At 37.5% G+C, this 56,354-nt stretch overlaps 1 protein-coding gene and 2 pseudogenes across 1 annotated transcript; 2 read left to right on the top strand and 1 right to left on the bottom strand.

Moving 5' to 3' along the window:
• On the top strand, positions 20,859 to 21,765 carry OR4S1P (olfactory receptor family 4 subfamily S member 1, pseudogene; annotated as a pseudogene).
• Positions 36,831 to 37,753, top strand: OR4S18P (olfactory receptor family 4 subfamily S member 18, pseudogene; annotated as a pseudogene).
• OR4P60 (olfactory receptor family 4 subfamily P member 60) lies at positions 43,580 to 44,506 on the bottom strand. Its single transcript, NM_001391217.1, is given in 1 exon segment — positions 43,580 to 44,506. A coding segment is annotated over 1 exon segment (927 nt).
• Positions 44,507 to 56,354: the final 11,848 nt, after the last annotated feature.

The following is a 56,354-nucleotide window of genomic DNA, read 5'->3' as shown; positions in this document are numbered from 1 at the left end:
TTGGGACAAGAAATAGATGATTAGGTAAGGCAAACAGGAGGAGAAAGGGTTGTGAAATTGGGGTACCTACGATCACTCTGTCTCTGTCTTTACTGATGGGGTGGCCTTGGGCTAATTACCGTCATTCAGTTTCAGTTTCCTCATCATTTTGTGACTGGAGAGGATCAAAAGGGTCTCTAGGATGAAGTCCAGGAAGGATCTTCCAATGCTGCACTTCCACATTTGACAGTGACCATGAGGCAGATTGGCTGGTTTTGAGAGAATGAACTCTTCTAGAAAACCAGAGTCAGCCCAGCAATAATGAAGAAGGAACTGGAACAGCAGATGAGGACCATATCAGGGAACAGTGGTCATATGCCCTCTGTGTTTGAAAAGCTTGAACTTTTGGGTTTTGGGAGGTGAAAGGTAGAGAGGCAAGTAGGGGAAATAGTTGTCACTCAAATGCTTGGAAATTCTATTGACCTGACACACTGAGGATTTGCCCAGTGGTTCTGGGCAGCCAAGCTGACCTAAAAGGGTTTAGTCCTCAGAACAGGTGATTTGACTCTTGACAAGAGATTCAGATGAGCTCATTTTAGCATTAGACTCAGTTTTTTTTAAGAATCAAATGGAGTAATAAGGAGATTTTAAGTGATTTGAAAGTACTAGACAATAATATCTATTTTGTAGGTACAAGTTTTTCTTTTTCTTTTTTTCTGAGGTATACTTTTTGGTGAGGAAGATTGGCCCTGAACATTGGTAATAGATGTTAATCTATTACCCATCATAATCTTTCTTTTTTTCTCCCCAAAGCCCCAGTACATAGTTGTATATCCTAGTTGTAAGTCCTTCTAGTTCCTCTATGTGGGGTGTTGCCACAGCATGACTTGATGAGCAGTGCACAGGTCCATGCCCAGGATCTGAACCAGTGAACCCCGGGCCACTGGAGTGGAGCATGCAAACTTAACCACTATGTCACCAGGCCGGCCCCTGTAGGTACAAATTTTACTTTCCACATATCATTAACATTTTTTCATGTCTACAATTCTCTTCTGTTCACATCTGTGTGTCCTTCTTTTTCTCCTGTTTTCCCTCCTTATGCCTCTGGTTCTTTGGCCTATTAGTTTTCTCTCTCTTCAGCATCTTAGCTTCTTGTACTTCTCAGCCATTCCAACAAAACACTGTGATAACCTGCTCTCTTCTACCATCATTATTGCTTTGATGTTCTCCTTCCATGAGCACTCTACTTCTCTTTATTCATTACTCTGGAGCTGCCTATTGATTAAAGTGTAGCTTTAACTGCCCTTGGGTCCTCACTTTTTTTCCTATGATATTTTAATCATCTTCTTTTGAGTCCTACTTCATGTAGCCACCACCCTATACCATAAGAATGTACCTCTAAACCCTAACCACAGCACTGACCCTCACTCACAGCAGATACTTTTTCACCACAGTTCTTGATTAATCACTTGAAAGCATTTCTCTGATCTTGTCCTTCCACTCCAAAATTCGTCGGTGACTCCCAATTGCCTTCTGTATCAACCACAAAATTCTACTTACTATACAACACCCTTGAGGCATGGTCTTCTCTGAATGTTTTATTTTATTTTCAATTATACTCTGGTAGAGCTCACTGTTTCCTGAACATCCTCTTGTGTCTTCCACCTAAAATATTTTCCCTATATCTACCTAACATCTTATCCATCTTCCAATGCCCATCTGAAATGCTACTACCTTTAGGAAGCTTCTGTGAGAATCCTATCCAGATATGTTATTTTCCTTCTTTGAATTCCCACAGCACTCACTTTACTATCCATATTTCAGTGTTTATTCCCCCTTATTAGACTGTTACTCTTGAGAATATGACCTAAATTGTACTTATCTTTGTATTTTGTTGTAAGTGACAAACAGTAAAATTAATAAATATTTGTCCAGTTTAATTTGTGGAAGTCATTACTGCTTCAGATGAGACAATGGTTATTATATCTATATTTTCATCTCTAAGTAATATACCAAAGTTACACCACTTAAGACAAACTAATTATCACTTCTGTTATTGTGTGAGAATAATATTTATGAATAAATAATATGTATATTATACATATTATGTATATGTATATGTATAATATTGTTATTATGAATAATAATATGTGCATGTATATGTGTGTATAGTTTACCATTAACCAACAGAGTTCATATATTTTATCTCATTTGATCCTAAAACACTCTGGTGAGGTGGGAGTGAGTTCCCTGTTTTAACAGGAAGAGATTAAATCTTTGGAAAGTCAGTGTCTTGACATAGTCACACAGTTAGTAACTCACACACCCCGAGTTCAAACCCACTTCTCCCTGATTTCTAAGCCCTCTCTCTGTACATTCGTCTATTTCCTTTATAGATCACCAGAACATGAACATATCTAAGTTTCTGAATTTCAAATCTGAGGTCTGATAATCTCCTTATTATTGGCATTTCCCCCTCGAGTCAATTCAAAGTAATAAAAAGTGTGTTTTCAAGATTGTAGCATGAACTTCCATGTGGGTGTCAACAGGCATTCTTGGATCCACAGAAAGCCAGGGACTGAGATGCCATATTTGGAAGTAGAGAATAGGGAAGCAGGAAGATATGATACTTGTATAAGCTCAAGCTCCTCTTCTCATGTAGGCAACCTGGACATTGAGCTGCAAGAGGTAACTAATGCCTGGAATCAATACTCAATGTGTTGGCCAAGGAAATATTTTTTATAGTAACTTAATGCAGAATATGGCAGCATTCTTGAGAATACCATGTATATCAGAATATGAGAAATAGGAATCAAAAGACTAATTTGAATTGAGCATATGTCAATGAATTTCCTAAAATTAAATGTCAGGAGAGTGCCACCCTATATGTGGGACAAGTCTCACTTTGCAGTTGAGGAGACTGCAGGTCAAAGGCTCTTCTAAAGCCTTGGATGTTTTTTCTACACCAGTTTTGTGTGAACCATGATCCAAAGTGCAGAATTCTGCTGGTATCTCAGGGATTAAGGCAGGAGAAGAGCTGGAGAGGGTAGGAGGTAGCTGAACAGATGTGTGAAACTACAATCAAGACAACTGATTATCTCTTTTAAAAAAATATTTTAATATGCATTTATGTTGATAAAAGAAATTCAAATTCTAAAAAAGTTTTAAAAATCATTATAATATACTATGCTTACTCTTCTTTCTTTATTTGTCATACCCAGGTCTTCTGTGGCTTGGTTATGGAGTGACAGACTTTAGGAAATGACCTTCATTCTGAGAAGGAAAAGCTGAGCCAAGCCTTCTTATAAAGTTTAATTCCAGCGACTCAGAGCAAGATCTTCTTCAATGACAGGGAAGACATGCTTCAGAAAATGTAGCATGTCAATTGGGGTGAACTCTCTGGAGCATACAATGTTGACTCAACCCCATCTGAAATTGCCTCATCTTTTGGGATGATGCAGCTACTGCATCTTTTTATTGTGATTGCAGGCTGTGCCATGATATTCATAGAATTCAAGATTTTCTTCATAATTTTGTAAAAAGGTGTGGCTTGTGTAAAACTAAAAGTTCTATGCTTTGATCTTTCATGTGTGTGGTTAATGTCATGAGAATTAGGTGAAAGCTATAGTATTCCTAAACTGTTCTAAGAATTCTAGGTGTTAAGGCTTTTTACCAGATTGAGAAGCTACCTTCAGAGACACCTCCCTGCTTTCCTCATTTCTTATCTTTGCTTAGCATCCACATTCACTGACAATTCCAGGAAGCACAGATATCAGATAAATAGAGACATGGCTTCTCTTGGAAAAGTCTGAGAAGCCAGATGTTGCAAGGAATGAATAACACATATGGTCATCATGGTGTATCTTTTGGAAATGGTGGCTTTCTTGTGGGTGAAAACCTACGCTGGAGAATCATACACAGTGCTGGAATTGGCATAGTCATAGCTATCATACAGGGCATCATGTAATGTGGGCACTGGGGAAGGTCTTATTACCCCTATTTCACATAGACTCTGCTAATACTCGGATAAATTTGGTTGAAATCATAGAGTAGATAGAGTGGGTATTTGATCTCACAGCTGTTCAGTTCTGGAAGTCATGCTCTTTTCATAACCAACACTTGAAGCATCAGAGGATCTATTCTGCACTTTTTTCAAAGTAGCAAGCTCATAAATCTTCAATACACCTGAGAATCACTTGATTTTCCATCTTTTATTCAATGCCAAATTTGAAAAAGCATCTCCTTTTTCTTTTCACTTATTAATTCCAGCTTTTTAAAGATATGACCTCCAAGAGTTGCCTTGAATTCCTCTCTATCTAGCCATAAAAATCCAACTCAAAGTCAGACTTCTCCAGGAATCCCTCCGAGACACCTGACTCCTACTTCTTTGTTTAATGGGCACCAGTAGATATTACTTTCCTGATATCTTTTTCAATGAATCAAGGCAAACTTGTGCTATCTCTTCTATTGTTCCTTAGGACTGTGATGTAGATATTTTTATTTGACTTTGACATGTTCACAGGTTGTCTTCCCAATTCATTTGTAAACTCTTTGAAGGCCGGTACTGTTCTGTTTCTCCCTCCTCTATTCTGCTTCTCCTCTCTTATCCATTACATAGTGATATATTTGCTAGTCTTTAAACTGTAATCATACTCTTTTGGTTATTGGACCTTACAGTAAGCTTTGAAGTAAGGTAATGCAAGTCCTCTAACTATGATCTTCTCTTCCATCAAGATTCCGTTGGATATTCTAGGTCTTATTCATTTCCAGATAAATTTTGGAATAAGCTTCAATGTCTATTAAAAAAAAAGCTTAATGAGATCATGACTCAGTAAGGAAGTAGATTTTGATCTACATCAAACTGTAGATCTATTTAGAGACAATGAACGTGAACATGGTATAGCTTTCTATAAATTTAGCTTTTCTTTAATTTCTCTTAGCAATGTGTTACAATTTTCAATGTAGAATTCTAGCACATCTTTTTAAAATATTCTATTTTTTTAGGCTTTTAGGTAACATAAGTTAAATATTTTAAGTTTTTGTTAAGTGTTTTCATTTTTTGACATATTTAATAGTACCTTAAATTTATAGTGGCTCAGATTTCACTTTCTGGTTGTCTGCTGCTAGTATTTAAAAACACAATTGACTTTTATACATTGACTTGTATCCTGTGATGTTATATTCACTAAAGCTTTTGAGTAATTGTTTAGTCCATTCGTTAGAATTTTTTGCATAAATAATCATGTCATCTGCAAATAAATGCAATCTCATTTCTTCATTTCCAATCTTTATGATCTTTATTTTTTTCCTTGCCTTATTGCAACAACTACAAATGCTAGTCTAATTTTGAGCATAAATGTTGAGAATAGATATCACTGCCTTGTTCTCAATATTATGAGAAAGACGTTCAGTATTTTCATCAATAAGTAAAGCTGAGAAAGTTATCTTCTATTTCTAGTTTACTGAGTATTATTATATTTTTAAATCAGGAATGGGTGTTTAATTTTGGTAAATGATTTTTCTGCATCCTCTGAAGTAATCATATGAATTGCCTCTCTTTATTTTGTTAATATAGTGAATTACTTTGATTTATTTTTGTGAGGTTTGATCTTATTCTTTTGTTTGAAATATATTCCTTTGTTTCTTCATTTTGCTTAATTCTCTGTGTTTGTTTCTATGCATTATATTAAACATTCACATTCAATTCTCCTAGTTTTGAAGAAGTGGCCTTGTGAAGGCTATGAACCTTACCGTTCAAACCTGCCCTAACTCTTGGTAACACTTTATGATTGTTCAAGCAACCGATTTTATTTTTCATAGTTCCCAATAGTTGAGGGTGTGCCAAGACCTGTCAGTGTCTCAAAGGGGAGGATTTTAATTAGCATCTAGAGTCAGGCTGAGTGGCAGCCAGACACTCAAGCAGCAGCTTTTATTTCTTTCTTTATTTTTTGAGGATGATTAGCCCTGAGCTAACTACTGCCAATCCTCGTCTTTTTGCTGAGGAAGACTGGCCCTGAGCTAACATCCATGCCCATCTTCCTCTACTTTATATGTGGGACGCCTACCACAGCATGGTGTGCCAAGTGGTGCCATGTCCACACCCGCGATCTGAACCAGCAAACCCCAGGCCACTGAGATGCGGAACATGTGAACTTAACCGCTGCACCACTGGGCCAGCCCCAAGGCAGCAGCTTTTAAAGTATGCAATTATATACAGTTCTAAGGGACTGTAAGGGTAAGCTCTGCTGGCCACCAGAGCCAGGAGATCTGGAGGTGTCCCTGGGCAGCAGTCACAAAAGGTTGGCTCCAAATGAGTACATAAGTTCCTTTCTGGGAAATACTTTCAAGCTGTTGTGAGGCAGAAAGGAGAGTGCAAAGATGGCATCCCCATCCCTATGTTCCCTGACAACACCTCTTTATACCCCTAGAAGTATGCCATACCAGAAGCCTGTCCTTCAGGCCAAAGCTTATAGAAAAGCAAATAGGCCTCTTTCTCAGAATGATTGGGGATGTGTTTCATTCTGCTATCTATGCAGGGCCCAGGGCATGGTAGTCTGTCAAAAGCCATCTCTCTAATTGTTTCAGTCCCATAGAATCCAAGAAAGCCAGCCCCCTGGCCTCTAGGGCTAAGCAATCAAGGGGTGTACCCTTTGTGACAATCACAAAAACTTGGGCACCACAAGCATGTAAACGTCCCCTCCTTCAGGAGATACTAGTGCTGCGGATTGCAGGAGAGGGAGAGTGCAAAGGAAAGATGAAAAAAAAAAGTCTAGAGAAAAAAATGATGCTGCACTTTGGCTTTTGCAAGGAAGAGAAGGGCACGAAAAGGGCACCTGCCAACCTTCATCTTCAGAGGGTATCCCAGTAGGTCCCTGCCCTTCAGGCTGTTGCCTTAAGATTAGCAAATTAATCTCTTTCGCATAAACTCTGGCTGCTTTTCAAATGGCTGCTTCTGCACTAGGCCTTGGGGCAAGTGAGTCTGTGCGTGAGCTTTATAAGAGCCATTTCTCAGTTTTCTATGGCCCTTTGTGTCTCATGGACCCAAAGTTGGTTGGTTTTCAAAGGTGCAGGACTTAAAAATTGGGGCGCTTGATATGGGGTCCAAACCCTTTACTCCTTGGGGAGGAACTCTGAGTTTGTGAGCTCCCTCCCAATTGTGGGTTGCTGTGGGGTGGAGTTGATGGTGAGATTGTGTCTCAGCCTTCATTACCCACTTTGATGTGGTCTTTTGCTTGTTTGCCTTATTAGAAAGTGTTGCTCAGCTATTTTCAAAACTTTTTTAGAGGGAATGTTGTATATGTGCTTGTAGATTCAGTGTGTCTGTGGGAAAAGATGAGCTCAGGATGTTCCTACGTGGCCATCTTGAAGAGCGTCTCTGATTTTTGAATGTCAAAACAACTTGGCATTCCTGGGATCAACTCCACTTGATCATGATATATTACTCTTTATATACATTACTGAATTTGATTTAAATTTGTTTTATTAAGGGTACTTTTCGCATCTACATTCATGAGTGATACTTCTCTGTGATTTTCTTTTTTTAGGTGTTTTGTCAAGGAGTCACTTCAGCATCATGGTGGAGTGAGTTATTCCCTTTGCCGTTCCCCTCTAAGTTACAACCAGTCAGACATCCATTGACAAACAAAGGACTCCCTGCAAAAGAACAGCAGGACACCTAAGAAATCCATGTGCCTCAGAGGTTACTGGTATCTTGCTGCTTACAATGTCACTGCAGTTGCAGGTGTCACCACCAGGTTCACCAAGCTGCAAGCACTTCTACTGCTTCTGTGGTGGTCTGTGTCTCATGTTCCTCTGCTGGTTCTCCATGGGCTCTCTATGGGCTCAGATTCACCTATATGTCTGAAGGTGGGTGGATTGGACTTCTGGGAAGCAGTGTAAATAGGGGAACCTTCCTCTGTTGTCATCTAGCAGCAGCAATCCAAGGTGCAGGTCCTCATACTGGTGTGGACATCTGTGAACAAATGCTGCAGATGCAGACAAGGTGAGGCTTAGCCACTGCTCCCTACCCACAGTGGATCTGCTATGTGCACCATTGAACAGAGGCTGCAGGGGAAGACACATGAATTGCAGCATGTGCCTGGAAACAGAGATTGCAGGAGCAGAAATGGTAGGCACGGCTTATCCCCTGCCCCACCCCAAGCACTGGTATATGGCACACATGTCCTGAGGAATTCAGAACACAGAACACAGCCAGTGACCAAACTCCCTCCCCCTCCTCTAGCAGTGGCCTGGTCTTTCCAACAGTGAGGACAGTATAGAAACTCAAATTTTCTTGGCTGGAGTGGGACACCTTGGTCTGAGTTTTCAAAACAAACCAAATTTCACCAGAGACCAGAGGCTGCATGAGAGATGAGCGAGAATCTCTCACTGCTTAGCCCCTGCCTCAACCCTGCAGTGACAGGTGGAATCTATGATAAGAGGTTCCAGGAAGAACAACAGAACCAGCGATGCAGCCCCCAGTGGCAGCACACTGCAACACTGGCTATAACAGCAGTGGGGGCTGCATAAAAGTACCTGAGTCCCCAGGTCCCTAGCAGTGACAGTGATACCTGTTAGCCCACCACCTCTGAAAGTGGTGCAGCCAGCACTCCCAGACAACCTGGGATCAGCAGCACAGGTGGTGCTTGGGGCAGCAGAATCTGAGCCCATAGAGAGCCCATGGAGAGCCAATGGGGGAAAATGAGACACAGACAACCAGAGAAGCAGCAGAAAAGAAACAACAAGATTTGTGAGTCTGCTCGAATTTTTTTCCTTTTTTGTTACTATGATGTTTGTGTAAAGGATCTTTAGATGAGATAGTCCTAGGTCACTGTTTTTTTTTCCTTCAGCAGTCTATTTAGGTATTTATTAGTTTTCTTGATATCTTCAAAGAACTATTGTCTGGCATTTGTCTAAAACTTTTTCTCTGATTTTGTTTTCGTGTGATTAACTTATCTTATCCCTCTTATTTCCTTTCTTTTACTTTGATTGTAGTTAAATTTGCTCAGATCTCATCAAAATGGCAGCATAAGCAGACTCTGAACTCATCTCCTCCCATGAACACAACCAGGTTACAACTATTTTTGGAAAAAATTACCCCTGATTGAAAACTGAAAACTGGATAAAAAGAACTCCACAACAAGGGATAGTCCTGACTAAGGCAGAAACTCCTGCTGGAGAGGTAAAAAGCCATCTTTTGGAGCAGCGGAGCTTCTCACCTGGCCAGGTGGGAGACACCCTAAGGTACATAGACCTCCCTGGAGGAGTGAGGTCTGGAGTGGGGGCTGATCCAGGTATAAGTATTCTTCAGATCAGCCCAACTGAGACAGGGGTCTTACAGTGTGTCCAACAGTGCTGATGCTCCCCAAACCATATTTACAAACAGCTGGCCAGGGAAAGAAGGACTAGACTCCCTGGGTACATGCAGTGGGAGCAACCCTGTCACAGTAGAAGGACACAAGTAGCCCACAATGGGATCACTCCTGGGTCTTCTGGACTGGTGACAAGAGGGAAGTACACTGCTGGGGCTCATAAGGCATCTCATACATAAGGCCACTTCTCCAAGATCAGGAAACATAGCTGATTCACCTAATACATAGAAATAAACACAGAGAAAGAGGCATAATGAGGAGACAAAGGAATACTTTACAAGCAAGGGAATAGGACAAAACCCCAGAAAAAGGACTAAATGAAACAGAAACAAGTGACCTACTCAACAAAGAGTTCAAACAAAATATCATGAGGATGCTCACAGAGAAGAGTGGATGAACACAGTGAGCTCATCAGCAAAGCACTGGAAGATATATAAAAAAAAATCAGAAATGAAGAATACAATACTGGAAATGAGAAATTCACTAGAGGGACTCAATAGCAGAGTAGAGGATGCAGAAGAACGGATCAGCAAGCTAGATGAAAGACTAGAGGAAATCGACCAAGCAGAACAGTAAAAAGAATTAGACAGAATGAGAACAGTCTAAGGGAACTCTAGGACAATATCAAGCATGCTAACATTCAGATTATAGGGGTCCCAGAGGGAAAAGAGAGAGAAAAGTGGTAGAAAATTTATTTGAAGAAATAATAGATGAAAATCTTCCTAATCTGAAGAAGGAAACAGACATCCAACTTCAGGAAGCACAGAGAGCTCCAAACAAGATAAGCCCAATGAGGCCCACACCAAGACATATTATAATTAAAATGGCCAAAATTAAAGACAAAGAGAGAATACTAAAAGCAAGAGAAAGGCCACAAGTGACATACAAAGGGAAGCCCGTCAGGCTATCAGCAGACTTCTCAGCTGAGACCTTATAGGCGAGAAGAGAATGGCATGATGTATTTATAATGGTAAAAGGAAAAAACGCACAGCCAAGAATACTCTTGTCATTCAGGATGGAAGGAGAGATAAAGAGCTTCCCAGACAAGCAAAAATTAAAGGAGTTTACCACTCAGAAACCAGTTCTACAAGAAATGATGAAGGGCCTTATTTAAGTGGGAAAGCAATGACCACATATAGAGATTAAAAAAACTATCAAAACATAAAACAACAATAACAAAAAAGTAGGCAATAAAATCACTTGGAAAGGTAAAAATATAGTAAAGGTAGCAGATCAACTGCCTGCGAAGATAATATGAACGTTAAAGGACAAATATACTAAAATCACCTATTTCAATGACAAGAGAGTAAAAGATAGATACACACTGAACAAGAGATTATATATGATTTGAAAAACATAAAATGTGGGAGAAGGGGAGTGAAAAAGTAGAGCTTTTAGAAAGAGGTCAAGATAAAGAGTCTATCAACTCAATATAGAGTGTTATATGCATAGAATATTAAACAGGACCCTCATGATAACCACGAATCAGAAACCTGTAATAAGCAAGAAAAAAAGTAAGACAAAAGAAATCAAACATACTACTAAAGATAGCCATCAAACCACAAGGAAGAGAGCAAGAGAAAAAGAAAGGAACAGAAAAGAACTACTGAAACACCCAGAAAAAACAAAGTAACACAATGGCAATAAATACATATTTATCAATAGCCACTTTAAACATCAATGGACCAAATGCTCAAATCAAATGCCACAGGGTGGCAGACTCATGCATATGCTGCATACAAGAGACACACTTCAGATCTAAAGACACTCACTAACAGAAAGTGAAAGGAAGTGAAAGGATGGAAAAAGATATTCCAGGCAAATGGCAAAGAAAAGAAAGCAGGGGTACCAATATTTATATCAGACAAAATAGACTTTAAAACAAAAAGTGTAACAAGAGACAAAGATGGGCACTAAATAATGATAAAGGGAACAATCAAAAAAGAAAATATAACACTTGTAAATATCTATGCACCCAACATAGGAGCACCTAAATATATAAAGCAATTATTAACAGACATAAAAGGAGAAATAGACAGTAACACAATAATAGTAGGGGACTTGAACACTCCATTTACACCAATGGATAGATCATCCAAACAGAAGATCAATAAGGAAACACTGGCCTTAAAGGACACATTAGACCAGATGGACTTAGTAGATATATAAAGAACATTCCATCCAAAAACCACAGAATACACATTCTTTTCAAATGCACATAGAACATTCTCCAAGATTGATCACATATTAGGCCACAAAACAAGTCTCAATAAATTTAAGAAGATCGAAATAATACCACCCATCTTTTCTGACCACAATGGGATGAAACTAGAAATCAACTACAGGAAGAAAACCAGAAAAGCCACAAAAATGTGGAGTTAAACAAAATACTACTGAACAACGATTGGGTCAATGAAGAAATCAATGGAGAAATCAAAAAATTCCTGGAGACAAAGAAAATGAAAATGAAAATACGACATGCCAAAATCTGTTGCATACAGCAAAACCGATTCTAAGAGGAAAGTTTATAGCAATTCAGGCCTTCCTCAATAAAGAAAAAAAATCCCAAATAGACAATATAACATCGCGTCTAAAGGCAGTGGAAAAAGAACAAAGCCCCAAATCAGCAGAAGGAAGGAAATAATGAAAATCAGAGCAGAAATAAATGATATAGAGACTAAAAAACAATAGAAAAGATTAATGAAACCGAGAGCAGGTACTTTGAAAAGATAAACAAAATTGACAAACACTTAGATAGACTCACCCAGAAAAAAAGAGAGAAGCCTCAAATAAATAAAATCAGAAATGAAAGAAGAGAGATTTCAAAGAACACCTCAGAAATACAAAAGAGAAGAGAATACTATGAAAATCTGTATGCCAACAAATTGGATAATCTAGAAGCAACAGATAAATTCTTAGAAACATACAATCTTCCAAAACTGCTCCAAGAAGAAGTAGAAAATTTGATTAGACCCATCACCAGTAAGGAGGTCGAAACAGCAATCAAAAACCACCCAAAAAATAAAAGTCCGGAACCAGATGGCTTCCCTGGTGAATTCTACCAAACATTCAAAGAAGACTTAATACCTATCCTTCTCAAGCTGTTCCAAATAATTGAAGAGGAAGGGAGGCTCCCTAACTCATTCTACGAAGCCAGCATTATCCTGATACCAAAACCAGACAAGGGAAACAAAAAAGCAGTAAATTACAGGCCAATATCACCAATGAATATCGATGCAAAAATCCTCAACAAAATGCTATCAAATCAAATACAACAATACATTAAAAAGATCACACATCATGATCAAGCGGGTTTCATTCCATTGATGTAGGGATGGTTCAACATCCGCAAATCTGTCAATGTGCTACATCACATTAAGAAAATGAAGAATAAAAAACACATGATCATCTCACTAAAAACCTTTTAGAAACAATAAAGGAATACAGTCAAGTTGCGGGATACAAAATCAACGTACAAAACTCCGTTGCTTTTCTAGACACTAACAATGAAGTAGCAGAAAGAGAAATTAAGAACACAATCCCATTTACAATTGCAACAAAAAGTATAAAATACCTAGGAATAAACTTAACCAAAGAAGTGAAAGATCTGTACACCGAAAATTATAATACATTGTTGAAAGAAACCGAAGAAGACACAAAGAAATGGAAAGATATTCTATGTTCTTGGATTGGAAGAATTAACATTGTTAAAATGTCCATACTTTCTAAAGCAATCTATAGATTTAACTCAATCCCTATCAAAGTTCCAACAACGCTTTTCACAGAAATAGAACAAAGAATCCTAAAATTTATATGGAAAAGCAAAAGACCCTGAATAGCCAAAGGATTCCTGAGAAAAAAGAACAAAGCTGGAGGTATCACATTCCCTGATTTCAACATATACTACAAAGCCATAGTAACCAAAACAGCATGGTACTGGCACAAAAACAGACACACAGATCAGAGGAACAGAATCAAGAGCCCAGAAGTAAACCCACACATTTATGGACAGCTAATATTCGACAAGGGAGCCAAGAACACACAATGGAGAAAGGACAGTTTCTTCAATAAATGGTGTTGGGAAGACTGGACAGCCACATGCAAAAGAATGAATGTAGACCATTACTTTACACCATGCATAAAAATCAATTCAAAATGGATTAAAGATTTGAATGTAAGATCCGAAACCATGAGACTTCTAGAAAAAAACATAGGCGGTATGCACTTTGACATCAGTCTTAGCAGCATATTTTCAAGTACCATGTCTGACTGGGCAAGGGAAACAAAAGAAAAAATGAAAAAATAGGACTACATCAAACTAAAAATCTTCTGCGCAGGAAAGGAAACCATCAACAAAATGAAAAGACAACCTAACAATTGGGAGAAGATGTTTGCAAACCATATATCAGATAAGGTGTTAATATCCAAAGTACACAAAGAACTCATACAGCTCAACAACCAAAAAACCAACAACCCAATTAAAAAATGGGTAAAAGATCTGAACAGAGATTTCTCCAAAGAAGATATACAGATGGCAAACAGGCTTATGAAAAGTTGCTCAACATCATTAGCTCTCAGGGAAATGCAAATCAAAACTACAATGAGGTATCACCTCACTCTGGTCAGAATGGCTATAATTAACAAGACAGGAAACAACAAATGTTGGAGAGGATGTGGAGAGAAGGGAACCCTTGTACACTGCTGGTGGGAGTGCAACTGGTGCAGCCACTATGGAAAGCAGTATGGAGTATCCTCAGAAAATTAAGAATAGATCTACCATATGATCCAGCTATCCCACTGCTGGGGATTTATCCAAAGAACTTGAGAACGTGAAGGCATAAAGATACTTGCACCCTTGTGTTCATTGCAGCATTTTTCACAATAGCCAAGACTTGGAAGAACCTAGGTGCCTATCAAGGGATGAATGGATAAAGAAGATGTGGCATTTATACACGATGGACTACTACTCAGCCATAAGAAATGATGAAATGAGGCCATTTGTGACAACATGGATGGGCCTTGAGGGTGTTATGCTGAGTGAAATAAGTCAGAGCGAGAAAGTCAAATACCATATGATCTCACTCATAAGTAGAAGATAAAAACAATGACAAACAAACAAATAGCATTGGAGATTGGATTGGTGGTTACCATAGGGGAAGGGGGCAGGGCAAATGGGGTGATTAGGCTCACATGTGAAGAGATGGACTATAATTAGTTTTTGGGGGGTGAACATGATTTAATCTATACAGAATTCGAAATATATCATGTACATCTGAAAGCTATATAACGTAATATCCAATGTTCCTGCAATTCAAAAAATCAATAAAAATAAATAAATAATGTGATGGCCTTATCAGTAAATTAAGGAAAATTGAACCAATTGCCCAGATTATGAAATGTGTTATCCTATTTAGGTAAATTTAATATGTATTTTTAATCAAATACTTACTGAAATATCTTTTTATGAAGCCTTAATATGAGGATGTATGTATATGTTTTTAAGCATTTGGAAGGAGTATAAAAAGCTGTCACCAGTGCATACTTCTAGAAAGTGCCTGGGAATGGTGATAGAGGCAATTGTCTACTGTTCTTGTAATCGTAATGAATAAAAAGTTGAATAAATAAATAAATAAGTTTGCTCTTCCTTTTTTTAGTCTCCTAAGGTGCACACTTAGTTCATGTGTTTTAGACCTTTCATCATTTCTAATGTAAGAATTTAAAACTGTAAATTGCTTAGAGCAGTGCTTTCTTGGATGCCATAAAATTTCACATGTAATTTTATTATTATTCTGTTAAAATGTATTCTAATTTTTAAAATAATTTCATCTTTGGTCAGTGGATTATTTACAAGTGTGTTGCTTCTTTTCCAAATGATTTGGATTTTTTCCTTGCTATCTTATTGTTATTGATTATTAATTTAATTTCATTGTGGATATTGTCATTCCTTTTACGTTTATTAAAACTTGTTTCATGACCTGATATAAAGGCCTATCTTGGTGAATATACCATGTATGCCTGGAAGAATATGTATTCTTCAGTTTTAGGGTGCGGTGCTCTGTGAGTATCAGGTTAAGGTCTTTCATATGTTGTCCAGATCTAAGTTTATATTGATTTCTCTAAATCTAATCATACTCCCACTTGCTGGGGGAGTGGCAATGTTAATATCCTCAATTATTATTGTGGAATTGTGTATTGATTTCTTTAAGCCTGAGAAAGAAAAGATGGCAGATTAGAAAATAGCATCCCAGAGATGTTAAGCCACTTGTTAAAGGTTATGTACCTAGCAGGTGGCAAAGTCAGCCTTTAAAGCAGGCAACTTGACTCCTTAGTCCATACTTTTAAGCACCATATTACATTGCCCCTTTTCTGTCTTACGCTCCTCACAGGGTGGAAATACTTTTCAAAATGCTATATTAACATCAGATAGTAGCCAAAGGGATAATTTACTTCAAACTTGTCTCTCCTATTTAAAAAACAACAAAAATCTTAGATCAGTTTGTATTTAACACAGCTTATTTTCCCCAAATAGATGTCACAAAACCATGCCTTGTATATAGTAGCTGCTTAATAACTATTGTTGAATGAATGGATTTGGGAGGATTCAGATAGAAATCCAAAGTCAGGATAAACACAGTGGCTCCCTTGGCCTCTAAAGTTTGCCTGAACCACTAAGTTAATGTGACAAAGGAGTATGGCTGTCTCCACGGCCCACTTCTCTAATTGGGATGCAACACACTTGTGGCTCATTTGCAAGTCTCAAGACACTTTTGCTAGCCATGAATGTGCTATGGCTTCCAAAGCAGAGGTGTTCAAATCCGGCAATGACTTTGACTGGGTTTACTCCACATGAGCTTCCCTGAAACCCTGGTGCTTAAAAGTTCACTTCACTTCTCTGGCCAGACTCCTTTTTCACTGCTCAACTGAAAAGGGTGGAACTCACTAAGGTCAGTTCTTCTGTAGTCTTGGCCTTTTGGGGACTCTCTGAATAGAATAAACCTGAACCTACCAAGGACCTTTATAGAAAACAAAAGTCCTCACTTGCTTTGCTGTCCCTCTGTTTTGTTCTCAATGTCCAGATAAAAGTCCTATCGCACAGTTATCTGCGTATTTCTCAGGTTCCTGCCTCCAGACGCATCAAGTGTGCGTTGAGTTTTCTTTTTTTCAAATTTCCATGGCATCACTAGAAATCTCCTTCAGCTATTTTCTTGCTCATACTTTATCTGCTGAAGACATATTCTTTTTGGGTGATCAGATGCTCCCATGTCCCCAGTCAGAAGTGTTGTATGATGACTAACAGAATAGCTTTGAAGCCTGGCACACTGGGTTGCATTTCTGGCTCTAACACTTACTAGTGTGACAACTTGTTCAAGTCACTCATTTGCTCTAATCCTCATTTTCCTAATTTGAAAAATAGGGACAACCATATTAGCTTCCTTAATGTGATGTTGAGTGGATTAAATTAGATGAAGGATTTAAAGTGCTCTGTACAAGGTCTGGCACACTGCATTCCTCAACAAATACAAGCAAATATCATACAGCTCTGGTTACTACTCCCTCTACTTGTGGAGATGTTCAAGCTCAGAGAGTGCTTTCCCACACCTGATTATTTAGAGGCTCCCAGATGAATGCCCAGCCTGTGGCTGGGGCTGCTGAAGGCACAGGAGAGTGGAGGGATCAGAGTTTACAGTGAGGCTAAGTTCCTTCACCTTTCTCAGGGGCTGTCCTGGTGTGTGGTCCCTGGTACCTCATTTAACTTTTTGGAAATTTGACCAATTCCAGAGTGTATTTCACTGAGGTACAGTCTTGGCACCCTGTCCCCAAAGCCCAGGCCCACCTGGCAAGATGTCCTTTCATGTAAACAAATCCTCTGATACTTGACTCTTGAAAGACTCTTAAAAGACTTATTTGTATTTTAATCTTTTAAGGTAGAAATGTTTCTAAATCACATTACTAATTTTCTTTCTCTTTCAAGACACACAATGTATCTGAAAAACAGTGAGAGAGCAGACTCAGTGTCCAAGGCATAGCAAACATGGAACGTGAACCTCAATCCCCTACCAACCCTCGTACAAAGTGGTGAAAGGAATTAGTAATGATGCAAAGGTACTTATGTGCTTTCTGGTTATTTTTAAATTCATCAAATATTGATTATAATTGTCAGATAAATTAATTTGTTGATGTATTTCTACTTTTCCAGCTTAGAATCACAACACTTAATCCAACCACCATTTTGTACAGATGGGGAAACAAAGCACCAAGCAGAGGGAGGGAGATGTTTGAGCTCACTCACTTACCAGTGAGAAAGTTGGCCCTGAAACCAATGTCCTTTGATTTCCAGATTAGAGCCCTTTTCATGTTGTCATGCTGCCTTCTTTGGGGAAAGTCAAGTCCAACGTCAATCCCTCTGACATTTTGCAGTAGTGTGAGATTAGAGAAGGTAGGATGGTGTAGCAAACAAGTATTGCGAAGGGAAGGGGTAGAAAGATACTATTGCAATAAGGGAGAGGGGACTATTGCAATAAGGGGAATTCTGACTATAAGATCTACAAGTGTCTCTCAGATTTGGCTGTAATTCCTGTTATGGCACTTGCTATCAGAGGCCTCAAGTAAGTCACTTGAACACTAAATTTTGGAGCTTCCTTTTCTTCATCTCTAAAGTGAAGATACTGATAGTTATCTTTAAGGGTTGTGATGAGTGCGACCTAGGATAAGGTGTGAAGCTCATGAACTGTGTCTGACTCACAGGAGCTCCACCTGGTGACAGCAGCATGAGCTGCAGGAAGTGGGAAGTTCCTTTCCCCTCTATTCTGTCTTGTTCAGGTCCTCACAGACTGTACGGTCCAAGGGTATGTTTATGGCTTAAGGATGGTGTGAGGAATTTGGAGGGTACAATAGAGGTGGGAACTGGGATGGAAATGAGTCCTTGGAGGAGAGGTTGAAGGTGTTGAGATGTTTAAGTGGGAGAATAGTTATCTGGGGTGGAGTTAATAATGATCCTTATTTTGTCAATGTCTTCTCTAATTCCTGGAAGAGCAAATGATGTTGTCTTCATACTACATGAGATTCTATCTGAAACCTAGAAAACATTCATGCCCCTCACCTCAGCCTTCTCCCTCTAAGAAATTGATCTTAATGAATATTGTCCAGAGACTTACAGAGGAAGGTCATGTATTATAGTATAAGTAGGAATTAATATAAAGCTCATAAATATATAAATGTCCAAATAAATTATGGTACTTTTTTATAATGCACCATTACAAACCTCTTTTGAAAATTATCAGCTTGGGGAAATGCTTAAATGAAGTGTGATGGGAGAAAAGCCATGAATACATTTGATTCACATTTGGAAGAAGTGTTTGCATAATTAAAGGAAACAACAGAAAGAAATACACCATAATATGAATGATTCCTAATTTCTCATTGTATTTTTCTACTTTCCAAATTATCTCTAATGATTATGTACGAACTTGGGCAAATTGCTTAATCTTTCTGAGCCTCATTTCCCTTATTTGCAAAATGGGAGTAAGAACAGTAAATACATAATAGGAATGTTTTGAGGATTAAATAATATAAGGTGTGTATTATTTTATACTACAAAGCATAACAGTAAAATACAAATGATGATGATGATAGTGAATTTCTCTGGAAAGTCTGGGTCAGAATAGAATCTCATGAATGGAAGGGAAGGGAGAATAAACCTTGACTTGGATCACTGCACCATGTTGTTCCCTCTTTATCCTTAGAGAGATTGACTTTATGCGCAGGTGGCTGACCATCTTTCCCATTAGGTATTCCAAGATTTATGGTTCTTTGTACTTGAAATTTAATAAAAATGTTTTTAAATGAATAGAAATGAAAAATAACTTTGGAAGTAAATTCTATGGCATTGCCCTTATAAACCAATCTCCCATCTGAGTCCAACATACAACCATTGAGATCTAATTATGCTCAATCTTTATTGAGCACCTTTTAAGTGCCAGCCACTGTGCTACATACTTTTATATTATCTCACAATGGCAATCCTAGGTGATTGAATTATTAGCCCCCTCTGAATATGAAGAAACTGAGTTTCTGAGAGGTCAAGTAAGTTGCCCAACATCATTCAGCTGGAGAGTGGAGAGTCCCACAAAATCTGAGTCCAGCACGTGGGGTCTTGCTGACTGGGATGCTGCCTTCTAGAGCAGTTTTCACATGACAGCCCAGACACCAACTGTGCAATCTTAGGCAGGCCTTTGATCTTACATCAGAAAGCCCTTATTGATTATTTTTGGAGTGTAACAACTAGATAGAAACAATGTGCATGTGTTACATTTACTGTAATTCTGAACAAAGACAAAATATGGTAGAATTTCTTTCTCATGAACAAAATGCTTAGGTTATTTATCTGCTACCAAAGTCTTTTTGGGGGGGGGTACTCAATGATCATATTATTTTGGGTTATAGCATTCTCCTCCAGTCGTGGAAACTAGCTGGCTATTTCTGAAGCTCTTTCCCCTCTGTATCCTGTAGGTAAACACAACCATCTGATCAAACCATTTTCAGAATTTTAGAAGAGAGTAGAAAAATAATTTTGCTGTAAAATACATATATTCCCTACTAGGAAATTTCTGGGAAGTGGGGAAACTTCATAAGCCTGGGCAGAATGTCCCAGGAAATGACAATTATTTCTTTGTGCCTGCCTCAGGCATTGACATTGGTTATTGCTCTCCTAACTTTCAATCACACCTTAATTTGGCTCCTCTGAGTGGAAACCCTTTGTGCCAACCTCAGTAAGTCTATGCCCCAGGCATTTCTATTCTTCTTCTTTGTCTTCTACAAACCATTTACTAGGATCCTAAGTCTCCTGGAGATGCAGACACTGGAGCTTGTCTAAGTCCTTACATTATATGGTAGAGAATCCTCTTTACTGTTCTGCCATTATCCAGTGTCATTTGCCATGATATTTTTCAACCACAATAATGAAAAGGTTGTGATAAAAACAATGTTCAAACACAGTCCTGCAGGATTTAACTTCCTTTGTCTCCACTCTCTACCAACCTACCCTTGACAATGAATCATTAATAACCAGCAATAATCCTCCTTTTGTTGCTAATGTACTCACAGAGCTTACTGTAGTTTCCTAAGCTTATTGATTGATGCACCAGAAAAGTTGTGAAGCCCAGCTTCCTAATGTCAACCTAATTATCCTCCCTCCTAAAAGATAACCCTATTTTATCCTGGAAACAGCCATACTGGAAAAGATATTTGATATGGTCCTAGGCACTTAAGAGTCAGTGACAATCTTTGTTGGCATTTATGGGGCTCAACAATCTTTGCTGAATTTAATAGAACTTTTAATCTTACAGCAATGTGGGAAACCTCAGTCCCCTTATTGAAACAGAATATTAGAATCATTACTAGACCTGAATAGAGCTTTCTGACTCCCTAGTTTTGGGAAACTTTCTTATACCATGTAATTTGTGTCCTTGTAGAAGTAACTTCTTTGTCGGTGCTTGGGGCAGAGAATCCATGGACACCAAGAACAATGTGACTGAATTTGTGTTATCTGGCCTTTTCCAGAGGAGGGAGATGCAGCATGTGTGCTTTGTGGTCTTCTCCCTATTCCATGTCCTCACCATCCTGGGGAACCTTCTGGTCATCATCACCATCAATGCTAGCAAGACCCTGAATGCTCCCATGTATTTCTTCCTCAGCCACCTGTCTTTTACTGATATGTGCTATCCTTCCGCTACCACACCCAAGATGATTGTTGACACTTTCATGGAGCGCAAGACAATCTCCTTCAATGGCTGCATGACCCAGCTATTTTCTACCCACTTCTTTGGTGGCACTGAAATTTTCCTCCTTACAGCCATGGCCTATGATCGCTACATGGCCATCTGTAGGCCCCTGCACGACACAGCCATCATGAATCGGCAGAAGTGTGGCCTGCTGGCCGGGGCCTCCTGGGTGGCTGGCTTCCTGCATTCCATCCTGCAGACTCTCCTTACAGTCCAGCTGCCCTTTTGTGGGCCCAATGAGATTGACAACTTCTTCTGCGATGTTCATCCCCTTCTGAAGCTGGCCTGTGCAGACACCTATGTGGTGGGGCTCATTGTGGTGGCCAACAGTGGCATGATCTCTTTAGTGTCCTTCATCATCCTTATCATCTCCTACATGGTCATCTTACTGAACCTGAGAAGCCAGTCATATGAGGGCCGGCGAAAGGCTCTGTCCACATGTGGTTCACACGTTGTCACTGTCCTTTTGGTCCTTGTGCCCCCCCATGTTCATGTACATTCGTCCCTCTACCACCCTGCCTGCTGACAAACTTGTGATCCTCTTTAACATTGTCATGCCACCTTTGCTGAACCCTCTGATCTACACGTTGAGGAACAGTGAGGTGAAAAATGCCATGAGGAAACTGTTGCCATGAGGAAAATGCCACAAAGCCCCCCCCAAGGGGGCCTCAGGGAAGAAGTGACACTACAGGAAACCTCATCCAGCCTGGAACTTGGGAGACTCTGATCTTGTAGAATCTAACGTAAGCTTTGGAGCTCCAGTTGGAAGCTTGTAATGACAACTCTCCTCCTAGCTCTTTTCATAACAATCATCCCACATGCTCCTTCAATCCTTCATTCATTAAATATTATTGACTGTCTCCAATGAGTGAGACACTGGGAATCAAAACAAAGGATGTAATCTCTACCCTCAAGGGGGTCACAGTACAGGAGGGTCTTAGTGTGATATTCAAGGGTTCATTCAGGAAACCTGTGAGAGCCTGTGAATGTGGGAGCCTCTTGCAAGTTCAGATATGTCATCTATACAATGGAGAATAGCACTAGATAATTCCTTTATGTTGACATATGCAGGGCTTGATGAAATTCATTTTCTTCTCTGTTATGATATTCAAGTCATTTTACTTTTCTTGCTTCATTTCATGCTCTCAACAGACAGATGAATAAATAAATGTGAGGAGGTTAAAAGATTTACCCAAAGTTACACAGTCAGTTCAAAGCAAGGTGGGGACTAGAATTCAGGTTTCCTAAGCCTACTTTTAGGACTCTTCTCCCCTCAAGACTCCTTGAGAAAATTTGAGTGAATGGACCCAGCAGTACAAATGAGGAAGTGTTGAAGGACCGAGGACTGATGGTGGGTTGGGATGATGGGGAGCAGACCCTGAGAGAAAAATTTCTCAGTATTTGTCCAGCAGTGCTGACTCCTCTTCAGCTGATTCCTCTTCAGCTGAGCAGGGACTGCTGCCCCCATGAATCCCTGTTTCTTCACTCTATTTTGCTGCTAAAGGGAGACACTTTGTGCAAGATGAAATTAGAAGAGCCGGATTCGTCATCTTGCTTAATTGACCATTTCTGGGTCATTTAACCTATTTGGGTCTCAATTTTCCACATTTACAAATAGAGATAGTAACAATACCAGCTTCAGAAGGTTGTTAGAGGACAGAATGAACTTTGGAAAGTCCTATATCAAAGTTTATTGTGCAGAGGTGGCTCCTGCCTCTGTTTCTTAATAATGTCTTCTGTTCCCTTTTCTCATCCTATTCCCCACTATGTCCCTGCCCTTTCTCTGGAAGCCCTTGTAACTACCAGATTGATTATTCACTTTGCAAATGTGTATTGATCACTCAACATGTGGTTAAGTCTGTTCCTTTTTTTTTTCCATCTGTGTTTGTCTTTATTCAGTAGAGCTCCAGTGCCCAACACTTCCCCTGCAGTGGGCTGGGGGAACAAAACAAATAAAGGCCACCAATGCGTGAATGTGGATTGGGGCAGAGCCTGATGCAATATTAGGGTGTACTTGAAACATTGGCCCCAACATCAACTGTCCATCACTGGTCTCCAACTCCCCACAGGCTCTAGGTGGGGTCAGTGAAATTGTCCATGAGGAACAGATCTTGGACCTTCTGCCATCTCCATCTCCTCTTCCTGTCTGCCCTCTCTCCTTCCTAAGACAGGTCCAGAGACCAAGCTCTCCATCTGGCTGGGAAGGTGGGAGAAGGAAGGATGGACAAGGCCTGTGTCCAGGTCTCAGGCAATGCCCTAGTGCCTTCCTTAGAAGGAACTGGAGGTACAATAGAAAGGAAGCAGACAAAAATTCTTGTACTCATGGAGCTTATATTTAAGTGTATGATAAATACTGACTCTTCTTGAAGTCTTCCAATATGCCAGATACTGTTTTAAGTGTTTTCAGTGAGCCTAAGCCTCTTAAGTGAACTTCACAAGAGTTTCTCAGTTTTGTTTTCTCCACTCTTAGGTGGAACAGCATGGCTACAGCTAATAGGAATTGAGTGTTTTCCTTCCCCCAGGTCAGTTAGGCTCTGATGATACCCAAGAAGGTTAGGTTCTGCTTAACTAGTTTCCCCCAAGGGCAAGCCATGTTAAGAAGAACAGCTGCAGGGCCAGAAGGGTTGTGTGATGATTAAGTTCCAGGAGACAGAAAAGGAGATATGGGGGAGGGTAAACTGATCATTTTCCCTTTTAGGAGAGTTTTGAATAGTACCACAAAGCACTTTTACTTTCGTTTTATTTGCTAGAAATTAGTCACGTGGTTGCCCTTAATTGCGAGGGAAACTGGAAAGTCTAGTTTTTTATTGTAAGTGGAATTATGTTGTGAAAAAAAAAATCAGCGTTCTGTTATGTTCCTAAAGAAGAAGGGGAGAATGCATGCAAGGATTGGCATATTGTCTGACATAGTCAGTTACATACATAATTTCCCATGAAATTAGATACTTTTCCTAAACACGATTTGTGATGGCTTGCTAATATAACACAGTCTAATTGAGGCATAATTTACTTAATAATTCACCCATTTTAGAGCTTTTTGGTTCATTTAATATTTTATTTGACAATATTTAATGAGCATGTACTATTAGCCAGGACTTGATGGAGAAACTGAGGCACAGAGAGACTAAGTGAATTATACATGAATCCATGAGTGTTAGATGCATGGTACAATGGCGATAGTCTAGCCCAACTCTGTCATTTATATAAAAGAAGGAACAGGAGGGTGAGGAGTAGAGAGGTGAAATGACATGGCTTAAGTTACATGGTTAATCAATTACTGAACCAAAGCTAGTGCCCAGAGTCCTGTCTCCCTGTCCAGTCCTCATTTTAATGTCTATTCACTCTTCTTTTCATTCTCAGTAGTCCAGTCTGGAAAAAACGTTCCTTTGATGTCTTTCCTTCAACTTTCTTCTCTACTACCTTATTATTGGGTGTAAAAACTTTATAGAAATCTCACTAAACTAGTTGAAACAGATTTTGAACCTTTTCCCAAGTCATAGTTTAATTGGCAAAGTTTCACCAAAGGGAAAAGAAATTCCATGGGGAAGTTCTTCCCTTGACTGTAGTGTATACCTGATTTATTTTAAATGGTTCAAGGATCTAAGCATTTAATCAAAAGCCTTGGACTTTCAGTGGGTGGACTGGTTTTCTACATCAAAATCAGGATCTTAAAATCTCTGAGTTTGATGCTTTCTTTGGCTTTTTAAAAAATTTCGTAGCCATTTTAAATGCAAATATCAACCCAATCCAGATCTCATGAATTTTCCTGTTATTGTGGTTCATCTTAGCCCTCAGCTACTTTGTTTTCTAAAAGCCCCCAGGAATATTGGTGATTTGTTATTGGGGTCTGCTCTTTGAATTGCCGTAGCAACCACCGCTCAGTACCGTCAGAAGGCAGCCTAGTGCTGTTGAAAGAGCACTGGTTTCTAGGTTAGTACCCTGGGAAATATCTATCCTGTGGCCTGGGAATCTAATTAACTTCTCAGCCTCTGTCGCCTCATCTAAAAACAGAGCAGGTTGGAGTAAAAGGTCTCTATGTCTTTTCAACACCGCTCTGAGCTGAGTGTGATCTGGACTTTGCTCACTGGGGGCCTTCAGTGAAAGATCAGCTGGGAGGGTAATATTAGGCAAGGGACCTTGCTTGTCCAGGAACCAAGATTCCCAGAGAGGAATCCAATGCTGCATCCCACCCTAGTTTTCCCAAACCAGATTATCTCCTTGAGTAATGATTTATTCCAGCAGGGTGGCTAAGTTCACCCTGATTGGAGGCACTTGAGCGGTTTGAGATCCATCTAATCCAATTTCCTAGTCTAATGAAGAACAAAATCACACCAGATTTTATGACCTAAAGGTAGGTGTTATGGCTGGAAGTAAGGTGCAGAGACTTTCAGCAGCCACAGATGTTAGGCAGGTCAGTTCCTGTCCTCAAGCCATGTGTGTTCATTTGTAGACAAGGTGATTTGGTCTGAAGATTTTTAGGGGGGTGAGCAATGAATTTATTTATTTTCATTGTAAAATACATATAACATTAAATTTGGTGATTTTTAAAGTCCTTTACAATTTTGGGATCCTGTGAGGCACCATTTGGGATTACCAAATGAGAGCATGTGGTTGGCATGGAGGTTCCATTACTTCACTCTGAATTCAGTCACATGGGCACATGAAGCTCTCTCATACTTTTCCTGGCCATTGTTGGCCTTCTGTCAGTGTACTCTGGTCCAGTCCAGCAGGATGCCTGATAGAGAGTCTATATGCTCAAATACAGATTTAGAGTTTTACATGCTGGTCACCTTTTCTTTGCCTGCTTCTAGATGAGGCAGCATTGTGGGGAGAGAGGAGGTATTTCTTATCAGTTCGGTGGAAGAGACGGTAGGAATTACTGATGGCAGGTAGTAGAGAGAGCCATAAATACAGAAAAGGCAGAGATGCCCAAAAAGGAAAAGGTGGTTTTCAAAAGGAAAGGCTATCAGGCATTCCATTCTTATGGTAAAGCCAAGAAAAACTGGACCCTATGTGATTCTCCTCTCTGAATGAGCTCTCAGATTGGCTCTAACATATATTTTTTTATTTTCACAAATGGGTAAAAAAATGGATTGAATTCATGCCAAGATAAGAGGTTTGTGCAGGCAAATAAATATGCCTTGGACTTCTAATGAAAGGGCATATTTAATTTTAGCTCTTCACTTATATATTATGTACCTAGAAATTATACAGGCCAGTGATGAACAGCACAGGATCTGTGACTAGGCTGCTTTGATTAAAATCCTGGCTCCACTGCTGTGTAACCTCAGCCTAGTTAATTCACTTATCTGGGCATCTGTTTCCTCATATGTATAACAAAGGGGTGATAATAATAATACACGCATCATAGGTTTATCCTGGGAATTGAATGGATTAATGTACACAGAACACTTATAAAGTGTGTGGCACATGGTACTATTGACACACTAGCTATAGTTATCAACCAAAATACAATTAATAATAAAGGCTTAAGAAGAATATTGAATTGGTAATTTTGGATATTATTATAATATATTTCTTATTTGCAGATACAGACAGAGAAGCTAGAATTGTGAAAAAATCTGTCAGTTGCTGTAAAAGAAGTATGATAAAGTACTCTAGGAACACAAAGGAGAGAATATTATTCCTATATACTGAAGATCCTCATGCAATCTAGAAAGAAGGAACACTAAACACAGAGTAGGGATAAAGGGCACCTTGGGTTGGGAAATATTGGGTTGGGGTATTACATTCATTTAGGGAGTGACAATAAGGGTCCAAGATAAGCAATGGCTGGTTCAACAAGGACCTGGAATCCAGGCTAAGAATATTGGAATTTATGCTGTGGGTAACGGGGAGGCGTTGATCGACTTTAGGTAGTGTAGTAACATGGTTTAGTAGCATTTAAGGAAAATCACCAAATTATTTACAATGCTCAGAGAAGAGAAGATTCATATAGGTTGGACTATTAAAGACAAGCTTCATTGAACACACCACACTGGAATTGGGCTTGGAAGGTGGGCAGGGTTTAAGCGACATGGAGAGGGCATTTCTGGTGAAGGGAGGCCCAGTCATGGGATTCAGCAGGATGGCCTTGAGGGATAGGGAGAGGACCCTGAGTTGAACAGAGATGAGGTAAAGTTATTGGGTAGAGGGTGATTGTTGAGGTGACTCTGTCTGCAAAGTTCCTTAAAAGTGAGTCAGAGGAGTTCAGGTTTTACTCTGGTCCTCCAGAGTGGAGGGTCTGAGGAAAGAAGGGTCAGGAAATAATTTTCTGGCTGCAGTGTGTTGGATGGATGAGGTGGGAGCATCTTGAGGATAAGGTCCTTTGGTAATTTAGCCATCAGCTGACCACATGTGGGAATTTGGTGGCAGCAAGAATGGAGAGAAAGGACCCACAGGACAGAGGGTTTAAAGGTAAAATTAATGGAACTTGGTGATGACGGGGTATGGGAATGAAAGATGACATGGGTCACACATGACACCCAAGGTACAGCATGGGCAACTTGGAGAGCAATGGTGTCATCAAAATATCTTCCAGCTCACATTTGTCTGTGGTCTCCTGCTACTCCATAGCTTTGTCTCATCAACTGAAACCCTATTCTCTGTCCAAACCCTTTCCTTGGGCTCATGAGTAAGAATGTGGTAGAAGGTGATACTTGAGGAATCTCACAACCTTATCTTCTAACCATTCAAATACTTGATTTTCCAAGGTTCTGAGATGGTGCCAGATATGTCTAATGATTCTTGGTGCCTGGTGCCCACAACACTGCTCCTATAGGAAAGGGCACCACACTATGATTAATTTAGCAATATTGCTTGTGTTATGCCATGGATATCAATGTAATTTCTCTGCTGCATCTACCTTCCTGGAAAGTTGACTGAAAAAGTATAAGATAGAACTTTCTAAGTTAATGAAAGAATTCTAGATCTTGAGTATGTTAATGGTTACATGAGTAGATATGTTTATCAAAACTCATCAAACCATATGCTTAAAACTTTGCATTTCACTGTATGTAAAATTCATGTCGTAAAAGGAGTTGTATTAAAGAAAAACTTATCAATATCTCTAAGCCCCAATAGAAAATACTTGTCAAATCTAGTGGTCATTTCTATGGAAAAAAATAAAATAACAGAACTGCAATTGTCATTAAGAATTTCATTCCCAAGAATGGAAAAACCATAAATATTTTATTGAAAATTAGTACATAATAGTGACTTTGAATACCTCCATCGAACTTCATCAAAATGACAAACTTTTGTACTGAAAATTATATCAGCAACAAAGTGAAAAGTCAACACACAGATTGGGAGAAAATACTTGCAAACCATGTATCTGATAAGGAACTGATTTCCAGACTATATAAAGAACTCCTAACATGTAATAATAAAAAGACAATAACCCAATTAAAATTGGCAAAATATCTAAATAAACAGATCTGCATAGAATATATATGAATGGTCAAAAGTACATGAAAAGATGTTCAACACCTTCAGTCATTAGGAAACGTAAATCTAAGCCATAAGGAAATACCTCTTCACACTCACCAGGATGTCTAGAATCAAAAGACAGACAATAATAAGTGTTGGTGAGGCTGTGGAGTAATGGAGTTCTCATACATTGCTGGCAGTAATGTAAAATGGTACAGCCACTTTGGAAAACACTTTAGCAGTTCCTCAAAAGGTTAAACTTATAGTCACCAATGACCCAGCAATTTCACTCTTTAGTGCATACGCAAGAAAAATGAAAACACTATTTACACAAAAACCTGTACACCAATACTCATAGCAGCATTATTATAATAGACAAGAAGGGGAAACAACCCACATGTCAGACAACTGATGAATTGATAAGTGATATATTCATAAAGTGAAATATTACTCGTCACTAAAAAGAAAATAAATACTGATGCTTGTCACAACATGGCTGCAACTCTAACAATATGATGCTAAGTGAAAGAAGCAGATTATTAAAGACAACACATTGTATGATTCTTTTTATAAGAAATGTCCAGAAGAACAAATCTATAGTGACAGAAAGCAGATTAGTGTTGGCCTAGGGCTGCTGGTGATGATTGTACACAATGAGGAGTGACGGCTAATGGGTAGATAGTTTCTTTTTGGGTGACAAAGATGTTAAATTAGATAGTGTTGATGGTTGCATAGCTTTCTATACTAAAAAACATTAAATATACACTTTTGTGAGTGAAGTGTATAGTATGTGAATTATATCTTGATAAAGCTATAAAAAGTAGATAAATGCTAAATCTAGGGATAAATCTGCTGATCATTAACTATCATTAAAATTTCTTTCCTAGAAATGAAAGATGTGTAAATATTCTATTAAAAATTAGTACATAACCGTGACTTTGAAACCTAATTATCATGATTAAAATTTCAAATAATCAACCCTGTATTTGATAATTTAATGTATATAATTCATTTAGAATGACTCATAAATTGTACTGTTGGGAATATTGTTTCTCACGTAGCATAAGAAAAGGCCTTTTGTTTCTCACCTGCAAAATAGTGCCATGTGAACTACACTCTGGACATCTGCTTCAGCAGCCAAGTGTAGAGCACAATTCTGCCCACTGAGGGCAAATGTCCTATGTGCTACTGTACTTTCAGGTGCCCGAGGTGCCTCAGGTTAAGAAAACTTGAGATCGTGAACCTTCAAATCTCTGAAACTTTGGGCTGCCAGATTCATTCCCCTACCCAGGCTTTAAGATAATAGCACGCCTTTGACTAAAGAATATAATGCCTTTACCTGAAACAGGATTCTCAAAAGATTAATGTCTGTGCTTCTCAAAATCAGATGCTACAACACACATTACCAGGAGACCAACAATAGGCTCAAATATCTGCATAACAAAAGTACAGCTCTGAATGTGAAAGAAAATAGTCTATGCCCCAAATGTATTTGCAAGGCTTCACAAATATGAAATTGTGTGAGCTGGGAGAACACTTTTGAAGAATGGGCCTCAAAAGCGTTAGCAGAACTTAATTCTAGATAAGCATATTCTGGGTATTGAATGGGCAGGTGAGATTCAATATGTTTTCAATCTCCATAGGCAGTCATCTCATTGGATCCTGGATAATATTGTGGATTATAGCAAATTACATGAGGTGCATGAACTTCCTAAGGGAGAGGAGAGGGTGACAAACGATCAACTTGCCAGAAGAACTTTGTGATGGGGAAAGGGGAATGCCCATACTTCTTGAGGATTATTGGATGTAATATGTGACCTATCACTGATACAGACCTAAAATACTATCAAAATCCTCCAGTTAGACTGGAGGCCACATGATAAATTGAGTTTTGGCACAAGATGGCCTCAGAGTAGGTTCAATGTGTCTATGAATATGCCTTGTGATTATTTCCCCTTCTTCAAACATTCAATTGGAAAATATGTATATTTAGCACCTGAAAGAAAACTTATATTGATTCTTCTATAACAAGAGCCCCTATGTTCCAGACAAAACATAAAATCAGAAGCAAAATGGAAGGAATTTCAGAAAGAAAAATAACCACAAAATATTTGAAGAATTGAAGTTCCCCATAATGCCATTTAATTAATTGATCTGATGCATGCAAAAAAGCAGATGGATTGCAGCATATGACTCATATGACTATGGACTACTATAATATCACTTAGATGGTATCCCCAGTGGAAGATTCAGTGCATGATATATTAACTTTATTAAAGTATCAGAGCCTCTAGCACCTGATTTGTAGCTCTTCTCCAACCCAGTGAGAGAGTAGAACAAAATGAACTCACCTCACATGGCAAGGACTGTAGAATCTTGCCTAAGAATCATGTTAACTCTTATGTTTTTTTTTTTCATATTAGAATCTCAGGAAATTTAATCTTCTGAACATTGTGCAAAACATCCAATGGTCCACTGCATTGATACCATTATGCTAAATAGCCTGGTGAGCAAGAATTAGCAAGTATCATATACAACCCAGTGTACACAATGGCCACAACTTCTTTGCACCTTCTTCCATCAAAAAGTGGAATCTATCTGTCTGTACTTTTATCTGGGCTAACCTGGTGACACACATCATATGAAACCTTTTAACCACATGAGTAGAATGTGGTAAAAAGTAACATACAATTCCTGCAGTGTGGCTTGAGAGTCCTTGAAGATCTAGCTATCATGAAATACAAACTTCCCTGGAACAACAGTGTAGTGATAGGGCCCAATCTATGCCACTGGAGAATGAAAGAGAACTGAAGTACCTGAGCCAATTGTTGGATATATAAGTGAATCCATATTAGAACATCTACTCCACTCAAACTATCGGAATATTTCCAGGTAAAAGGAGTGGAAATACTACTTAGCTGAATCCAACCCAAATTGCAGAATCATAATCAAATAAAGTATTTTTATTTTAAGACTTTAAGTCTTGGTTTTGTGATTTTTAAGCTACTAACTTTTGTCTCAGTGTTGTTTGCCAGTACATAGCAATAGATAACTTATACACCTACTAAGTTCACACAGGCAGAGAGTGGAAAATAAACACTGTGAAATTTCAGAGGATTGTCACTTGGGTAGAGTTCTTAGGAGTGCTGTGGTCTGGGGGATGCAGAGATTTCCTCAATAAAAAGGAGTGTTTTCTATTCATGTCTTCTGTGATTAAGAAAGAGACATAGTACTTAATGGGCTTTTAAATTTGGAGAAAACATATACTGTATGGGGAGGAAGCTACTCCAAATCATGTATTAGATGACTAAAGAGACTGCTAGTTTTCAGTAGGATCTACTGACAAAAGCAAAGCAAGAAAGAATCAAATCCATTTTGGGTGAAGGTGTCAGCTGAGAGGTTAAGCGATGGAGAGCTAACACCTAAATATGAGGGAGAACACACCCAGGTGGTTGGAGGAGTAAATTGATGAGTATCAGTTATAGCCCTAGGAACAGCTGCAGCAGAAGGGACCTTAGCTTGATTTTTTAGCCCACTTTAAGTCTTCTGAGGAAACTAGAAATGGCCACCTCCTGGAAGAAGTTGACTTATACCTCTGATTTCCTCTCCTTTCATGGAAAAAGCTAATTGTATTTCACTCTCTAACAAGACCCCAATATCATTAGAAAATACAAACAGGTATAAGTGGCACAAGAGTGAACTGTACTGGAATTCATTTGTATGAAGAATCACCCAGATTTCCTGTACTTTCCTTTCTTATAGCCTGAGACACTCTCGCAATGGCCTACACTTCACCATGATATTAAGAGACCATAGATGAAGAGACCTGTGGAAACTGTTCTACATCTTTAAGTTACTCATCACTTTTACTTGACAAGACCTTGGCTGACACCCACATGGGCACTTCTGGAATCCTTCGTCAGATATTTCCTGTTGTTGCTGAAGTGATAGATACTGTGTGACATGATTGAAGCCTAAATACACTCAACGGCTTCCCCATCAAGCTTGCCTCCTGCTATGAACGTCCCTGATGCTAACTTGGACTCTGCCTTCTCTTAAAACTGCAGGAAGGCCAGAATATGCATGAGAAATAGCCCACTATGGGGAGAACTTTGGCCAGTGAGAAAAGGGAGACAATGGATACATTTTTCTCCTCTATAGCTATTTACAGATCGTTTGTAAAAGGAACATATAGCCTCTCTTAAAAGGTCTAGTGGATCAAGAAATCAGCTGTGCTTACTACCAAGTGGTGGGCAACTCATAAGTTCCCTCAAAGAGTATGAACAACTAAGAGTATGTATGACTTTTTCGATGTTGGAAGAAAAAGAAAGAAAAAGGTGAGACAACAGTAGAAAAGGGAAAGAAAGAAAAGCAAGATTGAAGGGAAAGAAAAGCATAGGAATATGGAAAAAAATATGAAACAATATTGGTGGTCAAGAGTCAACCTTAATGGTTTACAATCAAAAAGTAAAAGAATGAAAGCCTGCACTATGATTCATCCCAGGTATATGCTGAAAGCGAGCTATCCATCAATTTCTCCAGAAATTAGCAGATTCAGTTAAGAAGAAAAGCAGTGAACCCCAATAGCACTATCAAATCCACTGTGTTCCAATCAAGTACAATTTTCAAAAGAGTAGAATAATTAAAGTTCAATAGAGAAACATCATATATTAAATATTTAATATATATAGAAGCGCATTAATCCTTTGAACAATCCTAGAATGATTATTTCTGTTTTGTTCAATATATTTGTTTTTATTGAGGTAACATTGGTTCAAAACATTATATAAATTTCAGGTGTATATCATTTTATTTCAAGTTCTTTGTAGACTACAATATGCTCACCACCCAAAGACTAATTTCCATGTCACTGTACACATATGCCCGATTACCTGTTTCACTTTCCTCCCTCCTCTCTTCTGTTACAATTACTTCTGTTTACCTAAATGCTTTGGATTAGTTTTACAGTCTTAAATGCAAGAAATGATCGAGTTTTAAATGTAGCAAATAAAGAAAAAAATTTGATATTTTTTAACAAGTTGGAAAGGCATCTGGAGATTAAAGCTCATTTTTATCTGTGTGATATGGCTTTGATTATGGAGCAAGACTGGGAGAAAGTCTTTCTCTGAGGTCATTAACATTTTTCATCATTCTCTTTAAATAGACCTTATAAGAAGTAGAGAAAAGAGCATTCGTTGCCAAAGATATTATGAAATGGCGGATTTCAGTAGGAGAGAGACAGAACCAGAAATAATAATGATTGACTTCTACTAGCTTTTGAGTTTGGGGGGTCAGGAATTCTCTGGTACTAATTATTCATAAGGTAATTCCTTAAGGTATCACTCCTACTTTATTTTGGACAGGTGTATCCAAATTATCTTAGAAGAGATAGGAAAACAAATCAAAACTCAAGCCTTGGACAATACTGGTGAGATTTTCTTTATTCTAAAACTAATTTAAAACTTCTGCAGAAAAAGAGAATTCAATCAAATTTCTTTATTTTGAATACCTGTAAAATAATTGCAAGACAGTGTTCCTAGAAATAAGGGGAGGATAAAATTATTAAGCTGATGATAAGATAATAAAATACATCCATATATGACTATGAGATAGTGTGGGATGATTGTGAAGAAGAAAATGCCAATAATTTCAAAAGAAATTGAGGCATTATGATGTTTGAAATACTCAGAAAGTGGAGGAAGGAATTCATTGAGATGGGTCTTGATTCAAGGAGAAAGAATTCTTCTAGGACTCATGGAATGGACAATGGAAGCACAATTGCCAAGCTTATTCTAAATGAAAAGCAAGCAACACAATTTGTACTTGTCAAAAACTGCTGTGATTTGAGCTATCATAATTGAAGGGCTCTCTCAGTGAGTATAGTATATATATATTTTTTAATTTAGAAGGAAAAACTAGAGGAAATGAGCATGTAAAAGAAAGCAGAGGGATGCACTTCAGTCTGAATTTGAATTAATACTATTACCATTACTATAATTACTACTATTATTTTGTACTATATAAGAAAAGGCACACCTGTAAATGACTTTTCTATCAACTCTGTTATACAGACCTGAGGAAACATAGCCCTCTAGTTTCCCAAAAGCTGGATGTCCCAGGCACAATGTTGCTGCAAAGGGATAGCTGAGCACAGAGTTCAGCCAGAGTTGTAAGCACAAACTTGACAGATCTTGAGGGGAAGTGGCCTCGCTGTACAAAATTCCTAAAGATTATCTAAGACTCTGTGCAATCCTATCCCAACCTAAAACTAAAGAAATTATTTACATCTGTGATTTAGTTCGAGGGACAACTTCTAATCCCCTTTAATCCAAACTATTCCCAGTTGCCCCAGTGGCTTAGTGGTTCAGTTCAGTTGCACTTCTTCAGCAGCCCAGAGTACCCAGGCCCAGATCCTGGGCACAGACTTATGTACCACTCATCAAGCCATGCTGAGGCAGCATCCCACATACAAAAGGGGGTTGACCCTGTGGCCCAGTGATTAAAATTCCATACGCTCCACTTCAGCGACCCAGGTTTTGAGGGTTTGGATCCTGGGTGTGGACCTATTCCACTCATCAGCCATGCTGTGGAGGTATGTGACATACAATACAGAGGAAGATTGGCACAGATGTTAGCTCAGGGCTAATCTTCCTCAAGCAAAAAAAGAGGAGGATTGGCAATGATGTTATCTCATGGTAACTTTTCCTCAAAAAAAAAAAAAACAAAGAAACAAAACAAAAATTATTCCATATATACATTTCCACATGTACATTCCAGTGACCCCACTACAGTGCCTGAAATTCTACCATTGAAGATTCATCCATTTAAATTGAATATTGTCCTCTTCCTAAACCCTAAAGTATCTTTCAGTGATGACCTCTTCCAGAAATATTTAATTCATCCTATGCTGGAGAACTAATATATACTAGCATGAAAGTTGAAAGATTAAAAAGATGCATGCAGGAATGCTGAAATTAAAGGGCAGATTTTCTTCTTTTTTTCACTTAACAGACAAAGCTTTAAAATACCAAGGCAAAATAATTCTTAGATAATCCTCAATCACTGAGTTTGAAGATAACAAAATTACCCCACACTTCCCCTCCCCTCCTTTCAAATCAAATAGATCTTGCTTTGTCTCCAGTAGTTTAATACTTTACCTTCTCTTTTTTCTGCCTCCTTATCAGAGTTTTATGGCTATTGCATGCTGACAGAATTGGTTTATTTCATGGTGGAAATAACTTGGAAATAACTGTTAATATGATAGATGATAGTGAAATTGAAATTGTCTTATTTCACAAATAGGATAACAGAAGCCCCATGAAGACAAATTATTTATCTAGAGTTACAGCACCGTTATCTCAGAATTAGGTTTGTATCTGGTCCTCTTTCTACTACACCATACCACCTCTTGACTATAAGAGCTTGATACCAAATAGGGGACCATAAATTCATGTACAGAAAGATCTGAGTTTCATAGGAAGAAGAAGCTGAAGAGGTCATCTAGTTTCAACTACTTGAACATTCATGGCAGTATTCAGAATTAAAAATGCAGAAATATGTTTACATTTCTGAGTCAAAGATAAGAAGAATCTTTCCAGATATATAAATGTAACCATATCACCAAGCAGGGAAATTGTTTCAAAATTACATTGAGGGGCCGGCCCGCTGGCGCAGCGGTTAAGTTCACAGCTCCGCTTCTCAGCAGCCTGGGGTTCGCCAGGGTGTGGACATGGCACCACTTGGCCCGCCATGCTGTGGTAGGCATCCCACATATAAAGTAGAGGAAGATGGGCACAGATGTTAGCTCAGGGTCAGTCTTCCTCAGCAAAAAGAGGAGGACTGGCGATAGTTAGTTCAGGGCTAATCTTCCTCAAAAAAAAAAAAAAAATACATTGAGTGCCTTATACAGAATAAGAACTAAGTAAATTTTTAGAAACAAACAGATGAAAAGGCCTTAATTAAAGGTGAGGGAGGTGAGACTTTTGATTAGATGTGTGACTAGGGGATTTACTTTATCTCACTGGACCTTGATTCCTCTTCTGAACTGAATGAATGGACTATCATAGGGAAGTAACGGGATCACAATATATGTACTTCAGTTTCTTTAAGTATGCATGATAATAAGCAGTATGTACGCATTGTTCCATTTTCAACTACTGTGATTATCTGATTGTTTTGAGTTAGAAGTAAATGCTGGTGGTCCACCATTATGTTTTTCTTTCAGGTAATTTAATTGTCTCTTGAGAACTTGGCCTCCTAGACTAATTCCAGGAGAAAAATTAACGATGTAACAGAATTCATTTTCTGGGGTCTTTCTCAGAACCTAGATATTGAAGAAGTTTGTTTTGTGGTGTTTTCTTTCTTCTTCATGGTCATTCTTCTTGGAAACCACCTTAGCATGTTGACAATTTATGTGGGCAACTTTTTCAAGTCTCCTATATATTTCTTTCTCAATTACTTGTCTTTTGTGAACATTTGTTACTCTTCAATCACAGCTCCTAAGATGCTTGTTGGCCTATTAGCCAAGAGAAAAACTATCTCCTATGTGGGGTGCATGTTGTAATTCTTTGGGGGACATTTCTTTGATTGCAATGAGATCTTCATCCTTACTGTAATGGCCTATGATGGTTGTGTGGCTATTTGTAAACCCCCGTACTATGTTACCGTCATGGACCAAGACAGATGCAGTAAAATGTTGCCAGGTGCCTAGGTAGTTGGGTTCTTATACACTATTATCCCAGTAGCTGTGGTAGTCCAACTATCCTTTTGTGGACCCAATAAGGTTGATCACTACTTTTGTGATGTCCACCCTGTGCTGAAACTTGCCTGCACAAACACATATGTTGTTGGTGGTGTTGTGACAGCCAACAGTGGTACCATTATGGGGGAGTTTTGTTATCTTGCTAACCTCTTTACACCATAATCATTGATGCCCCTGAAAAAGCAGTCTTCAGAAGGCAGGTGCAAAGCTCCACACTCTGGGATCCTGTGACTCCCACAATGCCGTGGTATCATTTTTTTGGTCCCTGTACATTCATGTTTATGCACCCTGGTACTACCTTTTCAGAGGATAAGATGGTGGCTGCATTTAACACCATTATGATTGCCATGTTAAATCACCTGATTTTAACACTGAGAAATGCAGAAGTAAAGAATGCAGTGAGGAAACTGTGGGGCAGGAAGGTTTTCTAGAGGGCTAATGATAAATAGTTGGAAGTAACAACTTAATCTGGATGATCTTAAATTTTCTCACCTATACAATGAAGACAATGAAAACAATCTCACAAGTTATTTTTTTGAAGTACAAATGAGAGAATAACACATTCTACAGATATAAAGTATTAGTTATTATTATTATATTTGTTCTAATATTTCATAATCACGTAATTCCCTGAAATATCTAGGCTAGAGAAATCTTATGAAACTCAGAAGCACAGCATGGTCATACTCCTCATTATTATTTTCTTCTCCCCATTTGTGCATTTTTTGTCATTTTTCCTTAAAGAATGAGAGTCTACTATGAAGTACTTATGGTTATTTTCTATATTTAAAACTGCAATTAGTACATACTAAGAACTCAATATGCACACACTGTATGAAAAATAATAGAGATCTGCGCTAAAGCATTCTGATGCAAGTCCTCCAATGCACAGTGAAAATTAAACCTAATAAGGCTGGAATGGGAGAGGAGGTGTATTCAGAATGTGAAAGAGATAAAACATAGACTCACAAAACAAAAGACCTGTTCTCATTCTCTGGTATTGGAAAGAAGTTTTTCCTTTCTTTAGAACTTGTTTTCTTTACCCAAAAAATAAGGAAATTGGGGGGAAAAACCTCTAAGATCACCAGTTTAATTGTAACATCCCATTAATATGCTTCTGTAACTGACTTTAATCTTTACTTGTCGCTTATAGCCAGTGGTTCCTGTCATGTAAAGTGACTAACAAACAGGAAAAACTAAATAATCTGAATAAAAAGAAAGATACCTGTGATGAATAGGTGACTATCACTCAATCAACAGAGTAAATACAACTTGCTGAGATTCTTGGTTAGGAAACCAGATTTCCTCCAATGTTTGAACCAAGCAGCTTTACTGAATATGGGGAGTCTTTGATCACTGCCTCCTTGACTGACATCCCAATTTCCAGCTGTGGACTTCAGAGAGACTCATTCTGGACAAAAAAAACATGACTTCCTTATGTGAATGTCACTTGCCCTGATGACATATCCCTCCTTCACTTTGTGAAACCTGAGCTTTATTTTTCTATAGCAAATCAATACGTCACTGATTATATCTTTGCCATTGTTTTATTGTCTTTTCTACAAATCTGATTATTCAAGTTACTGCCCATACCTGGTTATGTGTTCATGGTTTGGGAGTGTGTATATGTGTGAGTGTGTGTATGTGTGCATGTACATTATGTGAAGGACTGTACATAGTACTTTAAAAGATGATCTCTGCTGTTGATGTATTCACAGAATTAAAGATAAGAAAAATCAAAAGGCAGCAAGATATCTGGATTAGATGTCATAATTAAGAAATCCTTGCCCTGGACCACACAAATCCCTGTTTATTGTCCCAGCTTGGACATATACTCACTGGATCCCTGTGGATCTCCCTTTGCCCAATTTTAAAATGGTGACTAGGTCATCACTAGGTTTCTCAAACTTGTCTGATTATTGAAATCAACTTGAGAGATTTTTGGACAGATACTAGTATCTATTCTAAGAGTTTCTGATCCAGTAGGCAAGAGTTAAATGGCATACAAAATTCTGCATTTTTAACAAGCTAATCTACTAATTTTTACATAGTCAGTGGCAGATCTGTGAACTGAAATTTGGAAACACTGGGACTAGATGATACTTGATGTTCTTAGATCACAAGAGGTCTATGAGTCAATGAAATCCAAAGAGCCCTATCTTTGGAGATATATCTATCTCTCTCTCTCTCTCTCTCTCTCTCTCTCCCCCTATATATATACACATACATAGATACATATATAGATATATATATACATACATACCCCTATATATGTGTGTACACACACACACACACACACACACACACATATATATATATGCCCCCATTGGTTCTGCTAACTAACACACAGAGAGCTAAACTTGAACTGAATTTAGAAAACTGTGAAAATAAATAAACGTTATCCATTTGAAACTTTTCTCTACAATATTCTTGCCTTTATGTCCTTGCACAAAAGTCTTGACTACCAAGGGATATTAGTGATATTGAAGGTCTGAAGTCTCTAAGAAGATAAAAGCTAACAGATTTATTACTCTCCAAGATCAAGAAGTGGAACATATAAAATATTACTCAACTTTCTACCAGTGACTTTATAAACATAATCCTGTTCACAAATTTCCTCAGAGTCAATCCCAATCAGAGGAGCTTAGAGAGTTTCCTCTTCATTCCTTGGAAAGAAATGGCCAAGAATCATGAGAACTCAGACTCTTCCTAGTTTCAATGGGGATGAGTCTGGTCAACAACATCATTATATTTCATTTGTGTATGATCACAACATTGTCTACCAGCTTTATACTTTTATAACCTTGCTGCTGTATGATAGCTGGTGTGACTTTGATTATAACCTTCACTGATAAAAATAAATGACAACCTTTCTCATTTCCCAGATGAATAAATTAGTTTATTTTATAGTGGAGAACAATAAAAGTATGTCACTTTGTATCTCTAAACAGTGATTATACTTCTGTCCCTGGAGTAGCATAAAATATTTTAAACATATTTCCATGTACTTCTCATTGAATATGTAAAGAGAGTTTTATGTCCCTCAGCATGTTATCCATTTCTCATTTAAAAATATCAAGGATATTAAAATATTTACCACATGTCAGAGCCTACAGAATTTCACTGCTTTTTATAGTGACTGAGTGGGAATGCCTCATTTTAACAGTGTTGTGATGTGTCCAGTTCTTTCATGGTGACCAGTTTTGTTTTGTTTTGAGGTATAATGCAACTTCATAACTTTATTCAAATCTTCACAATAGTCTTTAGTATACATTTTTTGCATGAATAATCTACAAGTTAAGCGTGCCACAGGGTAGAGAGAGACATACAAGGCTGAACTTCAGTAATGGTCAATGGCACCGTCAAACATCACATGTACAGAAAATTAAATTTTAACTTCAGCAAAGGCTAAGGTAACCCTTCTATTTTATGCATAAAAAAATAAGAACTATATAAAATATATCTGAACCTACTTTGAAGTCTGGAATTAAACCCCATCAACCTCAACCTAGTTCAGCGGTCCCCCAGCTTACCCAAAGACACATAAGTGAGAATTAAATGCTTAATGTGTAAGCCACGAATTTTGGGATGGCTTGTTACATGACATTATTGAGCTGGCTGATCCAAGAATTACATGGACAAACTGTAGAAGTGGTTATTCTGAGGCATATTCTTGAATTAATAAAACCTCCAATATATTTAGTGTAAGGTACTCTGAAAAGAGCTGTATAAAAGGCCAAGATAGAGAAAATGGACATGAGGGATAGAAGTTAATCTTGGTTATATACATAAAAGACTCATTCTAAATACCTAATTTTGCAACCAGTCTTCCATGATTTCATTCATTGATAACTCATAGGAGGAGAAAGACATAATACTAACCACACTTGAGTAGATCCATGTTCACCCCTCTTTTGTTAATAAATTATAAGAAATGAGTTAACAAAAGATAAATATGAGCCATATTCATACAGATATCTGAAAGATCTCTCTTCTTTTGGGAGAAACCAAACAGTGAATTTGTCACAATAAGCAAATTTAATTCATTCCTGGAGAATGTAGCCTACATATGCATCAATAACAGCCTTATTAAACATAAACACCAAGGGGCCTGCATGGGGGCATAGTGCTTAAGTCTGTGTGCTCCACTTTGGTGGCCCAGGGATTGTGAGTTCGGCTCCTGGGCATGGACCTACACATAGCTTATCAAGCCACACAGTGGCAGGCATCCCAGGTATAAAGTAGAGGAAGATGGTCACGGATGTTAGCTAAGGGCCAATCTTCCTCAGCAAAAAGAGGAGGATTGGTCGTGGATGTTAGCTTAGGGCTAATCTTCCTCAAAAAATTAAGGAAATAAATAAACACCAGAATTAAACACCTCCTCATGCAGCTATAGACTTTTCCGTTCTCCCTCAACTTTCTGAGTTGCATAACCCCACCAGGAGGTAATTGCCAAGAAGAGGTCAACATGAAATATAAACCCTGACTTGATCTACTATTGTCTTTCTTACGTCCTTTTCAATACATTTTATTATTTTTCTTTCCCCGTTATGTTCTAAGTTATCTCATTTTTCAGGCAGTAAACATGTCAGGGTCTTTTTGGAAGAAAAAAACTATTGCTGAAATCTTCAACCTACAGTTAATTTCTGCAAATGCACGCCTCACTTTAAAACCTGAATTCCTCTTGAACAAGGGACAGTAATCCTTTAAGGATATACAGTACAATTTCTTAGTGGGGACTACAGTGAAGAGGATGGAGCAGCAAAAAACAATAGGAATGCGTCTCATATTTGAATAGTTGGTGTATTCACCTACCCTGTAGGCCTCAGTTCCTCAGGTGTATGTTGTGCTAGTGGAGAACCCTAGATGACATCAGAGTCCCTTCCAATCCCAAAAGCTTGAAGATTCTTCTATAAATTAAGGAAACATCTCCATGTACCCAAGATGATCTTGGCTTATGCCCCAGTTTTCAGTTGGTTTTAACTGCTTCTTAGTCTAATATTCTTTATTTCTCCCTAGTATTGAGGGCCTGCCTGAGTAGAAATGAGACAGATTTGCATAGTTTGAATGGTAGAACAAAACATCAAAATATGCTACTTAGTATAAGGAGCAGTGAGGGTTAACAAAATGCACCCCAGGAGCATCCTTTTATTCAGCTATGTGCCTTCTTAAGCTCAGGGCCTTTCACAGGATGGAAGATTTTCTGCATTGCACATTTACATAGAGTGTTAAGTTGTATACTAATGAAGGCTTTTTAAATGAGATAATAAATACAGTCATGAACTACACTTACAGTATTAAAAAAAGATACTCATCATCCAATTTGAAATTTCTAGTTACAGTTGTCTCTCAGTAAGCATGGTGGATTTGTTCCAGGACACCACGATCCCAAATTCCAAGAATGCTGAAGTCCCTCATATAAAATGGTGTAGTTATTTGGATATAACGTATGCACATCCTCCTGTATACTTTACATCATCTCTAGATTACTTATAACACCTGACACAAAATAAATATTATGTAAGTAGTTATTATACTGTATTATTCAGGAAATAATGACAAGAAAAGAAGTCTGTACATGTTCAGTACAGATGCAACCATCTTAGGCCTTTGGATCCGTGGTTGGTTGAATCCACAGATGAGATCCTACAAATATAGAGGGCAGACTGTACTGTAATACACCGTAACACAGGGCACTAAGAATTAATGACAATAACTTCCATTAGTATAGTATGAATAGCATAATCACATTGCATTGCATAACATTAGAAGCATGATTGGTTAATGTAAAGAATTAAAATATACAACCCTTGGAAAATTTTTGTCATTTTTTTTATTGCAGTGGAAAACTCAAACATATGAAAGTGCTTAGGACCTCTTTCGGTGAGAGGTGTCTCAGTCAATGTATCCATTTCTTAAGCAGGGCACAACTGCCAACCACACGGTCTTTACAATTTGCCATGATAAAAGTGCTATAATGCCCACTGTGTCAGAGATCACAAAAAACAGAAGGATCCAAAATGTCAGACATAAATTCCAGACTGTCAGAACTGGAAAAAACCTGGAGATAATCTGATCCACTCCCCTTCTCTACAGTCTCAGAAAAGTAACAGAAAAAGTGGTTGAGGGGCCTTCTCTCTTTAAGGCTTCCAACTTTTGGTGACTACACACCACTCCGCTGTACCTGCTGTATTTGACGACATTAATGATTCTGTGGATAGAACAGCATTTGCCAAAGGGCTTGAACACCAGAGGCTTCATTTCCCTTCAAACAGTTTCTCTCTGCACCACACTCTCCTCATAGCATTCTTCATGTCTTCATTTCTCAGTGTGTAGATAAGAGGGTTGAACATGGGGGCAATCATGGTGTAAAATAGGGCAAAAATCTTGTCATTACTGACAGAATAAGCTGTGGGGGCATAGGTGAAGATGAGGGGCAAGAAGAACATGAACACGACAGTGATGTGGGAGCCACAGGTGGAGAGGGCTTTGCAGCGGCCCTCGGAGGAATGGGTCCTCAGGGTGGACAGGATGATGATGTAAGAAATGACCAAGGTAACAAAGGTCAAAATGGACAATACCCCTGTAGTGGAAATGATTGCAATGACTAACAAGCTGGTGTCCATACAGGCCAGCTTCAGCAAGGGGAATACATCACAGAAGTAGTGGTCTATCTGATTGGGGCCACAGAAGGGAAGCTCAATAATAATCAATACTTGCATGAATGAATGGATAAATGCTCCGATAATAGACGCCATCACAAGGACATAGCACACTTGTCTGCTCATGATGACCATATAGTGAAGGGGTCTGCAGATGGCTGCATAGCGGTCATAGGCCATGGCCACCAAGATGAAGATCTCTGTGGCGCCAAAGAAGTGGGCGTAAAACATCTGGGACATGCAACCGTTGTAGGAGATGGCGTTCTGCTGGGCCAGTAAGTCTGTGATCAGTTTGGGGGCCACTGTGGAGGTGAAGCAGACATCCATGAGGGACAAGTAGCTGAGGAAAAAGTACATAGGCTGCTCACTGAGGCGGCTGACCCTGATGGTGAGAAGAATGAGCAGGTTTCCTGAGAGAATTGTGATATAGCAAAGAGAGAACAGGACAAAGCAGGCAACCTTTGCAGCCTCATCACTAAAAAGTCCTAGGAGGATAAATTCTGTGATATTCTCGTGTCCCATTGCTTCTGTGGGTTTGATCACGTAGAGAGAGAAGTTAATATACCTGAAACACTCAACCTTTTGAAATTATTGATTTATTTTGAAACTCACTCATTTATTCAATAAATATATATTGATTTTTTATTATGATGTAATCACTATAATAGGTGCTAAGGTTACAGCAGTGTACAAAATACATACAATCTCAATACATACAATCTCTACCCATAGCTAGAGTACAGTTCAGTAGAGCCGACATACAGTAACAATAATAGCACAAATCATCAATTAATTACAGTTTTGCTGAGTTCCAAAGTCTCTCACTTGCCATGAATAACAAGATGAATACTTAAAAGATGAAGCATTCTTTTTCAGGTCAATTTTGGGATGCAATTTCAGTATTATACTTTGAGTGATTTTTAAATCTCTGGTATGTAGAATTGAAGTATATTATAAAACTATGACAATTAAAGAGTTTTTGGTGAAGCCAGATTGCTGAACTTGAAAAAAGTCAATAAATAAACACATAAATATACTGGAATTTATCCTCTATTTAAGTTGAAATTTCAAATTGATGTGAAATAACGAACTTTTCAGTAACTGATATTAAGACTTTGAAGCTCCCTCTGGACGGAAAAAAAAAAAGACACCTCACAAGGCACAGAAAATTATATTCTAGACGATTGGAAGATACAATCAAAGCAAAACCAGAAAAATATTTGAGAAATAATTAGAATGCTTTTATATCATCAAGTAGGGAAAATTTTTTAAGTGAAGCACAAAAAGAAAACTCATAAAGAAACAATATAATACATTTAAAATTTCTGTATGACAAAATTCCATATGAAGAAAGTATTTTAAAAAGTAACAAATTGAGAGTAAATATAAATCCTACAAATCAATAATGTAAAAATAAGTAACTCAGTTTTCTAAAAGAGCAAAACATTTGACTAGGCGAAACAAAGAAAGGAAATTAATAAGTAGCAAAAAACATATATGAATATGCTCAACCTCATCAGAATCGGATTAAAAAACAATGAGATACTATTCCTACTCATCAGATTCATAAAAATACAATGAAAAAGCCTGTTCATATAACATTTTTGTCAGTGACCCAGTGAAACTACCACAGAAAGCATACAAAAATATATTGATTGCAGACATTCAAATTTGGAAAATGGAAATGATCTAAATTCCTGCCCATAGGATGGAAATAGTGTGTGATATGTTCTCGTTATGGAAAACTAGGCAGAAATTTAACTGTTGGATCCATATGACACATCTACTATGATACAAATCATTGATATATTTTCAAGTAAAAATATAATAAAGTGTGCAAAGATAATAACAGTAAAATAACTTGTGTTTAAAAAAATCACACCCACAGAACATCATGTAGTTTCCATGAGAACCTCTGTGCTTATAAATTAATAGGAAAATGTGTAGAAGAAAAGATTTGCTTCTCAGAGACAAAAGGGGTGACGGTCAAAGGGGATTTTAGTGCTGCACAATATTTTGATTTCTTTATTAAACTGATTATATTCAGTATTACTTCTGTAATTAAAGTTAATTTAAAACTAATTACTTTGTAATACGGTTTAAGAAGAATATAGCATATAATGAATGAAATTAAACAAAATAAAATATAAACCATAATCCTTTACTGGAATTCAGTCAACTCATATAACTTACCACGTTGTTTCCTCTATTACTTTAGTAAATGTAGACATAGATGCTATTCTCCAAGAATTATAAGTTGTCAATTGCAGTAAAAAATGTAACCATAACTAGACACATAGATTTCTTACCCCCCACCCCCACTCCTCCAGGAGGAAATATTTGATATATCTGAAATAGAAAACTCATCTATCTCTGCATCTACATTTATACCAAAATCAGAGTGGTTTTTTACACCTATCTCTGGATTTGATTTTTATATCTGCTTTAAAAATCTAGTTGTACTTTCATAATTCTGATAGGATTTAAATAAATGCCAAGATGATCTGTTAAATCTAACAGCTGTTATTATTAAAGACTCAAGTTTATAATTTGCTCTTTTTCATGGCCTTATTTTGCTGAACTAATACTGGCTCTTATTATAGCTTTAATGGAAAGAAACAATAAATTTGTAACAGAGGATGCTGAACAATCACGATCTGCTACACGAAAGGATAACAGCCTCTGATATGTATGGACTCAATAGAAATGCCATATTTAAAACTTATTATCTGAAATCGTCACCTCTGCTGCAACAAGTTCATTAATAAAATCTACACTGGACAGCATCATAAAAGGGATAGTCAGGACACAATGTTCATCCTGCTTTACCACAACCTCTAAAAAGGAAGAAAACAGGGGAAAAAATACTCAACCCCTCATTTTCAGGATCATCTTGGTTTCTGTAGTCTCACAGAAAATGTTTCTTAGGAAACAGGACTGACTAGTCTCTAGTTCCTAAATTAAAATTGTCAAATCGTCAATGGTATCTTCAAAGGAGACAAGTTATAATTGGTGGATGAGAGTGCTTGAGTTTTAGTAAGTTGACTCCAATATATGGTCCACTACCTCACTGTTGATAATCTTAGGCAAGCTACTTACTCTCTGAGCCTTGTTTTTTTCCATCTGTAAACTACTGATGATAATAGTACCTACCACATATGATTCTTCTGAGAATCAAAATTAAAGATCAGTATACAACATTAAGGCACAGATATGTGCATCTAATGCATTGCAAAAATTAACTAGATATTAATTTCTTTATTAGAAATTGTAAAAAGATTAATATTCTATAAATGTTTCACCATTTCTAAGACAAGTGGAGTTCAGGGACTAAATTTCCTCCAGTGAGTTTAAAGCTCCACTGAATATAGATTTCTACAGATATGGTAAGTATTTTGACACTAATCACTGCTGAAAATCCTAGACTTCTACCAGGACATGGGGTAGGTAATAGGATTTCCCATTTCTCAGGTAGGAGAAGTGAAATCAAGGTAAAAATTCATTTATGAAGACTTCTAGTATCCTACAAAAGATAATCTCTCTTTTATACTTAAGAATAACTGAATCAAACCCTTCAAGAAAATAATTATTTGATCCCTATATTTTACTTAGGTAATTTTGTACTTCTCTGTTTTTTTTTTCAATTTTAATAATACACATATGATCTACCTTTGTTAAAGAAACAGCCATTCATTATATAATTTAAACTTCTCCAACTGCGGCCACTGAAATTTCCTTCTATACTACTCCTATCCATTTCAAATATCATGGATTTTTGCAAAGTATTACAGACCTATGACACACTGAGGCAAAAAGTGAAAGTTCTGGTCCTGATTGGCCACTCCCTGATTATGTGATTTAGGAAAAAGTCTCTCAAATTCTATGGGTATCTATTTCATCTTAAGAAAAGGAAGAATTGTATTTTCATGGATTCCTCCAGCTGCAAAGAACTAATTTTTAATCACATGATTTATCAATTAATTTATCAAAATGATAAGTTATCAATTCCATAATTTTCTTACTATCTTTATTCTGCTTATTGCTTGTCTTATTCCATTATTTTATCTTTTTCAAACTTTCATGGTTTTTTATCATTGCTTTTCTAGCCTAAGTAGAGTACAAACATTTCACAATTTCTCTTAGCCTCCTGTACCAGCATCTAACAATCCCAAGTTAGGAACAGGATTTCAAGAGACCATTCCCATTGTTCATTTTCTATTAAAACAAAGTTCCTGGGGCTGGCCCCGTGGCCGAGTGGTTAAGTTTGTGTGCTCTGCTGCAGGTGGCCCAGTGTTTCGTTGGTTCAAATCCTGGGCACGGACATGGCACTGCTCATCAAACCACGCTGAGGCAGCATCCCACATGCCACAACTAGAAGGACCCACAACGAAGAATATACAACTATGTACTGGGGGGCTTTGGGGAGAAAAAGGAAAAAAATAAAATCTTTTAAAAAAAAAAAACAAAGTTCCTCAAGCTGTTTTGTAAACTACCAAAATGCAAATTGTGACATGAATTAGAAGGCAATAAAGGTTATAAAATAAATAGTTACCAAGCAGATATATTTTTATAATACATGTTCATGGAAAAATAATTTCCTTAAATAATAAGCAAATAAGGATAGATGATTCTACATCTTTTCAAAGAGATAACTTCACATAGGCTCCAACATGCAAAAATTTTTAAAAAAGGAAACAAAAACCTAAGAACTCACATATTTAGTATCAGGCAGTTCCAGTCAGTATTTTAAGGGATATCCTTGTCTTCTTGAACTCATGACAGCAAATGAAAAAAAAAAATCTATTACAAATAAAAATAATAAGAAAATCTCTTAGGGGAAAAAAGCAATGACAAAAGTCTCATGCCTTGTCCCTAACTTTTAAATTATATTTAAAATAAATATATTTTAAAAACTAACTCCGTGTATACTCAGAATGAGAATGAGAATTATATCACAAAACTGCAGGGAAAATGTCAAATGCCTCTGGCCTTTCTCTCTTTTCCCTTTGATGCAATAGTGAGCAGCCAGGCCTAAGTCCCTCCCTGCACAGGAGTTGGGGACTCTTACAGAAGCTGCACTGAAAGTCAGGAGGAGTATTTAAAGGCACTGAAAGGACCTTGGTGTGATCTCAATGGCAATCCCTATGGTAATTCTTGGACAGGCTAGTCAAAATAAACTCTGGTGATTTTAATTTCCTATTGCTTTGGCTTTTCAAGTGTGGCTTTTTAAATACGTTATCTTAGATCACTTCAAATATATAATGTTAAATATCAACAGCAGGTTTCATAGTCAATTATATGAATTCTAAAAGTAGCCTGATTACTTTCTTTACAAGGAATAAACCCTAGTGCCTTCACTATATTTATTGAGACTTCCTCTGCTTCCATTTCCAAGGCTAATTAATTATTAGTATTGAAGGTATCCAGCTTTTTCTTAACATCTACAGGTCAAACTTAAATGTCTCCATTTCCGCTGTTTCTCCTCATTATATTGTCTTTCCTCCAATGTAATTCCACACCCCAAGTCATCCCACTACACTCCCAATACCTAACTTTGCCAGATCATTTGATTCTCTTTTCATAGACAGTCGGAGGGTTTTTCGTTCTGTTTTTTGGGAATTTTGTGTTTGTCTTTTAAATTGTTGGTATTTTTATCATATTAACTCAATGAAATCAGGGTCTGAACTTTCCCATCTTGTACCTAATAATTTAATTTTTAATGATGGCAAGAGTAATAGCAATAATTGAAAACAGTCATTACAATGTGCTAGTAATTGTTGTAAGACTTTAAAAGGATTTTTAAATTTAATTCACATAAAGACCCTATGATATGGTCCTATTAATATTTCCACAGTGGCACAAGAGGTAAATTGACAAGACTAGGTAGCTAGTAACTAGTATGTTAGAATTTGACCCTGACTAAGATGCTTACCAACACTACAATGACTTCGAACAGTACTACTGCAATTTATACATAGTAAGCACTTAATAAATATTTCTGAATTTTTCAATTTAAAATAAGATAGTAAAGTAATGTGCCGAATATTTCAAAATCATTTATAAATTTTAAATTGTACAGTTAGGATTCAGGTTATACATTTTTCTCCAAGTTATACAGTCCATTCATAGGATAACTTCAATAACAACAACAAAACAAATGACTAGGATAATTTTCATATTTTTGATTATATTTGATGATGATAAAGTAACATATACTTTAAAAGATTTATTTTTGGGGGCTGGCCCTGTGGTCAAGCGGTTAAATTTGCTCGCTCCACTGCAAGCGGCCCACCATTTCGTTGGTTCTAATCCTGGGCATGGACATGGCACTGCTCATCAAGCCACACTGAGGTGGCGTGCCACATGCCACAACTAGAAGGACCCACTACGAAAAATATACAACTATGTACCAGGGGGCTTTGGGGAGAAAAAGGAAAAAAAAGATTTATTTTTTAAAATTTCTCTTGAACTACACTTATATTTGTGGTTTACTGCCTAAGCAATTTAATACTTGTGCTTTTGATTCCAGAGACATTGCAAGGAGGAATGATTATTTTAAAGTGAGTGTGTGTATATGTGTGCATGTGAATGGTAACAAGATGATGGCTGAAAGATGCAACATAGCAAGAGTGTCAAAACCTAATTAGATGTACATCTTAAGTATTTAAAAGAAGAAGAGGCAATTTTATGTGAGAAGCATTTACCAGATGTCCAGGATGACTTAATGTTTACCACCTCAGACAATGAAGCCAGTGTCTGAGTTTGAATTCCAGATGTGCCTATAACCATCTATGTGACTTTGGGTAAGATACTTATCTGCCCAGAATTCAGATTATTCATATATGAATGCAATAAGAATATGTGTTTTTTCACAGATAAGTCTTATGAATTCCCCATTATTATTATAATTAGTATTGTTGCTATTATTAGTAGCAATAGTAGATTAAAATTATTATCAGAAACTCTCTGATGCAATTTCCAAGGAATTTATTGTAGTGAACTCAGAAATATTTAAAAGACAAAGCATTTGGATCACAATCTTCAGACTGCAGTAATAATATACAAGGGAAAAATAAGACAATAGCTCACGATGCAAAACTATGTGGAATTGAAATTTCAGTTCCCACTTTAGGCCCTCATCCATGGGATTTACATGTTTATGCATGTAGACAATTTCTTATAACTTAATTGATTGTATAACATATTTGATGAAGACCATATGTTTAGTTGGATTCAATGATTGTTTAAATTGATATAAAATGTCACTTATATTTCCTCCAAAATCCCCCTTGTCTAAAGAAATGTCATATTTTCTCATAGATAATATTTTGGTAGAGGGTGCTAAAGCAGTATATTTAATAGAAAGAGTAGAACTATCCTCATTTTAGAAATACAGAGTTATACATTCTCTGATTATTGTGTTAAAGCTATGATTTTTAAAAACTTCATTATCACTGTGGTAGATGTAATTCCAAAATATCCCTAAAGATTTCCTGCCCCAGTCCCTGGGACTGTAAATATGATAATAGATTACACCTATATTAAATTACATGTCACAAAGTGTATCAAAATGTAATTAAGGTTACTAATCAGTTGATTTTGAGTTGTATGTTTGTACTCTATCTAACCCCATAAACTCTTTAAAAACAGAGAATTTTTCCTGCCTGGTAAATGAAGAGTAAGTTGGAAAGATTCAAACTACAAGAAGAATTAAATGCACTCTTGCTGGCTTTGAAGACAGAGGGGCCACATGCAGGGGCCTCTAGGAGCTGAGAGTGACTCCCAAGCCAGCAAGGAGACCGGGGCCTCAGTCTTATGATCACAAGGAGCTGAATTCTGCCAACAACCTGAATGAGCCTGGGAGCAATTCTTCTCAGAAGTTCCAGATAAGAGCCCAGCCCAGTCTCTTGTTTTTGTCCTTATCAATTAAAAAAACCAGCTAACTCAAACTCCTGGCAAGAAGCACTGTGATAGTAATTGGGTGTTGTTTTAGACTATTAATTCTGTGGAAAATTGCTATGCAGCAATAGGAATCTAAAACAATCACAATGACTACCTAACTTCTAGATTTATTATCTAGAAATTTAGTTTAGTTTAAGCCTAGCTTCTAGATTTATTATCAATATACCTAAACGTAGCAAAGAATACTAGATGAAAAATGACAAAAATTCTTTTATAGTTTTCCTTAAAACAGCTGAGGGCTTTTAGAAGAAAACAGATTTATTTTTCCTTTGTAGTCTTGGCACATACAGACTACACATAAAAATAATTCACATATACTAAATACAATGTGCTGGTAAAAATATGATAACATGTCAACAATGGGTCTCACACAAGCTTCTTATATATGTAAAAGACACAGTTGGATGGTTTCAAAGGTATAAAACAATTAAAACAGTAAGTCAAATGGTTTAAAAAATATGCTATATTTATCAATAAGTTAAAACATTATCTGAGAAGAAATTGTCAGAATTGTAAGTAAATGGAAGACTTGAAAACATAAAAAAGGTAGATCAGAGACTATTAAAATTCTAGAATGCCAGGACAGTTCTCTATATAAACCGATGTGGGAATGTAACTTAGCAAAATCTACATGTTTTATGTGTATTTCTCTACTTTGCTTTTCTATCATTGCTAACTTGAACACATTTTTCCCCCTCTTCCATCTCATGCAAAAGAAAAAAAAAGTCTTCAAAGAAATCAGCCTCGGTTTGAGTATGACTACTTGATGCCTGTTTGAGTCAGAATTTCCTTTCCTTGAGTCTCAGTGGACTGAGTGAATGGGAAAGGGAGATATAGGGCTAAATGGAAGATGAAGAACTAACACAGAGATAATGGATTGGATAAAGAACAGCACTTGATGTCACTAACTGCTAAGAGAGTCCTTGGGCACTAGGACTAAGGAATAGCCCAGAAGAAAACTGAGGAGACAAAGGGTCCCTTTTTGTGCAGCCTAACCCTCCTCCATTAACCCACCACATTGGAATTAACCAAATTTAACATTCCTAAAAATGTGCTAGCCTTCTAAAACAAGGGGCTGGAATTGGTGGCTGGTGTGGAGCATGATCACTCCCTGACTAAAGTGGAACTGAGCAGAACCACTGGAGGAACAATGTTGCCTTTATTGCTCAGAGGAGAATTCTGCTTAAGCCAACTCCAAAGAAGGTTTACAAGCAATAAGTCTAAATATTCCAGGATCCACACTCTGACAGCTGTCCATGGTGATATATGGGAGGAGTTGGTCTTCTCAAGTGAAATTGTGCACAGGAGAATTCACATGAAACTGGATGACAGCCCACTCATAAAGATTCATTTGGATAAAAGCACAGCAGAACAATGTGGAACACAAGGTTGGAATTTTTCTAGTGTTTATAAGAAGCTCATGGGCAAGGATCTAATTTTGAATTTAAAGTTTCAGTCATAAACAAAAATGACTAAATAAAATATGACTCACAATAAAAAAAATATGGGAAGATCAAATGTGAGCATACCATCATTCTTAAACTAGCAATTAACATCTTGTAGATAGACATCCCCTACTCACAGAGAGAAGATTATGCTTTGGAAATGAAGAAATAATGCAACTTGAAATAAATACCTTGATGCATTAGATTTATGTGAAGGCTATCAAAGAATATTGATCACACTACAATAGCATCCATTTTGGGGGGAAATAAGTTTAAAGTAGAGGGGAAATTTCAAAATCATTCTCTCCAATGCAAGGAATATTCAATTTCTGAGATGTTTCAACTCAGTACAAAATAATTAAGAATTTGAGCAAGGTAGTCACAGGGTACAAACTTCCAGTTATAAGGTGAATAAGTACTAGGGATACAATGTACAAGGTTATGACTATAGTTAACACTTCTGTATGATATATAGGAAAGTTGTTAAGAGAGTAAATCCTGAGAGTTCTTGTCACAAAGAGACTTTATTTCCTCCCTTTGTTTTGTATCTATCTGAGATGATGGATGTCAACTAAAACCATTGTGATAATCATTGAACAATATATGTAAATCAAACATGCATGTTGTGTACTTTACACTTATGCAGGACTGTATGTCAATTATTCCTCAATAAAACTTGTAAAAAAGAATTTGAAAACAGGATATTAGAAACAGGAGAAAAGGAATTATGTTGTAAAACAAGTCAATAGGATGACTGTTATGAAAAAGAAAAAGGAAACAAGTGTTGGCAAGGCTGTGGAGAAGAGGGAACACTAATGCACTATTGATTGGAATGTAAACTGGTATAGCCACTATGGAAAGCAGTTTGCAGTTTCCTCAAAAAATTGAAAATAGAACTACCATGTGATCCAGCAATTCCACTCTGGGTTTATATCCGAAGGAAATGAAAACACTATCTCAAAGTGATACTTCCACCCCCATGTTCATCGTGACATCATTCACAACAACCAAGACATGGAAACAGCCTGTGTTCATTAATGGATTAATGCAAAGAGGGAAATATGAGATATATATCTCTATCTATCTATCTATCTCTCTATCTATCTATAATGGAGTATTATTCAGACTTAAAAAAGAAGGAAATCCTGCCTTTTGCAACAACATGAACGGACACTGAGGACATAGAGGGCATTATGCTAAGTGAAATAAGTCAAAGAAAGATAGATTGTATGTTCTCACTTATATGAAGAATCAAAAAATGCAAACTCATAGAAATAGAGAGTAGAATGATGGTTTCCAGGAGCTGGGGGATGGGAGAAATGGAAAGGTGTTGGTCAAAGAGTAAAACCTTCCCCAGCTATAAGATGAATAAGCTCTGGGGATCTAAAGTACAGCATGGTCATTATATCTAACAATATGTATTATATACTTGAAAATTGTTAAAAGAGTAGATCTTACATGTTATAACCACACACATTAAAAATGTTTATTATGTTAGCTGATGGAGGTGTCAATTCAATTTATTGTGGTACTCATTTTGCAATAAATACATGTATTGAATGATCACATTATGTCTATTAAACCTAGATATGTTTCCTGTCAATAATATCTCAATAAAGCTGGAAAAAAGCGAAAAACAAAACAAATCAAATTTACCTAAAATGTCTAGGTAATTTTTTGATTAGCTCTTATAATGTTTTCATCATTTTTCTCAGCAAGCCTGGTTAACAGTACATGTTAAATAAAAATGATGAGTTGACATATTTTGAATACCACTGCCTTTCTACCTCCTTCTCCTAAATCATAGCAGATGGCACCAGGGATGACACCTAATGTAAGGCAGTCACTCCACAAATTGGCCAGTGACCTGACTTTAGTCTATCCAACTCCACTATAAAAGCAAATTTATTCAGATGTCTTCTCTGGAATTCTGAAGAGGGAACCTGACAGGCTGGAGGAAGGAGGAAGAATATTGGAAGATATGTGAAGAGAGAATCTGTATATTGGCAACCGAGAGCCACATGAAAGCAGACATTTTGGGTAACCAGAGAAAATACAGACAATAGAGACTAACAAAAGGAAATTAATAGAAAAAACGATGAATCATATCTAAGCTCAGAGAATATCAGATATGACACGAATCTGATCTCCCAGAATCCTGAGCTACTGATGACTTTCTAGTTTATCTGAAAGTCACGTCTTCTTAATATTAACATGATTTACCAAAAGAAAAAGATAAGTTCTGTTTTCAATAACTAAATGAGCCTGAATTAACCCCAGTGCCTGATTCATTATCTCTAAAATACTAATTATAATTTTTATTATAATAAGCACCTAAATGCTTCCAACCATTCTTTCATGATAAGGAGCTCATGGAAGATGAACATTCAATAAAAAAAACCGTCTAGAGAACTGCACCATAAGAGGTAGGCAGAAATACAATGTCTGATTGCATGGCATAAAAGGTGAGTAAGGACTTTTAGTACTATACAGGTATTAATAGATTAATAATTAGTTATTAATAGATGATCACTATCCTTAGAAAGATGAGCCTGGTCAATTATAGAGCTTTAATTTTGTAAGTTTAGGATCAAAGCTAAATTATTGAGGAAAATAGAGAAGCCACTGTACCCAATGTGTAGGCTAGCAATCCAATTCTCTCCTTGCTTTCATTTAAAGACAGTTTCAATCAATATATCTTCCCATTCATTAATCTTGCCACTCTACCTGACAGCAGAAACTCTCCATTTATATTTAAAGCTGAGGAAATAAAAAGTTAATTGAAATCTCCAAATGTGTGGGCAAGAAATGCATATTTGGGGGCTTAATGTTTGGGTTATTAGTCAGAACAGTATAGATCTTATATTTTTTCCTGAAAAAAATTCTCTACCTCCCTTCTTGGGGTATGTGTACAGTAGTGGGAATTGGTGAAGTCATGATTTGCACTGGCTGGTGACATCCCT

The sequence above is a fragment of the Equus caballus genome, chromosome 12 (genome assembly GCF_041296265.1).
Source record: "Equus caballus isolate H_3958 breed thoroughbred chromosome 12, TB-T2T, whole genome shotgun sequence".
Classification (NCBI taxonomy): domain Eukaryota; kingdom Metazoa; phylum Chordata; class Mammalia; order Perissodactyla; family Equidae; genus Equus; species Equus caballus.
This window is presented reverse-complemented; position numbering and strand designations above follow the sequence as displayed.